The sequence below is a fragment of the Haemaphysalis longicornis genome, unplaced genomic scaffold (genome assembly GCF_048455015.1).
Source record: "Haemaphysalis longicornis isolate Haplotype H1 unplaced genomic scaffold, Haemaphysalis longicornis Haplotype H1 scaffold_7, whole genome shotgun sequence".
Taxonomy (NCBI): domain Eukaryota; kingdom Metazoa; phylum Arthropoda; class Arachnida; order Ixodida; family Ixodidae; genus Haemaphysalis; species Haemaphysalis longicornis.
Genome location: NW_027526422.1, coordinates 130,199,293 through 130,271,079, shown reverse-complemented (window position 1 = coordinate 130,271,079; position 71,787 = coordinate 130,199,293). Strand labels below are relative to the sequence as shown.

The following is a 71,787-nucleotide window of genomic DNA, read 5'->3' as shown; positions in this document are numbered from 1 at the left end:
AGCTTCATATTTCCATCATCGTCATCAGTGGCGTCAAGGACTTTATTTTTTATGTTCATTTTATCTTCACCGCACTGATTTGTAGACTGTGACCTCGACCGGGACGGTAGCCTTCGCCGGGGGAATTGTAACGAGAAGAACAGGAAGTGAACAGGGCAGCGTAGTGTCATGGTCATCCTCTACCGAAAAAGACGAAGACGGTTGGCGCGGAACGTTGCTCGAGCTATGATGGCTGAGTTGTAAATAGGTTGCATCTCTTTTGTAAATAGATCGCTTCAACACCGACCATGGTTCATGTCATCCGTCATTCCGCCACGTATCAATATGAATAGTAAAAGAACAACATCGTGTTATTAAGAATGTAGGCAATCACAATATGCTGGAAGAGCGTTGGGTGTATTTATGAGTTATGTCTGCTTCACTGTCTTTCTCTCGTTGTTTTTGCCTCGTGTTTAGTCTGGGTGGTAACGTAGTGGTTAGCCATAGATTACGCCTTCCTATAATTCATTCCCAAGTGCTCCAGCCTTGTTTTGACTGTGTTCAAACGCCACGCAGCGTGTCTGTATTTGTTTCTGCATTTAGTTAAGAGGCTCTCACCGTATGCGTTTAATTAACTTGCCTGCTGTTATCTGGCCTGGAAGACACGCTTGCCTAAGACGGAGGTTTTTGCTCTGCACATTTTAGTTCGGTTCTGCTTCTGCCATTGATTTTGGCTCGAATGCACGCATGTTACATTCAACGCAAGGAGTTTAAAGTGTTGAGGTAGGCACAGAATTTATTCCCATTAATTTAAAATAGCTGAAATCTTTGCGGTATTTTACTAATGTCCCAACTGTAGAAAAATACGAATGAAAAAAGTAGAATATAACAGGCAAAGAGTTAAAAGTGTTGGGTACGCAGACAAATGATTACCATTTATTTGAAACCAGTAAAATGTAGCGGCCTTTTACTATAAAGACGTAAAAGCTGCAACAATAGAAAATAAAGGAAAGAAAAAAGTAAAACTTTTTTCATTCGTATGGCGCAACTGCACATAAAAAATCACCAACCAGAGTATGCAGGTGGTCACTAGCAGAAGAGATACAGCGTTTACTAGCCAAAGTTTCAAGTTGAAACCTTAATGAGCGTTAGATAATCGAAGAAACTTAAAATTAAGGGTTGCATCCCTCGCCGCGAAGGTGCTACCATAGAAAATTGTAGAGGACTCGTAGAAGACTTGTAGAGGCCTTACCTTGGGAGACACTATGCAGCTCTTTCACGGTCTTCGTCGACAGTGCAGGCAGGCAAAGAAGCTTCCGAGTGACGCCGAGTATGAAGCGGGCATGTTGGCCTGATTGCCTGATGGAGCGGGAGACTTCTGGCGTCATCCGAGAATGCCGGATGCCAACGTCGATTTGTATTCGCGGCAGCAAGAGCTTCCTTTCTGTCATTTGGTTTTTGTTTCAACCTTCACCTACTTCGTGATTGTTTTATCAGCGTAGGTCTAGGGTTACTGCTCAGGAACACTCCGAGAGCTGTGCGAATTTAACTAAGAAAAGCTTGGTGTCCGACAAAGGAGAATAAAAATAAAATGACTACAAATTCGTATTAATGGAATTTCACACATTTCGTCTTGTTATATATGTCATTCTCTCTGGTTATCCATATAAATACGTTCACCTATCTCTCCCCCCCCCCAAAAAAAATACAAACCGAAACAAGGTGGAGGAATTGGGCAGTATGGTAAAGTAGTTTAATTACTGGGGATATTCTGAAGCTTTGCATAGGAACAAAAGTTTATAAGGGGCTTATTTTGAACGTGTCTTCAAAGCACTCTTCATAAATATAAAATATACAAATGAAAATGAGCTAAAAGTTTGAGAATTGTCTAGTAATCTATCCCTACCAAAAGTTCGTGACTGGCGGGCTGCCTCTCTGATTCATCAACACTTATATAAAACTGTTAGACATAGAAACTTCAAATTTCGCGAGCACATTACTATCATGGCGTAGGGGCTCCCAAATTGTAGATTGTTCGAAATCCTACTTATGATAGAGGAAGAGGAGAAGTAGTGTTTTCGCAAACTCCTGATTAACGCAAAGTCGTACGTTAATTGTGGCGGTTGCTCATTTATATATCCCCCAAAACTATTTAAAAACAAATTTACGGGTTTCGCTGTAACCATTGCGTCCATTCTGGTGCGAACCTGCACTTTGGAGTAAAAATCGTGTGTTCCCGAAAACAAGCCCCACCAGTTGTATATCGCCTTGAAGTGCGCTGAAAAAGTTTACCCATACTAGTAAAAAAGAATTTTAACGATATTGCATTACGACGCAGTTCTAAGGGCGAGAAGAATATTTAAAAAATTGCCCCCTAAGCCCTGAAAAGCCCATACAGGCAATATCAACTTGCAGTCGAGCCACCGGTGCTAGAGGCTTAAATCCAGGGAGTATATTCCTATCTTGCTGTAGATAATCGTAAACTGCATTTTTAATAAGCACATATTTAGAGAGGAAAAGTGCTGAAATATGTCTTCATCAATTCTCCTTACTTACATTGTAGGCACGCTCAGATATGAAAGCTATTTCTGATGATAGAAGTAACCCAATCCAATGTATAAAAACTGTTTTATGGTGTTTGGAAACCAACCCCTAATATCATTCATTTAAGTTTGGAGTCAATTCCGGGTTTTTGAGAATTTTTTCATTAGTGTTCAGAGGTTGGATATATGCAGTGGGTTTTTGTTTACCAATGTTACCCACCCAAAGAAGCAAAAACCAATTTTAGAAATTTTCTCCAAATGGACATGTGAGCGTGATTTTCAAAATTACTGCCCTCATGAAGTGAAAACGGCTAATCTTTTAGAAAAATAGCTACAGGGTGAGAAGAAGTCAGGACACCAGGACAACGGCGGGTGTAGCACTGTGTCCATGTTTCTTCTCGCCCTAAAGCTATTTTAAAATGAACTACCAACTCTCCCAAGAGTAGACCTTGTCAAAACGGCTAAGTTGTGACACCAATATCCAGCATGACATGCTGTGCCTACAAAATTTACCTTTCGAGATTACATTCCTAATATTGCGAAGGATGCTTAATTGAGGTCTATGTTTTTACCGCCGTTCTGAGAGATGGAAAACAACTGGCCCCTCAACTTCTTGTTCCGCTGAAAATATCATCGAAAGATGAGGCATCACCCGTCCCTGCCATGTACCTCAGGCTCATCTCCAACCTCCGAATCCTGGTGTTCCTTCCCTACCCTCTGTGAACTATCATAGTGAATGCAACGGAGTTTTATTTAGTTCAGTAATTCTTGATGTCGGGCTAGTTGGTGTAACATTCTTTTGAAGGAAAGTTGCGTTGGGTATGCTCAAAAAGACGGACCCGGAAAGAAACGTACACCGTCGTACGCATGGTCTTCTAGTCAAAGTATATTTATCCTCCTGTCCCTTTTTTCAGCATTCACAGCGCAACTTGCCTTCAAAACAATGTTCATTTCAAATTGATCAGTTCGCGGTGCTCCTACACCATCTTCTGGAACAGCGCGAGTCTTTGACGTAGTTTTTGACACGCCGACATGCATTTTTGATTACGAGAATTCCGGTACTCTTTCGCGTGACGTAGCTGAACACGCACTATTATCTTCAGAAATTGCCGCTTGCTCAGGCTGCGAACGTAGATGCACAGCAAAACCAATCAGTGCACCACATAAAGCGCTACTAACCGGGTGAAGCCTAAATACAGTGGTGTTTTTTTTTTCAATAAAATTCAGTTTTTGCCGCCCTTACAAGCCCACGGTCCACTTACTCCCCTCTTCTCTCTCTTTCGCCATGTTGGTGGGGCAGCAGTTGGATGCTGCTAAAGCGCGTGAATGAATGAAAGCCAACTCTTTGATCTATCGGTACCTTGAGGATACGAAAACTACGACATTTGAGAGAAGTGAATGTTTAATGTGTCTCCCCCTGTATCTACAATCTACTTCCAAAATGTTTTATAGACTTTCTTCAACAAAGAAGATTCTCTGCAGTCCAATTACGCAACAGTAATTTCCCTCTAGTGTACTTCGGATTGGCTGCCGTCAGAATGAACCAACCGTCTCTCTTTCGGCCAATTATTTGGTGCAAAACCGCCTCTCTCAAGGCGTTCGTTTGTAGCTTGCGGTCTTGCGTGGTCCTTGCCTTATTCTTCGTAATCCGGAGAGTTACCTCGACTTGCACGAATGTCTTGCAATGCGGAAGCACTTTGCCGCGGGGGGTGCAATCATCAATCCACCCGGGGATGCATCACGCACACACCGTGCACTGGTATTATCGGTTACGCCATGTTGCGTTATCCCTGGGAATATCGAGCGCCCACAACGCACTCGCTCGAGTCCCTCGTAGACCGGAAGCAATGCATGTGATGCAACAGCCACCGTGGTTCGGTGATGAGTCACCACTCCGTCTCCTGGTTGCCGCCGCGTGGTCGAACAAGGTGCAATGCAGATACAGTAATGCAGCCTGGTGTCCTTTTGAACGCAACCCCAATGTTAATTGCTTTTTAACTGGCTGATGGGTATCTATCACACCTTGCGAGATAACACTTCCCGTGGGTGTGTGTATGGTTGTTTTAGCATACCAACGTTGTACAATACTGAGGGTATAGGTCTAATAATACACGGCTGTGGAAGCAGCCCCGGTATAGGCAGTAGCCAGGAGTTTATATTTGTTAAAACGCAACGGTTGAGTAACTATACAAGCAAGCAATAACTCAAAATGTGTTATACCGCCTGGACATCGCCGCATAATACTGCTAGTGTGTAAATATTGTTACGCCACTAGTCTTCATTGCGCTTTTATAGCAATATTTTGCTATCAGCAGCCACATCCTTTGAGTTACTTAATTGATTGATAGTGCCTTTTGTTTGTGTGTGCCAGTGACGCTATTTGAATTATTCCAGGGTATAAATGACATAAAAACACAATTTTGAATTTTTGTGCGTATCAAAGGCACAGTACGCTGCGCGCGTTTTCAGATTTGCTTGATCGTGCTCGATTAGTTATTTGGAGAATTTTGCAAATTTGTTTTCGTTTTTCTTTGCGCGAAGTACAAGATGCATACATTTGATTTCGTTATTTATTACCTGTATGTTTTTTTCTGTATTTTTATTTTAATTGTTTTTAGTTATATACTCCATCTAATATATTAGGAGGAAAACAATAACTTTGCATAACGATTAATTTTTCGTGCAAATGCGGGCGTTACATGGTTAGGGCTGTGGCGGAGACTCAGCAACGAATGATGACGCAGCCGAAAGAGCTGCTTACTGAAAACAACTAAAGAACACTGCTGGCCTATACTGGTTCGCTCAACTCAATTCTACAGAGCTGAGCCTGTACGACCTGAGTTTGCGGGAATGTCCGGCGTATTATATCGAATGGAATGCACATTCGAGAAAATGGGGTCAATAACTTGAAAAACTACCGTAGCAGATTTCAAGGACGAAACGGGAGGTGGGACCTGCTTTTTGCATTGTATTAGGGCTTCGTACAAATTGCGACGCTATCAGTGATGTTAGGGTTAACAGAATCCTAGTTATTTATGTAAAAGCTGAGCACAAAATCTCGAAATATGCACCTCTCGTGGGAATGCAGGTTATAGCTCTCCTTACCGTTAATCGATAAGAATTAGAAGAACACTTAGACGAACTTAAGGTGAACGCTCTGGGTGTGTTTACATAATTTTCCTGTCTTCACACCCGCTTAACCTACCCGGTGTCGCAAATGTGGGTCATGTCGGAATAAATGCTTATATTCGGCATTACAGGGCAACGGCATCTCAAATGCCTGTCGTACTACAATGCTCAGGGTGATCGACCGCCGTTTTAGACGCGAGAACTCATCGCTAGAACGCCGGTTCTTCTACCTGGATGTGACGTCACTCTGACTAGCCAAGCCAGGAGCGTGCGAAAGGATTGCGATTGGGGAACGGCATGAACCAGCAACAGCAAGCACGCTGAGAATGGCGTCTCTATGGCAATGTCGCCCTGTCCTTTCTCGAAGGGGGAACTGCGGTGCCCCAGTTATTGCTCCCGAAATAATAAAATGTCATTTATTACATGGGCTCGGTACGAAGAAGATGCACTAGGCAATTAGATTTTGCTTCCGAGAAACTTATGCTATCGTTGACACTTCAAAATTCTTGGTGTGCTTATTTGCCTCTGGCTGTTAGAGCCTGCGACAAGCACATCGAAAAGCGCCCCTCTCACTGCTGGCGCCAAAAAAAAAAAACAGTTCAGCCACTCCTTCTCCGCTTCCACAACACAAAAAGTGCAGCCTGTAGGCCAGCCCGCAAAGCCGTTAGTCCTATTGTTTTTGTTATTTCATAAGCTGCTTTTACAAAATTATACACTCAGAAATGTATGTTACAATCCATATAACCGTCGTAATCATTCTCACAATTAACATAGATTAGTGCAGTGCAGGAAATGGTCTTGTATCACTGCAAGGTTTCCATTAAATACTACACCCAGGAGGCCATGTTCTGCTCTGTGAGGAAATCCTGTCCGTGTCCATGAAACATTCTCTGTATAATTTCAGGACATGCACGGAGAGGTTGCACGCAGGATGCTCTCGAGTGTTGCGATTTACTCACCCCATGGTACAGAAAAGCAGGCGCCGTCGGCGACAACTGTACCGAGGATAAAGTCCTGTATCGCCAGATTGCGGTGGCCACTCAAATCACTGAGAGCGTGTGGCACTACCCCATGCTATGGCATGCGAGCGACAGCGGAATGTTTTGACAGTCGCCGGCGCCGGTAGGGATTACGATGACGTCAGTGCTAGGGCGCATGCGTACGGTTCGCTCGCCATGTATAGGCGCCGGTCAGAGCCCGGAGCAGTGGCGAAGGCGTTGCGCTGCTGAGCACAAGGACGCGGGTTCGATTCCCGGCCGCGGCGGCCGCTTTTCTGATGGAGGCGAAAAGCAAAAAATAAAAACATCCCCCTCGCGAGGGGCGCGGTCAAATGCAGAGCATTTTCGGGGGGCGCACGACGTTAAGTAGGTTGGGTTACGTTAATGTTGTTGCAGTTGTTGCTGTTGGTTGTTTTTAAAGCGTAGTGCTTCCAGGCTGGACACATTGTGCGTGGAAGTGGTCTTCTATTTTTCCTTTTCTCTGGCACGGAGTGCGCGCGCTTGTAAAGGCGTTCTTCGCGCCGCTTTTGCGGCATTTTATCTGGTTCGAAATAAATTGACAGCGAGAGCGAACGCCGAGAACCGCCCCATCACGGCACGACTGCGCCACGACCACGTCACGACTACGTCACGATCACGCCACAACTTTTGTTGCTCCTGCGCCAAACTAAGACGCATGCGTGCCCCACCTATTGCTGAACGCGATCCGAGCGCGCAGAGAACACGCGAGGAGCAGCGGAGAGCAGGCGGGGAGGAGTGGGGGAGAGGGCGCGCCTGGAACGGCTGTTGCGGACAACGAGACACGCCAACGCCGGGTGACATCGTGCGTTTAAGGAATGTTCTGCATTTAAAACGCCTGTGGGTACGAGATTTTGGGCGCACGTTAAAGATCCCGAGGTGGTCAAAATTATCCGGGAGCCCTGCACTACGGCGCGCCTCATCACCTGCGCTGTGTCGGTGCGTAGAACCCTACAATCAGATCAGATGACAGCCCGGAGGGCGACACGGAACGAGCGACACCCAGCGCCGCCTTCGGGAGACACGTGCAACACTGGGTTGGTCACCGTGCGCCAGCACGTTCATGAATGGAGTGCGCTCCTGTTTCGCAGCACCCGGGGAATAATCTTAACATCCCCGGTTAAGCTTAAGATAAATTGCCCTATTCTGCATTAATTCTGCCACACAGTGCAGGAGAATGAAGACGGATTCCCTCAGTTGAACTCGAGTACGGGATGGAAGGTCGAAACAAACTGGCGTGACGCCCAGAAGGGAAACGCGCGCACGGGATAGCTCGCACATCTTCCGACTTGCCCACACAACTTTCTCATGATCTTCATTTTTTGGTTAAAGAGAAACAGTACTTGACTGTTTCCGAGTCAACTAAAGAGGGTGTTTCGTTTGCAAATACGATATCCGCCGTTGCGAGACATATCTGCGCGTTAGACGATCCATGTGTACGCTTGTGGAAATACGTTGTTGAGTTCAGAGCTACTGACTGACCAACATGGGGAGTTACATAGTTGTCTAATCTAAATATCGTGGCGCAGGTGCGGGATACTTGCGCTTTGCCCTTCCACTTTGAGTCAGGTCAACCTTTCGATAGTAGCACTAGTCACCAGGAGGGGACTCCTGTGCACAAATCAAGCCGCTGCCTTCAAAGCCTACAGCCGGAGTTAGGCCTGCTTCTAACACCACGTCGGACGATGACAACCACGACCGCCTGCCAAACGAGTGAGTTCTTCGGATCTCCGCCAGCACTTGTCCTCCACACTCAGCCGCACCTCACTAGCATTTCACAGGGACCCTTTTGAAGATGTGTAGGACTGGTTAGGCCCCTTTGAACGCGTGGCCATTTTCAACAAGTGGGACGACATACGTAAGCTCAGGCACGTATATTTTTCGCTCGTTGACTCAGAAAGGACCTGGTACGAGAATTACGATCGTTCGATGATGAGCTGGATGCAGTTTCGGCGGGAACAGCTCGACCGTTACGGTAGCAGTGAGCGGCAAGAACAAGCCGAACTAGCTCTCCAGTCCAAGGCACAGAAACCTAACGAGAGCGTCGCTATGTTCATTGAAGAAATGTCGCGTTTGTTCACGCGTGCGGATTCCGTTATGAATGGAGCAAACAAGGCGCGCTATCTCATAACGGGAGTAAAAGAACAGCTTTTATTGGACTTGTACGGAACCCCCCAACGACCGCAGCCGACATCGTCAGAGAAGCGTCTGCGATGGAACGTGCATTGCAACAGCGCTATATGCAATACGGACGTCAAGCAAGCCTGGCTGCTTACACGTCGCCTTTCAATGACGAGACAGCACTGCGGGAGCTCGTACGCGGTGTTCTTCGCGAGGAGCTACAGACGCTTCAAGCAGGTGACCATCGCCTAACAGTCGCTGTGGTTAACGCGTCATTCGTGACGAAGTACGGTGGGCAAAGACGTCCATGCTACCACATGAAGTTCAAAGTGCAGCTACAGTTCAGGTGAATGTTGTAAGCACGCCGAGTCCCGCATTTCAGCCACCGACCTACACGGGTCTGCTCCGCATGCCAGCTCATACAGCTCCCCAGTGAATTCCAGCTGCACCACACCCGTTCCAGCGCTCTTTGAACCCTGCAACGCTCTGTGAAACAAGAGGACTCGAACGGAAAGCCGCTGTATGGCGTACACCAGACAACCGGGCTCTATGTTACCACTGTGGAGAAGGAGGCCATGTACTGCGCCAATGCCTCTACCATCGGATGGGACTACGTGTGTTCTCGGCTGATGTCCCTCGGCCGTGTTACGGCGAACGAAATTGAAGAATACCTTGCCGCCCACGAGCCACCGCCGCCTTCACGCACGGTGCACCAAGCTAGGACGTCCTCGCCGCGACGGTATTCGTATCCCAGCCGTTACCTCTCTTCTGAACATACGGGCCACAGATCTCCGATACCTCGCCGGGGAAATCCAGACCGGCGACCTCCGGGGGTGAGGCCGCTGCATTCCGCACTCAAGAACCTCCATCGACGCCCCCACATCCGCAATCTAATCGAACCCACACGTCGTACTTGGAAGGTAAAGTACTCTCAGCTAAAATTCCCGTTTTCGTCGACAACCTCCCAGTTGCTGCCCTGGTGGACACTGGTGCAGAATATTTTGTGGTCACTTGCCGCACAGCTGCGAACATTTACGACGAAGTGGAATGAACCGCACATCCGTACAGCGGGTGTCCACATGGTTGCGCCGATAGGCATGTGCACCGCCAGAATTGAAGTAGATGGTATGACTTTCCCTCGAAGCTTCGTTGTACTGGGAGAGTGCTTGAAGCAATAATTCTCGGACTGGACTTTCTTCGGGAGTACGGTGCGGTATTGACTTATGGTAGTTTTTGGTCACGTTTTCATCTCCGCAGGCGGTAGACGAGAACAGTCGAAAATTCAGGGCAGCATTACGTGCCTGCGACGAGAATGTCAAATTACCACCGCAAAGCCAGAAGGTTTGTCACAGTCGAATGCGATCGCTCACCTGGAGAGGGTGGAATTGCTGAGCAAAACGCACCGCTTTTAATCACCCGACAAGCCTGCGCTGCTCGTGGTCTTGCTGACATCCGGAACAGACCAACAGAGTTACAAATTTTAGCTGAGGATACCAGCATTTACCACGCACGACGGCCATCGCGTACTTAGACGAGGTCATTGATGAACAAAACCTAACCAGATTAGCAACGCTATGGGCCTAAACGGAACCTGGGAAAGCCGCCAAAATAGACGTAACTCCCCACCTGACTGCGTCACAACGAGAACAGCTTTTACACGCCATAGACTCCTTCAGCGACTGCTTTGATCTATCGTCTAATGTGCGGCAGACCACTGCCGCTGCACATCGAATAATAACCGAGGATAATGAGCGACCAATACACAAACGCCCTTACAGAGTTTCGGCTACAGAACGGCCGGCTATTCGCCGCCAAGTGGAGGAAATGCTTGAGGACTGCGTCATACAGTCGTCAAGAAGGCCATGGGCGTTGCCAGTGGCACGCTTCGGCATGATGGCAAGACGGCACGCTTCGCTTCTGCGTGAACTGCCGAAAACTGAACAAAATCACAAAAAGGATGTCTACCCTTTGCCACGCATTGACGACTTCTTCGATCGTCTGGGCAATGCTCTGGATTTCTGTTAACGTGTTCTGCCCAGAGGATATTGGCGAATTGAGGTCGACGAACGTGATCGTGAAAAAACCGCCTTTGTTAGTCCGGACGGGCTTCATGAGTTTAAAGTACTACCATTTGGATTGTGCTCAGCTCCGGCCACTTTCCAAAGGATGATGGACACAGTTTTATGTGGCCTGAAATAGCAGTCGTGTCTGGTGTACTTGGACGACGTAGTGGTATACTCGGAAACGTTCGAATTATACTTAGTGCGTCTTCGTGAAGTTTTTGAAGCCATTGGCTCACCCCACTGTCCCTTAAGGCGGAGAAGTGTCACTTCGCCCACGAAGAGATAAAATTCCTAGGTCACGTGTTCCGCTACGAAGGCCTCCGCCCCGACCCTGACAAAACAGCCTCCGTCGCCTCATTTCCAATGCCAATGGACAAAAGAGCTGTACGAAACGTCTTGGGGCTCTGTGCTTAGAACAGACGTTTTGTGAGTAATTTATCTAATATAACAGAGCCTTTAACTCGCTTGACCCGAGAAGGTGTGGAATTAAATTGGGGCCCCCAAAATTCCGCAGCACTTGAGGAACTTAAAACATGATGCAGAGCCCACCAGTACTTGGCCGATTTGATGAGAACGCGGACAACGAGCCACACACAGATGCTACCAATGTTGCCCTCGGTGCGGTGCTTGTGCAAGGGCAAGATGGTATGGAGCGTGTGATCGTGTACGTGAGTCGCACCATTTCACCCACCGAACAGAAAAAAACAACACAGAAAGAGTGCTCGCACGCACGCACGCACGCACGCACACGCACACGCACGCACGCACACACACACACACGCACGCGCACACACGCAGGCACACACGCGCACGCACGCATGCACGCACGCAAGCAAGCATACGCACGCACACACGCACACACGAGGGTGTTGAATCCGAACTGAACAAAAACAAATAACGGTTACCGGCTTATGACAAAACGGTTCGGATATGCGCTGTCAGTTCCATTTGTTTTTTGTTTTGTTTAGTACCATCAAGTTACACCTCGCTTACAATTTTTTCTTCTCCAGTCAATCTTAGCAATATAAACGCTTTATCTGTGAATCCTTACATGGGAACCAGTATTGGAAGCATGTATCGCCGGTGGTCGCGGCTTGCACAGAAAAGGAAGAATTGGAGGACTGCAAAAAAAAGGAATATTTTCAGGGGATGTCATTTTCCCATTACAAAATCGTAAATTTTAAATGTTCCTGTGTGTTTATTTCCCAACGAGCGTTCAGAATAGTCGTGCGATTGGAAAGCGCGAGTTTTTGAAGCTTGCTTCCTTCGGAAAACGAAAAGAAAAGGCTGCGGATTTTCATATAACGTGAACTGGGGATCTAACATGAATTATTTGTTCTCTGCGCTGCCCCAGGCACCGCAGAGCCATGAGTATATCGAACCATGAAGTGTGCAGATTTACGTTCCCCATTTTTTTCTACACTAAACCCGCCAAATTTGTAAAAAAAAAAACCCGTCGCGCTCAGACAATCGTATAGCTGTGCTGGTACTCGGCAAAGGATCTGCCAAGCTCCCGTTGCTTCCGTCGCCTACCCAGCGTAATCATGCCACTCAAATTGGTTCATGTGCTCAACCAAGAGCCCAGAAGACGATGGAGTTAGCCCCCGCAACATACAGCCGTGTCATCAGACATAGTCGTTGTTTGCGGCTGCCATTGCCTAAAGGCATTTATAAGTATAAACTACTATTAGCGTCGACTGTTTTCTTGAAAGGATTCTGCTTCTATGTTCACTTTGAAGGGTGATTCAATTTGATGGTTGAATGTATGTGGCCGTTGAGAAAGGAGCGTATACTTGATGAAAAACAGTCATCCAAGCTCACGGGCTGCCAGTTTTGTTTAAATCTCAACAATTGCGACATAGTGGGCCGCGACGCCGGCCCAAGTTGTTCAAGGGAACCGAAACTTCGATGAGATTTTGAAGGCTTACAGCAGCTTGTAATGAACAATTGGCAATTAGAAAGGAAAAAAACTTTACCAGTTTGCTTCAGTGTCGTTACTGTCATGAAGAATAGACAGTTAAATTTTTGTTCCTCTGTCACGCCGGTGCAAATCAAAAACAGGATGGCGGCCTTTCGCCACATTTCTCACCCAGTATAACTCCAGCTGATCTTGAATTAAGACCGATGAAAAGAATAGTACAGCGGCACAACTCAGTTCAATAGGTTACTACCCAAGGTGGGATCGTATCCAGAATAGTTTTTGGAAACCATATGTAGCTATTGAAAGGCAATAGTACATGTTTCATGTATAGAGCTTGCAACTAGCATTAATAATTTACCAGAATCGTTTTAATAATCCAGTACTCAGCGGAATAAGCAGAAGAAAAAACAACACAGGGAAAAATTATAGTATGATAATGTAATCGAGCTGTAAAAATGAATTGTTGGAAGCTGTTCTGCGCAAATTAAAGGCACCCATGCTGCTAATCTTCAGCGACACCTGCAGAGATATCACAGAGAGTTCTACAGGAAGATTGTTGCAGACTCAGACTCCATGGCCCCTACAGCTGCAGAAGCAAGCTCAGCAAAACGACCTCGTTCATCTAGGCAGCAGACGCTTGCTGCTCCGCTGCCAGCTTGCTCGGCGACAGATTAGATAAGTGGCCAAATTATTGTGAGCGCTTGTGTACGGTTGTGTACTTGGAGTGGTAAACTGTTTGCACTGATGGAAGACTCCAGCTTTTGGAAAATGCATCTCCTCGTTTATGGTCTTAGCACAAAGACTGCCATAAACGCCGAAACCATTCGTACAAGACTAGCTCTTCTGGCCGATGAAATGAGCGAATAAATTCGGCTGCAAGGGAAGACTGATTTCGCTTAAAGTAGCTTGTGGCTCGTATGGACAGACGAATGCTTGTTGTCAACCTGAAGCTCGTTTCCGAAGGTAAAATAATCCTCCGGACGTTCGCGATCAAAGAAATGGAGAAGGGGCATACAGCTAGCTATTTGCAGAGTGTCCAGCATGAGGTACTGGTGACGTGCAATGTTGAACTGTGCCAAGTGTACAGCATCATTACAGACCACGACACCAACCTAGTGAAGTCAGTCGGGTCGCTCATGGAAATCAGCAGCAGCAGTCGGAAAGTTATGACGAAGGGGACATCAATAGGGATGAGGACACGGAGCTGGAATTGGCAAGTGATGATCCGTTTGACGACACAGAACCGACGCCTAGTGTACTGAGGGGATTGCGATGCGTAGTGCATACCTTGCAGCTAGCAACTGACGACGCCATGAAGAAGGCCTCAGTCAAGGCTACTATTACGAAAGGAAGAGACGTTTGTAAGGAACTTCCGGGCCCAAACGTAATGATGCTGTTAAAAATACTAAATTTAATGAAGCCCATCCTCAACTGCTTACCTGGCTGGCACTCCACCAACGATGTGTTAAAGCGTTTAGTCGAACTTCGGGGGTTTCGTGTGAAGATGTCTGCCAGAAATTGTGAATTGGGCCTTGCCGGTGAGGAATGGAGTAGAATACAGGGCATTGTACGAGCTCTACACCCGGGAAAGAAAACAACGCTCATGCTCCAGTCACACCAGTTGACAGTCGGCGATTTCTACGGCGCTTGAACGAACTGCGTTGTACACGCAGGCAAAGTGAATTCCACGCTTTCACACTGTGTTGTGGACGCACTCAACGCAAGGGAGGCTTTGCTTTTTCAAAGTGATGTGTTTAGAGCGGTGGTATTCCTTGATCCGAGGTAAAACATTCTGCTGTCTGAAGACTACAAGCAACAAGCACGCGTTCACTTGAGTAACACGTGGACCTACATTGTATGCCTCAGCTGTGACACCAACGAATGCCGAGAAAGTCCAACATCCTCTCCAGGCAGCAATGATGGACTGGGCGCTCTGCTGTAGGAAAAGAAATCACAAGTGGCTAAAAATTATTAAGAAAAAAGGCATGAAGTTCACAGCGGCATCAAGGTGCGACTTCGACAGGAAGACTCAAGGAAGACTCAAGAATTATGAAAACGTCTTTTCCTATTGGGAGACGCAATGACAGGAAAGCTCCGAGCTTTATAAACTGGCTAAAGTGGTTCTGGCGTGTCCAGCGACTCAAGCGAGCGCAGACAGGACTTTTTCTGGCATTGAAGTATATAGTGTCTCTTTAACGCGTTAATCTCTCAGAGAAGTAAGTCTAGGCCATATTATGCTGATCTATGCTAACTGGGAAGAAAAAAAGTTAATGTGCAACAGTTCTGCTTGTACTGTTCTATCGAATGATGTAACAAAAATGCTTTGTTTGATGATGTTCGTTTTTGTTGATGTAGGAATGTCTTAGTGGGTGTAGTACAATGTCTGAAATGTGTATTTAGGATGTTTCCCTCTATTTTTGTAAATGACAGCTGAGTATAGAGCTTCCAGTTGCTTATTCGGCCATGTTCAGTCTGCCCAGTAGTGTAGTGCAGCCTTTGAGGGTTGGCTTTATAGTTATTGTCACAATATTTTCTTGCTCTGGGGTTACCTTTTTTTTGCAAGTGCAAGTTTTATACGGCTGCAAAATAACAATGTCAAAATTTTATTTTATATTGTGTGCCGGTGAAGATTTATTAACACCAGGAGGGCCGCCACCGTGAAGTTTGTACCAGCCCTCTTTAGCTAGATTATGATGATGTTATTAATATTTTAAGTGATTATCTTACAACTAACCATGAAGGCAGTTTTAGTAACCAACTTGAAAGTGTATAAATATATGCATTGTTGAAGTTTTAAAGCTCGGTAGCGCTGTCATGAACCTACTACGAGGTGTTATTTATATCAATATTGCATTGATTTAATTTTATGTATTTATTTAGAGTACCCGGTATTGGTTGTATTCAGTAAAGAAATGATAAAAACAGAACAATAACTGTTCCTCTTGCTTACATTTATCCTAAAGTTTCCTTTGCGTTTTATTTTTTCACATGCATTCTTCTATTGACCATTTTGGGGCATGCCCTACAAGTTTATATACAACCGTGATGTTACTCTAAGTGACCTGTATAAATATGTACTAGGTTTCTCAGGTTTTTGTTACTCCGCTGTTAGCTTGCGTTTTATCACGTGATGTAATGCCCCGAGAAATAATGCATTAATGTTTTTTGAAGCATGTGTATTAGCTGCACTAATATTGCGTCGGATTAACTAGTGCTTTGAGGGGGAAAGTCTTCAGCTATTGTTTGTTCTAAGCAAGCTTACTCTAATCAACTCCTCTTTCTCCATTTTCAACAGCCCTGTAAGCACCTACGTAAATATGACTTCCCCTTAGTGAATTCTCACTAAACTCTTGATTACTATGCGCCAATTCCACAAATATTATTAATGTCTTTGCTGTCATCCTCCCCTTAGATCTTTTGATGGCTATCGTTTTTGCAGGCTGGCGCGTTTACGTGATTGAAAAACTTCTTGGGCGCTTTTTTTGTCCTTCGTTATTTATCTCATTTATTACTGGCTCTTTGCTTCAGTTTTGCTTGCAGGAATTTCTGGACTTATCGTGTTTTTCGGATAAATTTTTTTCAATACTTGCTATGGTGGTATGCTAGCTCTTCTCTTTTTCAGACTGAACCTACCTGCTTTAAAATACCTTATAGGGCAGGCTGATTGGCAGTTACTGTGTACGAAAATGTGGTTAAAATGTGTTTTTTCTGGTTGACAATATGTTCAGAAGATTAAATGATAAAACGTTCAGAATGACAAAACGTTCAGAAGATTACACATGTACTGCCTCAACTGGAGAATTGTGCTTTCTTCCAAAGGAAGCATGGAAGATAAATGAGTAGGCATAGTCCTAAAAACAGAAATACAGATATGGGGTTACAACTCTTTTATGGTGGGAAATCCGCTTGGTTACAAAAAGCCACAAAACGATGATAGTGACCCTGCAATACACCGCAAGCAACGATGCAGTCTCCAGACAAAGTTTTCCAGGGTAAGCGTCATAGACTGCCTCGGACCCATGTTTACCGCGGTGGCGACGCCCGCGTGCCTGTCGTACAGTCGTGGGGAAACCGAAAAAAATGCAACACAAACTATTAAGCCTGCATCTGAATTTTTAGCCTGGTAAAAGCTGTGTATTAGTAGAAAAAAGTGATATTTGGCTTCAGGAAATTAGCAGTTTTAGCTATTTTGACCCGTCGTTCGAAACCGTGCTGGCGCTATTTGTCATTCGCATTATAACTGCGGTCGGTATATTTTGTAGTTGTTGTTGTTGTTTCACGGAGTGGTCCTTTATTAATCAGGGGAACGACATGTGGTCAAAGTACCGGCAAGGACATAAAATTCCACCAGCTATGTTTCGTAGGGGCCCTAATGATAGAATCATATCGCATATAAAAAGGTTCTATTGAAATGTGAGAAACAGCTTTTTGCAACATGTAAGTCTTTTTTTAAAAACCTTCACGTGACTCAGCGTTTGCGCTAACTCAAGCCGTCCAAAAAAAGCGTTCCTCCTTGAAATGCAGGCGCCTCTTGCTTTGTCTCTCCTCTAGCAACAAGATAATACTCTTGCAAAACCGGCCAATGAAAGGTACAGAAAATATATAAAAAGAGCATGGTTGCCAAGAACGAATGCGTAGTGCATATGAGGCAGTAGGGCAGAAAGTGGCACTAAGTTTTGGAAACGGTGGCGCGATTTTTACGTCGAGATTGCCTTTTTGTTGGGCGGTTCACATTCTACAGGAGTCAGCTGCAAAAAGCAGCTGCGCTGCTTGTCAGTTTTGCTGCGACAGCGAAGGGGCGCCATCGTTTTTGAAAATTACAAGAGAGAAAAACAGGAAGAACCAAAGGCAAAGGAACTGGGGTGTGTTTTGATTTTGTTTTGCGGATATAGCTACGTTTCAAAAGTAATTCCAGGCATAAAGGTCAGCCGTCGAGCCTCAGGGCCATCCTTCAAAACAAAAGATAAGAGATGAAATAACTTTGCTCAGAAATGTACCAAAAAGTTGAAACCAGGTGCTGTGCAATACGCGCACAAAATTCTACCCTCTCCGCTTATCCTTCCGGACAACCTCACAAAGAATCTCTTTCGAGTGCTCACCGGGCCTTCGTCGGCTGTAGTTCGCGTTCGGCAAGAGACAGTTTTAGTTTCGCGTACGTAGAGGCTCCGTGCACGTAGAACTTTCACGGATGACCAGTGCGCATGCTGATAACGCAAAGGGCCTACGTGAGTCTCACGGATGCACGTGATCTTCGAATTTTTACGTTGCGATGTTCGTCTTGCTTCCGTGCGTAAAGTTGACCAACATGGCGTCGCCTTTCCCTTTTTCTTCGCAGCGATTACAGCTTCCTTGCTAATCCCCCGTTGCGATACCGTGTTCTAAGCTGTTGATTTCGCCCTAACTTTGACTATTATTGCCCTCACGTGAAATTTAAACGTCAAACAGCTTTTGTTTTTCAGGTAGAAGAGCGATTTTTCAGCTGTTACGTCTGGCGAAGTAGCGTTTCCCGTCCTCATAGCAACGGGCTCGCGAGATCGCGAGTGGCTACAGGAGTAGCTGTGCCTGTTAGTAGACGGCGCCAGATGAAATGCGCGGATATAGGGACGGAGAGCGCGTCCATCTAAACGCCCTAAGCGCGGAGTGCGTCGCGTAGGTGTAACTAAAATGGTTTCAAACTACGTGCGTGAGGACTACGTCTACTTTTCAGGTTTGCGTCCGTGAACTCTGTGCGTACCAAAACTGTGTAATAGGCGGTGTACGGTGCTACTGACCTAGCGTTATCTGGCACAGCCGTATCCGACCATGTCGTTTTATTGCTAGTGCAGTGATACGGACAAAGGCAGCGTTTACCAGATTTTTTTTTTGTTTCCGTAAATGCCTAGGATAGGCTGGCAAGCTCTATTACGCTGCCGCAATCTTTCTGTTGGAATGTGTTCAGCAGCAGCGCTTCCCGACAACGGAAGCGGACTTGGATGCACCAAAGTGAGACCTCATTCCCCAAAACCGCCCGCTTTAGCCCCTAGTGCCATACAGCAATTTAAGATCAACAAGGGAGACCCCGCCCTCTTCAACACGGTGCTCATATTTTGTTGGTGAAATGGACGCGCTTGAGTGATGCACGCACTGGTGAGTGATGGAGAGCCAATCCGCTTATCCTTCTACACCAAGGCACTTGTGTTAACGCTGACATTCATTTTCTAGAAACCTCTGCTGTACAAAGCAAGGCGTTATTATTGCCTGAATTGTGTGGAATATACGTACCCGTGCTATTAAACGCTTGCCTCTACATCTGGTTGCACCGAAGAATTTCTTCAAGGGCGTAACAAAGGCGGTCTTTGATACAATTACGGCTCTGAAATCGCAGCACTCAAGAAAAAAAATATACTGCGAAATTCCTACGGAAGCATGTTCGGACCAAGGAAGCCCACCAAGTCTTCTCAATAACGTTCTCCCTTCATCCTCTGACTCCCGGAAAAGCTGTCAACGATGGCAACCATGACTCGTCCAACGTGTTCCAAGGCAGCCGCTCCTCATCCCCAGGATTGCTGCTGGGGCGTGCCAGTTGTGTCGATGTGCGTCTGTTTTCTCATTTGTATGGCACAATCAAGCACCGGGTATTTGTATGTGCTGTTCATGGAGAAGTACCAGATCAACCGAGGGATGGCTTCGTGGCCTGACAGCATCATCCTCTTCTGCCAGAACTTGGGGGGTGAGTTTGAATGAGGTGGTGTTGCTTGTGATTTTTTCTGTCCCGACGCGGCGTTTTAATTCGGCATGATCACCAAGTGCTTTCTTTATTGCGCATGCAAATATGTTTTAGTGGTTGTCTGGGGGAAAACGGTGTTTGTAATGTGCACTGCACGCACAAACTGATTTAGTTGGCAGTCTCAAGTCCTTTTTAGTGCAAGTCGTTTCGCTTCGGTATTGAAATGAGCAAGAGCACTGGAGTCTGGATCATCGTTTAAAGTAGGAAATCAAAGTTACCGGTGTTATAAAGTTCTTGTGGCCGCAATGAATGCCTTGTTTGTCTGCTTTATTTCTTAGTTACAGAAGTTCACATGACTAAGGCCTTTTAGTGAATTACTATTAGAACATTCACCTCTTACCCTGAAGGATTAAGGCGCCTCCAACTTCGTTGTTTCAGCAACATCCTTCATTACGTAGCCTAAATTAAAGACGCTTCTTAAAGCTGTGTACACGCGATATTATGAGGCGGAAGGAATCACCGGAATTTCGTAAAGTAAATGCTTTTTGATGATAGCGTGTACTTCATTCAAGTGTTATTCTTTTTATAATTCCTCTTGAAATAATTGTTCCCAAGCATCGCTAACCACAGTTACTTTAAACTACGCCTACATAACTAAAACTTCTGTCAATGAGATTAGCTTGGAAGCACGTGTTGCAGGCAAAAAAGTTAAATTTCTTTCTCTGGGGCCGATACGTGCCACTGTAGGGGAGCAATCAGGAGTAGGGCTGTTTGCACCGGCCGCAGAGTGCACGCACAGCAAGCAGCGGGCCAGTTTGAGTGGCAGTGGTTGGCGGTAAGCAAAGCTGTCATTCAGTATGCAGGCTGAGGTGATGGCTCTGGAATGTTTCACAAACACGCTGACAATGTTTCAGGAGCGTTCGTAAATCCTGTGTTCCTTTGTTTGCAGCGAAACTACGCTACAAAAGGTTATCTTACCTTGAGTTAACCAAAATCAACCTTCCAAGCTCCAATCCCGGAACAAGTTTATTATTTAAGCTTTTCCAAACGTATATGCGGCGTTATTTTGCCTGTCCTCAGAAATTCAAATTTGAGTAGCAATAGTGCCGAGAAACTGTTCCGAACAATTTCAACGGTGATGTTTACGAATGCGCTCACGGCTCAAATTAATTGATGTGCAATCACACAGTTTCTCAAAAGTGAGTGGGATGGCTGATTTTAGATCTTAGACACACATCTGGTAGTTGAGAAATTGCGGCATTGTCCTTAAGAAAGCTCAAGAATTTTGGATTCATTACAGGGACAGGTAATGACCTAGGCTTTCAGGGGCACTAGAAACATAGCAACAACGTAAACAAGAAACCGTCTAATAAACTGAAAATTCAGCACCCGGAATCATTGTCTAATTGCTAGTTTGTCCAGGTGGTAATAAAAATCAAGGTACTGGAGTTCGAAATACGATTTTTCAATCGAGTCTCATCAGTTAGCGCAATAAGTTGCTTATGAGGTCACTACAGGTAATGTTGCGCCTGTGGTACGAAGTTTGACAGCTGCGAGAGTTGCCTTATTACCTTAAGGTTACATAAAGTCGCTGTTTTTGTTCCGAGGTCAGCACGTGGCTTGAATTCCACTTGCCAGTTGCGACAAACAATGTCGCACATACCGCCGCTAGCAGAGTATGTGTTCATCTCTCGCAGGCGCAATACTGAATCGTGGAAAGGGAATGAAATGCCTAATATTACCCACTCTGAGAGTATTGCGAAAATGTACAATGTCTATGAGACACACTTGAAACAATGTGTGTGATGTGCCCTGAAAGAACAATCACAATAATTACAGTAGTTAGATGGCATCTTTTGTAAAATGAACGGAAGTATCGCAATATTTGGACGAACCGACCACGTATGGACGTCAGAACGCTGAACGGCAAAATCCATGCTATTTTAGGAGGCATTTTCTAATCGATATCAGTGGGTGTAGCTTGTTTGCGAGATTTAGGTGGGTAGATCTTCATACTTCATACTTCTGTATTCGATAAAAGACAGAATAAATTAACCGCCGCTTCCTAAACGTTAAGTTCTGAAAGAATAAATTGAAATCAAACCGCATTTTTATTCTCCGGCAGTAAAACCTTGAGACACAAGCTATATTATTGTCCTAATGGGTCTATAAAGTCTTCGACGCGCAGAAGGTACTGTGCTCTGTTTTTCTAGATCGAAGTATTAGTCCCTGTTTATCGCGTAATGTTTTTTTTTGGCTTCGAACCAATTCATTGGCCAAAGCGCTAGTTAAGACAAGCTTTGATTAGTTGATAGAAGTGCGGGAATACAGGCATTCAGGGTAAAGGGTCAGACATGGGCTTCACAAAACTTCCGTAGAGGTGGCGACTTTGAGGCCTCGATTGGATGGCCTGAAATACATGGGGGATATAAAATCGTATTGGGTGCTACATGCACAAATACCGTAGGCGCATATGTTTTTTGTTTCTCATATTGTCCACTTGTTGCCTGTAATGGGGAAGGCGTGATATAGATGACACTCACCTTTCTAGGGCACTGCTAGAAGATTGGGGGAATTTTCTTACCAGGGGCCTCAAAGGCTAAGAGTAATTATGATAACTAAGCGCAACAAAAAAAAGGTATTTCAGTTAGCTAGCCTGGAAGACATGAGGAAACATTGAGACGAGACGTACTCTTCGCTTAAAAGGAATCCGGCGTACACACTGAATTTTTGATCCGCCCCGGCAAAGAAAACTGATGCCTTCCACACTGCTGGATAGATTGTGAGTCTTGCGACTAGGGATAAAACTTGATGTCATAGGCTTTGTCGGAGTTTCGTGATCTAAAAATTGCTGAAAGAAGAGTTTTTCTGAAACATTCTGATAGTAGTAGTATATTTTATTCATGGACATTTGGGAAAAATCGGTGAAAATGATTACGAGGCACTTCGTGTGACGTACCAACCAGAATTGCAGTGTCATGTGACGGCTACGTCAATTATCGCACCGCTTTTAAGGCGACTACGTGGTCAAGTGCAAGACAGAAGTTAATGTTGCTGCTGAATCCATGATTGAATTTCAGGTTTCCTGGTTTCCCTACTACTAACAAAAATCTCCATCTACTACGTGGCACTCATCTCAACTGCCGTGAGCTGCGTGGGTCTGGCGTGCGCTGCATTTGCGCCTAACATAACATGGATGAGTGTAACACTTGGTGCTGTTTACGGTAAGTGGTCTTGCTAACTGCAGATGAATGTAGTCTGGAATGAAGTCTTTGATTGTGGAGAACAATCATTAAAACAGCGACGTGAAACTCAGACCTATTTCTTGTCCCCAATTCAAGACGTGGATTCACAGCATTCACACGGAGGCGAGGCCCAGCGCCTTTCGCCAAATGCTTAAAAAAGGAGGGCCTGTCTTTCTTACATGATTTTTGCTTCTGATGCTCCTCATATTTGAGTCGTCACTCAGAAAAATATTTTCCACGAAATTGGCGATCTCTTTAGAACTTTAGGTAAACCGAAATAGCGTATTTGAAATTGGGTGTGACCCACCATTGGTGAGAATACAAACATAGTCAAATTTAACGACGAGAATTTGAAGGAGGTGTGACTTGTGCAAGAGCTGGTGGCGTACCGCCATACATCGTTCGAACTTGATTCTGTAAGAATATATTTTCTGATGTGCCTCATAGTGTTGTCTTAATAACTACCATCGATATTACTCCGATTTCCCCTAAAAAAGACATGAAAGTAAGAAAGGCAGAACCTGATTATTTCAATCGATATTTTCATTAGGCACCATTTTCTGCAACCGCAAGGAAAATCTTGTGTCCCGCTGTACTGCAGCGGTATATTGTTCACGACACGGAAGGCGAGGCTTCAGACCAAAATTAAGATCATTCGAGTGAATTTTCGATTCATTGAGAGACACGCGTAAGTGTCAAAAAATTAAAGCCGTTCCACTCAACGTGAAAGCTGTCGTAAATGCAGAGCAGCGATTCGCCATAACAGCCTGTGGCACCCTTATCCGCTTACTGCTACTGCCCATCACGCTCTTGGCCTCCCTGTCTCACTTCTCTCTTGATGAATTGAACGCAGGTTTGTCCAAAGCAGTTCAAATTTCCCGCCTTCGCAGTGCTCGCGCGCCCCCTGCCTGGAACAAACAGCGCGAGCGGTTCTCGCACGTGCCGGCACCTTACTGCGCAGTCCACAACGCGTTGTTTTTGGCGGTCCCATCTCCCCGCGAGGGGGACTCGAGTAAATGCGTCGCATAGGGGGTGGGTGTATTGCGTTAACGTTTAGTGTTTGGGGAGTTGGTGGTAGTGAATGCGTTGTATCAGCAGCTTCTTGACGTAGTTTGAATGAGTCAAGGATATAAGGCACGTTCGTAGCCTCCCATTCTGTGTCGGCTTTGTGGCGCAGTGGGTAGAGCACCATGTACATTGCGTTCCGCCCGCAGGGTCGAGGGATCGAAACCAGGCGCCGGATAGTATTTTTTTTTATATAGTGTAGGGAGGGCTACGGACAACGACGGTGCGGACTACGACGGACGTCAACGCGGGTGACATCGTGAGTTACTGAAATGCTCTGCATTTAAAATACAAGCGTTAGCGTGCAAGCTCCGGTAAGCGTCCATTACCCCCTAGCCTCGACTTTTGAAGAGACACTCACTGCATCCAACGACATGGTCAAGACACTCCTGAAGTGCTGCTTGCTAGGAAACGGGAGCCAGTGTCCTATCAATCAACTTTTGGTCGCGCCTAGCTGCAGCGCTCACCTGTCGGTCCCTTGGTCTTTGCCCAGAATTGGTCTGCGCACGGCGTTCCATGTCCACGGACACTTGCGTCTTACTGTAATCTATCTGGTTGAAAAAAAAATTAATTTTGGGTTTGCAAATTGAGAGCAACACGTATATATGTGAAGCAATACATTGAAGTCCAAAAGTTCTAAACAGAATGCTCTCTAAAGGATATTACAGCGAGCAAAACTTACTTGTTGTGCTTTCTTGTTGATTGATCTCATTTTGTTTCACCTTCAAATTGTTTACCGTGGACATGAAGAGGAACATTATGTACAGCCATCAGATGTATATGTATCAATTGAAAAGTTGGCGTTTGTTCCCTGCGCAGGTGACAATACATTAAAGATGCGGCATTTTTAATATGCGTGTCCCAGTAAAAATGCCGATCAGCTGTACATACCTGGTATGACAAAAAATATTTTTGTTTCATATGGACGTAAACATGTTACGGCTATAACTGATATAGATGTGGAAGAACGTTTACGCCAAAATGAGACCTCCTTACGAAATTCGGGGGCAAGCATTTCACCAATTGGGAAAGAAATATGTGAAGAAGAGTTTTTTTTCAACACTCGTTATGCTCCGTTTGAAGCTACACATTTAACCTCGGGGAGCTTTAAAGTACCACTATGGTATCAAAACGGAAAAGCTGCAGCCACAAGTTTAATTGACAGGTTTGGCACCTGAAATCTGGCAGGTTGCGCTTCAGGTTTATTGCGCCGCTGACACTCCCGACATATTCTCGTGCAGTCACTGACACACCTAGGAAGGCGGGGCCCATAGTAATTTTCGCGTATTCTCCCTAGCGTGTGACCGTTGCCAAGATGTCCAGTGGTGGGGTCGTCGCGGCATGCTTGATTGACCTCTTCGCGTAGGTTGTCGGGCACGACAAGAAGCCAAAACAGGCTGTTCACGTCAAAGTTTATGTATATTACGTCACTTCATTGACAAAATGTCAATATGACGGGAGAAGAGTCGGGGAATCACGACGTGTTCGCCTTCAGACGCGCAATCAAGTTGCACAGCTCGCGGCACATCATTATCATGCGGCCATGTTCGAGATCTGCAATGCCCCAAGGAAGGCGTCATCATCGTCGCCATTCGGCTGGGCTGGGTGACATGTCGCTCGATACTGACAGTCAGTGTCAGGGTGATTATGGATTGCTTTATATGTGATATTGAAATCAAATTCTTGGAGACGGAGCCCCCTCCCGAGCGAGCCGCCCGGCCGGGTCCTTAAGATTAGCAATCCTACACAGCGAGGGGTGGTCGGTGATGACGTGAAACCAACGTCCATACATATTTATTTATTTTATTTCTTTAGTGATACTGCTAACTCTAATGAGAGAGGTTATACAGAGTGGTTAATACATAGATACATGTGTACAACTTTGGGTTAAGAAACATCAAAACATCAGAGTACTTCAATGCAAACCATAGAGTCATCTCCCGAGCCCTGCCTGGAGATTTAACAAAAGTGCATTTATCACACAACGCGAGGAACATGGATTGAAACCAAGATTTCAGATTTTTTCACAAATGTAGGCAAGCGCAGTCATCTACTAACCAATAAAACAAAATTCAAGCACTGATACACTAGGACAATAGCAATTTCAAATTTCAAGATGAGTGTGGAGTCTTTCAATATCGTCTTCTGTAACCACATTTTCTTTTAGGCCATTCCGATCTAGTATGGTACCCGGAATAAATTAGGGTTTATATAGATTCTTTATGTTCTTAAATGATACTAAACTTAACGTGTGTCGTTGCCTTGTAGCATACCCTGAGGAAACTCAACATAATCAGATGTTGTACTGTTGAGCCTCCTGTTAAGCAATTTGAACATGAGAAGCAAGCGACAAATGCAATTTCGTGCGGAAATTTGTTTTAAGCCTGCTCTGGCAACTGAGAAACTGATGTTATTCCATATTTGTTGAAGATGAACCTCACTGCCTTATTGTGTACCCCTTCTACTTTGCGAAGATTAACCGCAGGGTAGGGATCCTAGATAAAATTTCAGTAGTCCAGAATTGGTAGAATAATGGTTTTATATGCCAGGCGCTTAGTGTCACTTAACCACTACGTAATGATCGTTTTAAATAGTAAACTGTCGACATTGCTTTGCTGGATACCTATTCAATCTCTTTGTCACAACGGAGGTCATCGGGTAGGATAAGAGCGAGGTATTTGAACTCTTTGGCCCGTGTTAATGTATTACCATCCGCGGTGTAGTTAAAAAGATGAGGGTGCTTTTTGTTAGTAAAAGACATAATAGCACATTGTTATATTTACGGACATCTGCCAGCTACTGCACTACTGCATTATTTTACCTAGTTCTGTGTTTAGTTTTAGTTGATCACTGGGGGACTTAATTACACAGTATATAACACAGTCATCTGCATACAGTCTTATAGTGACGTCACATTCATCTACAACATCACCGTAAAAACCCGCGTATAATACGGACCCGCGTATAATACGAGGTGTAATTCGGGGACAGCAAAATCAGAAAAAAACGTTTTCATCCGCATATAATACGAGATAAAGAGCACAGAAAACATTTATTTGCACTGCAGTTATCCTTCAGTCATTGTCAGTTTTCACTGGCACTATCTCCCGACGTCCGTTCAGTCATCGTCAGGTTCACTGCCGCTGTCTTCTGAAGTCGCCTTGTTGGAAATGTCTTCCCACAGAAAGTGGTCCTCAGTGCCATCAAGGGCGTTCGAGATGCCGCATTTCTTAAACGAGCGACTGACGAGCTCCTCTGGGATGCTGGCCCACGCATCCGCGATCCAGACACAAAGCACTGCTGGAGAAGCCCGCGTCAGCCATCCGGTAGCTGTCACTTACGGGTCTCCTGACCTCATCCACTCTTGGTAGCAGGACTTGATGCAGTCTTTGAAAGGCTTGTTGATGCAAACGTCTAGCGGTTGCAGCTGGGATGTCATTCCTCCTGGAATGAAAATGAGTTCGATGCGGGGTTCGCGCAACAACTTATTCACGGCATCGTCCAGGTGGCAGCGAAAGGCGTCCAACATGAGCGCTGACGGGAACCCCCAACAGTGCTCCAGGCCGCCGACACCACACAGACTTTATCCAGTCAAGCACCAGTTGCTTTCTCCACCCGCGAATGCTGCCTTCGGTGACGCCGAACTGCCGTCCTGCGGCGCAATTACTGATGGTCTCGGCACATAAAATAACTTTTCTTTTTATTGCCGTTGAATACTGCCGTTGAATTGCGCATTGTTATTGCCGTTGAATTGCGCACCCGACATCGTGATAGAGTTGCGGGGAACGTGCCGATCCTTCGCGCGGTCAAAACAATCAAAATGGCGCCGGCTGACAGAAGCAGCAGCCGGCTAACGCCACCGCAAGAAGGCCCCCCCTCCGCTGAAACTGAAACCGAAAGTGCAAATTTTCGGCTGAAAACTTTGGGATTCACATATAATACGAGGCAAAAATTTTACATAGTAAAATTTGGAAAAAAACCTCGTAATATACGCGGGTTTTTACGGCATTTATAAAGATCACGAATAGTAACGGGGCCAGTACTGAACCTGGTGGTACACCAGAGCACACATTCAAAACTTTTGAAGTAGTTTTTCTGTATAATACATATTGCTTAGGACCCGTGACACAAGAACTAATCCAATTACTGAGCTGGAAATTTTTTAGAAGGTCCGTGAGTTCGATGAGCAAGTCAGGATCTGTCGCAAAGGTTGTCGGGCACGACAAGAAGCCAAAACCAGCTGTTCACGTCTAAGCTCTTGTATATTACGTCCCTTCAGAGGGAAATGTCGACATGACGGGGGAAGAGTCGAGGAATCACGACGTCTTCGCCTTCAGACGCGCAATCAACATGCACAGCTCGGGGCACGTCATTATGATGCGCTGATACGTCATTGATTCCTGATTCCTTTGCCTAGAATGAGCTGAAGGCATGCCTTCTACGAAAAGCTCATGTTGGTCGCGTTGTTTACCTTAAGAGCCAAAATACAGCCATTCATGCAGGCAGTTTTACATGCGATGTTTCGACCCCTGTGGCAGAAGGCATTATTCAAGGTCGGAACTGTGCTGATGGAGGTCTCCGAATCTTATCAAAAGCCCTCGCTAAATCCACAAAATCCAGATTGGGCCGATAGGAGGCATGACCGCTAAATCCAGATAGGGCTGAAATTTGGTAATTTCTAAATTACTGCGAGACATTTCTTCTCTGTCATCGAGTAGTTTGTATCGGCTTTGCTAAGGGCCTTACTGGCGTGCGCCAGGACGCGCTCAGTGCCATTCTGTCTCTTAATGAGCACAGACCCAAGCTTGTCACTTGCGCCGGTGTGAATTTCTCTTTCGGGATCCTGGTCGAAGTGTGGCAGTATAGGCGTTGTCGAAAGGGTTTCTTTCAGTTTTTCAAAGCCGCGTTGCTGTTCTTGGTTCATTCAAAAAGAACGTCTTCTTTGGTGAGGTACGTAAGTGGAGCGGCGAATAGAAAAAAAAATTGTAAGAAAGCGCCGGTAGTAAGCGCATTATCCCAAAATAACTTCCCGACATCTTGCTTGAAAGGGTTGGGAAGGCTATAGTGGCTGCCGCTTTAGTAAGGTGAACACTGACACTTTGTTGCTCACGGTTGGCCAAGAAACTCCAGTTATTATTAGGCGGACCGGCACTTATTTGGGCTGAGCGTGGGACCGGCATTTTTAGGGTCCGTAGGACTGCCCGAAGGGGCCTTAAGTGTTCGTCAAAGGTGCGTTAAAAGATTACGACATCGTCTACATATGCGAGGAAAGTCTGTATTTCAGAACGGCGACCACAGTATCCATTACTCGCTAAAATGTAGCAGGCGTCGTGCAGAGCCCGACACACATGACTGTAAACTCATAAAGTCCGTCTAAAGTGACAAACGCCATTTTTTTTCTCGCTCATTTACTTCAATCGGCCAATACCCACTCTTGCGGTCTATTGACGAGAAACGCGGCAAAGACGATCGAGGGTGTCGTCAATATGGGGTAATGTATACAGACAATTTATGGTTATGTTATACAGCCGCCGATAGTCCTCGCAAAATCGCAACGTTTCATTCTTGTTTTTAATAAGCACCACAAGTGCGGCCCAGGGACTATCGGACGGCTGAATGACATCGTCTTTCAGCATGTCTCGCACCTGATTTTCTAAGGCTTGTCATTCCGTTGGTGATACGCGATATGATGGCTGACACGTTGTGTGTGTAGCTCGTCACTGAGTATTCTGTGTTTGCAAGCCCGGTACGCTCAATTGCAGAAGATGTTGCTGCGCAGTCGTTAATCTCGGCGAGCAGTTCTAAGAACTCGCGTTTCGCGGATGAATGCTTTAAATAAAATCAAGTTCTATGCGTGCGGCTGTGTTCTGTTTGTGCGGTCCTTCCGTTTCCGACATCATAGCAGTTCTGGTTGTCTCGGCGAGGTCTTCTATGTGGGCTACCACCATGCCTTACATTATGTGTGCGGCTCATTTTGCAGTCCATGACAAGCACTCGGGCATGTCCGTTCTCAATTAGCGCTGTGCGTCTCGCGACTCCAATTCCTTTACCTAGAATGAGCTGAAGGCATGCCTTCTACGAAAAGCTCATTTTGGTCACGTGTGTCCACCTTAAGAGCCAAAAATACAGCCATTCATGCTGGCAATTTGTCATGGTATGTTTCGAACCCTCTGGAAGAAGGCATTATTCGAGGTAGGAACTGTGCTGATGGAGGTCTCCCAAGCGTCAGGCTGTTGAAGCGGAGATTGATGATAGCGGCGTACTCGCGGGGGAAGTCCATGCCGAGGATAATGGCACTAGTGCAGTTCGCAAAACAATAAATCTAAGAGCACATGTGAGGCCGCGAATATCTATGCAAATTGTGCACCTTGCGACTGGGCTCACCAGGTGTCCGCCGGCTTTAGGCATGTCGTAGCCGTCCAACTCTGTCGTGACTTTTCGGAGACGGCGAGAATACTTTTCACTTATAACGGAGTACGCAGCCCTAGTGTCTCTATGACTGCGGTCGCGTCGTGGCCGTCGATAACTATGAATACTCTGTGTAACGTCATTGTCGAAGGCCGATCAGGTACCAGCCTATATATAAGCACACGGTTGTTGACATTCGTGCAGATTGTTCGCGGGATGCATCGTCGGCCACAGCACCTCCAGGCGTAGCCAGGCCTAGTTTTCGTATTGCGGCAGGTTGACAGGTTCTCTCTGCGAGACCGGCAAAGAGGGAAAGTAGAGCGACGAGCTAATGGGGAGCCATGGGCGTGAGTTGGGACATGTACGTGCGGTTGCGGTCTTCGAATGTGCTCCTCTATTTCCCGTGGCAGTTCACCGCGGCGCGGGCAGAGTGCAGTCGGGTGAATCCAGGCGAAGACCGAACTCATGAAACGGGCAGCAGCGATACACGTAGTCAGCCCCGCCGCAATAGAAGCAGAGTGGTCGGTTGTCTGCCATCCTTCAGACGTACGTTATCCTCGTAACGAGCCGCAGCGCCGGCGTGGTGGGTAGTATGGCATCTCAGTGGGATCTTGTCAGTGGTGCGCTCACATACGCGGACATAACAGACGGATGAGACTGGCGAGCACCCATGGCGTATTTCACAGCTGTACACTCGGCAGACAAGTTGACAGCAATTTCAGGAATGAGCACCAGTTCCACCATCTCGCGGACCAACTGTGCAGCTGAAACGGACGCCGGTCTTTTGCGAGTCGGAAACAACTCCCGCAGCTCTTCCTGAAGAAGCCAACATTGGCTCAATATTTGCAGCCTCCAACGCAATTGCGTCAACCGGCGTCAGATAATGACTAAACAGTCCGCAGAAAAGGTCGCTTTCGATGCCTCTCATCAAGGCATGTACTTTCTGTTCCTAGGTGGCCAGAGGGTCAGTGCGTGTGCTCAGTCGCATTACGTTTCAACGAAGCTGATGGCGGTATCGTTACGCCATTGAATTCTAAATTTAAGTACGTCCTCGGCTCTCTCACGTCGGTGTGGGTTAGCGAAGGCGCGCAGCAGGTTTTCCTTGCACAACTGCCAGACAATTAGTGCAGCCTCATGGTTTTCAAACCAGCTGCTTGCGGTGCCCTCAAGCGAAAAGTACAGGCTCTGGCGGTGTTGTCCCTGTGAACAGCCGCTGTGGCGAGCAACTCGCTCGTACTGTTGGACCCAGCCCTCCATATCTTCAAAGACGTCCCCGTGGAACGGAGGAGGAACACGAAGCGTGCTAGGCCAGTAAATTAGCGGCGATCCGAGCCCCTCGTTCTGCTCAGATTGTAACGTCATGTCTATCACTCTTGCCACTCTTCCTCTGCTGCAAAGGCCAGGATCCAAAATCCGGTGCCTGGCCTTGCAGCCGTCTGCTGGTGTGAACACCGGGTTTGTTAACAGAGACTCGGCGGCCGGGAGTGGTGAATGGTATAAGTTATCGGGGCAGTTAAGCGTGTTACAGCATGGGACACATTCACCCCGGTTCCTCCACCACAATATGCTTCTCATCTAAGATGAGCCTGGGCTTAGTTTTATACATTATGCAATACAACTTGTTCTAAAACATACTTAGTCTCTTCCAGTCTCCCGCTTGCACTTACGACCAAATTTCGCCATGTAGAACCTGACTAAAACCCTGCTCTACCAGCATGCCGCACCCGCAACCTAAACGACGGACCTAGTTTCTAGAAAGCTGTGCTTTCCTGCTATGACGATATTTTCGGAGCCTTATTTCATGCGGTGATCAGATAAGGGCTGTGTATGCTGAGCTCACTTTGAAGAAGCGTGTTCCTAATAGCGCATAAACATGATATCATAAAGAAAGGCGTCATTTCTTTCTTCTTGTTTCCTGCTTCCTAAAAACGCCTATCTGCGCTAGAGAAACCAAATACACCCGCTGCCTCGCTGAAATTATTTTGGAAACTTCTTTCTCACAATCTCCAAACAAGCACTTCGCGAACAGCGGCCAATTGCACCCCTGAAAAGGGGTTCAATCGGAACAAGGAATGTGCTGTACCTGGAAATGCCACCACGGTAGAGAGGCTGTTGCCCTGCAAGAACTTTAAAATGCGGTTTTAAGAGTGCTCTTTACCAAATATAGGCCTGCCTAATTTGCCGAGCTTAGTTACGTGCAATCTCACGCATATGTTGTGTTAATAAAACCTTGAACGGTTCACCGGGTTATGAAGGGACCTATGACTATATGGCACACTCGAGGTGTATGATATACTCGGCTCATTCCATAGGTATCAGTTTAGGCATGGGGAAGCGAACAACTAATTATTTTTCTAAAACGGCGTCCTTAACACCACGGGCTTCGTAACTTGCGATCACCATAATTATTCAGAGAGGCAGATGCTAATTAGGAAAGCGGCAACAGCATAGGCAAAGCGATTCCACAAAAATGTGCTATTGCTTTTCACGGGAACAAACTGTCCTCTCCTGACTGGCTTGCAGTAAGGCTGGAGCATATTTTCAAATCTTAATCGTTAAACACGACACGATAATACTTTAAGGCTCACGTTTCGCCTTACTTAAAAAAATCAAACGTCATTGAATTGTTTTGCCGTGACTGCTGTTATAAAGTGTAATGGTAAAGTGTATAAAGTGAACGTGATGGCAATCTTATGACGTTTTATTATTTCAAACCTTTGAGGAGTTTCGAATTATTGAGCAGAAAATGGTATGGTGGCTTGTTATGCTGCTTCGTTTTATTATTTTTAAGCTTGCCGTAGCAGTAACCCTTCGACGCATTACAAATTGCAATAGCTACAACCTAATTGCCCTGCGCGATCGAAATACATGCGGATCTTTTTTCTTTTGCAGGAACAGGATTTGGAGCCTCTCTTCTTTCTCTCACTGTGTTCACCATGCTGTACTTTGACAAGTACAGAGCAACAGCTACCGCGTTCAAGTACGTCGGCTGGGCCATATCCGGAGTTGCCGGCCCTCTGGTTTTCTCCGCACTAGTCAAGAGGTACGGGCTTACAGGAGCACTATTATTGAGCTCCAGTACAGCCCTGCACGCCTTGCCCCTTGTAATGTTCCTTAAATATCCTCGGCCAGTCAATTTTAAGTGCGATCAACGCAAGTTTTTAACATCTGACAGCAAGAGTGACCGGAAAGGAAGGGCTAAGGAAGCGTCATTGACCCAAAAAGAAGGGCTCTCCTCAACAGTTCAAAATGATTTTCAGAAAGAGCATCAGGTATCCCTTGGAGATCACTTAAAAATTGTGCGTTCTATCAGCCGAGAGTGCGATAAAAGATCAGTTTTGCCACCAACGCCATCGGACGTCTTTGTGACGACAAACACCACAGGGTGTGCCGCTCCGTCAACTTCCCTGCGGGATGGCAAGGAACTGAGTGCGCAAAACCCATTCCATACAATAAGTGCTCAGTGTGACCAAAAAACATGCGATAAAAGATCAGTTTTGCCACCAACGCCATTGGACGTCTTTGTGACGACAAACACCACAGGGTGTGCCGCTCCGTCAACTTCCCTGCGGGATGGCAAGGAACTGAGTGCGCAAAACCCATTCCATACAATAAGTGCTCAGTGGGACCAAAAAACATTCGGCTCTAGGAAGACGTTGGTCGGCGATCTCTGTAGACAGCTGACACTTTTCCGAGATTCCGAGTTCTACATTCTGCTCGTCGCTCTGACTTTATTCGACTTCTCGGTCACAATGCACACTACTACCACCGTGGACTACGGTCGGGATAAAGGCGCCACTATAGAAGATGCCACGATGGTGATAACCTACAACGCAGTGGGCCAGTTTTTGGGAAGGACTCTGCTCCCATTTGCTTCGGACAGCGTGGTTAACGGCCGCTGCAAATTTTCAGTTGCCTGCTTAGGCGGTGCCGCCGTATTTCACGGAGTACTGTCTTCAGTGAACTCATTTGGTGCATTTGTGTCAATGAACATTGCTCTCAGCGTTTCGGAGGGATTTGTGACATGCATAAGAGGCGTCCTCGTCAACGACCACTTAGCAGTTGAGCGGCTGCCAGCATTCTGTGGCTTCCAGGGCATGGCGACTGTTCCATTTTCATTCAGTGGACCCATAATCATAGGTATGAAAGCCTTCAACACTTTATATCTATTTTCATGATGGTAGATTCAGTGGAAAAAGTTGAAGTGTGATATTGCTTTCATTTCTTCGGGATTTCGGCGTGTGGGCTCCTGCACACCAGATGCAAAACGCGCTGGATAAACGGAGAATACCGATATTGAAGGCCACTTGCAGATATCTATACGTAGCTTAAGTTCTTTTCTCGCACTGAGCATGCAGCGGCTCCTAGCCAAGGTGTTCCCGACCTGTGAAACAGGAGTTCCGAAATCTGAACTGAGAACACAGCACTGTAGATACTCTTACCTAAATGTTTTATTGGGAAGGCACGCGCGAGCTCCTCGCAGACGTGTCGATACAGCAGGAGGCTAGGTTCCAAATGCCTGTGCTTCGTTTGGATGGATGGAAAGAGGTAAGCTATTTCCAAACAAAACTTTTACCTCAAAGGCAATGGAAGCACGACTGTCTATTACCGTGGCTTTTTCTTCGATGACGAGGGGAGGATGGTGCTTCCCATAGTATGATTGATCGGCTAAGAAAAACAATTTTTAAGGAGGAATCTCTTTGCCTGTTTATCTGGGGGTATTTTGGGCTCAGGTGCTTTCTGCCCCTTTCTGTGGTAATATCCCACCTATTTGTTGTACAGCGCACCGTACGTACCTTGTATTAATTTTGGCTTCATAAAAAAATAGAAAGCGCACCTGGAACCACACGGGATGTAAATAAACTACCGTAAATACCCGATTCTAACGCGCACTTTTTTTCCGGAAAAACAAGCAGAAAAATCGCATGCGCGTTATATTGCCGCGAACCATGCATTGGGTTTGTTTATTTGTGTTTTGCTTTTACCGCCCGGCTGCGCCGGTCTGTGTTATCTCCGTGCCAAGGGAAGCGCGTGTTCCATTCTTTCTTTCTGTGCCGCATGTGTTATCTGTTCAGATAGGGAGAGCATTCCGATCTAACGTGAACATCCCGGAATAATCTTCTTGCATCTACAATGTTCTCGATGCGAATCGACGGTTCCAGAACCACGCGCGCCGAAAGATAAAAAGCCTGCAGAGCAGACGCCGGGGCATTCGATTCTGCGACGCTCGCCGACGCACGTACGTCACTTTGTTGACTACTGCTTCGCCGCCTCTGTATTCTTTTCAGTTGTTAGGGGAGCACAAGTTCGCTCCAATAAACTTGTTTCTTTTCCAAACAACTGCTTCGTCCTTGGCTACGTGACATCTGGTGGAGGTGCGGGGTACGCACCCTTCATGCCCACTACAACCTCTGGAAGCCGCCAAGCCAGTCCAACAAGAGCCAGCCTCCGCGTGCAAGATTTACCACCCGAGTTCGGTCTACTACCGGAGAAGACGAAGAAGAAAAACGTCGCAACCAGCACCATGCTCAACCAAGCCAATCCTCCTGTCGTTCTGCAGCAGCCACGGGAACCGCCATCATTCCGAGGAGCCCCCGCAGAAGACCCAGAAGAATGGTTGGAGAAACTGGAGCGCGTCCGGAAATTCAACAGGTGGGACGACGCAGAAACGTTCCGGCACGTTTTCTTTTACTTGGAAGATTCGGCTCGCACTTGGTTCGAGAACCACGAGAGCTCCTTGACAAACTGGGCTCAGTTCAAAAGCGAGTTCACTAAGACCTTCACTACCGTCGTGCGGAAAGAAAGAGCCGCCCTTTTGTTGGAAACACGCACGCAACACCCCAACGAAGGTGTCGTGATCTTCGTTGAGGAGATGAAGCAGCTATTTCGCCGCGCGGACCCCGAAATGACGGAAGAAAAGAAGTTGCGCTTCTTAATGCGCGGAGTGAAGGAGGAACTGTTTGCTGGACTTGTCCGAAATCCGCCCAAAACCGTCGCCGAATTCGTGACCGAAGCCAGCACCATTGAAAAAGCCCTCGAAATGCGTGCTAAGCAGTATGACCGCAACTTTGTTGGCGCGGCCAATGAGAACGACTTTGGCAGCACGCGGATCCCGGCCGACAGCCTACGCGAGACTATCCGCGCAATAGTGAGAGAGGAGCTGCGGAAACTTCTCCCAACGCCGCCGCATCCCCAAGTCGCTTCCCTCACCGACGTGATTAGAGAAGAAGTGCAACAAGCGTTGGGAACTTCTACGCCATCCGAGGTACCCCGAGAGCCACAAGCTATGACATACTCCGCGGCTGTTCGTCGACCCCACCCTGCTCCAACACGCCGTCAAGAGGCCCCGCCGTACCGCCGCCCACTGTCACCCGCCCGACCCCCGGTAGCCCGAAACCAGACGCCGAGGAAGACGGACGTATGGCGAACTCCCGATAACCGTCCTCTGTGCTACCACTGCGGAGAGGCCGACCACATTTACCGTCGCTGCCCATACAAGAGACTCGGACTGCGTGGTTTCTCCGTCGACGCACCTCGCCCTCTCCCTGGCCAACGACCACGTGAGATCGACGAGTATCTATCTGAAACCAGCCGTGGCCCAGCGCGTTTCAACCGTTCGCCGTCGCCCTACCCATACCAATCGCCGAACCGCCGTAGCAACGCTGACTTCGCCCGTGGAAGGTCCCCCAGCCCACGCGGGGGAAACTAAAAGCAGCAACTTCTGGAGGTGAAGTTGCTCTACGGCGAAAAACCGGAAACCCTCCAACGACGCAAGGACGCGCCGAAGACAGTGATTCACGACATGCCCTCATCCCGACGACCCGACCTAACCCTGATGAGACAACCGAACACGACGACAGCTATACGCCGCGACGCTTACCCGACCTGACCGAGACGTCCGCTGAGAAGACATGGACAACGACGACGCACAGTGCCCGACCGTCAACACGCACAAGCCGAGATGCGACGCCCCGACGCACCCGGAACTCGAGGAAGGCGGCATCCGACGTCAAGGTGTCCATCGACGGTTTTGATGTAGTCGCCCTCGTAGACACGGGAGCCGACTACTCCGTAATGAGCGGACCATTTGCGTCTAAGCTGAAGAAAGTTATGACCAGATGGGACGGTCCGCACATACGCACAGCAGGAGGCCACATCGTGACGCCAAGTGGAACGTGCACATCGCGCGTCACCATAGATGGCACGACGTACCCTGCAGTGTTCGTCGTTTTGCCCAACTGCTCCCGCGACGTAATTCTCGGAATGGACTTTTTGACAGACAACGGCGCAATAATCGATCTCCAGACGAAGTCGATAACTTTTTCCTCCGACCACTCCATGACGCCGGAATCGAGCCCCAAACACCGTGCAGCTGTAAGGATCGCCGATGATCACGTCACCCTGCCACCCCGCGCAAGCTTGATGATCACCGTCTACTGTGAAGGTGATGCTCCCGACGTCGACGCTATCGTGGAGAGTGACCGAAGGTTGCTTCTTGACCGCGGTGTGTCTGTCGCAAGAGGCATTGCGCGGTTTAAGCATCGCAAATCCCACGTTTTGGTCACCAATTTCACCGAGGAGTACCAGCATTTAAACAAGGGCGCTGCAATTGCGTTCGTCGAAGAAACGCAACTAACAAGTGACGTGATAGCAGTCGCCGACTTTGAACGCGCACCCGACGATACCTTCAAGCTTCCGCACCCCTTCGACGTGAATCCGGCGCTACCGCAAGAAGAAAGGAACAAGTTATTGGCTTTGCTGCGTCGCTACAGCGAGTGTTTTTCGTCGAACTCAAAGTTACGTCAAACACCTCTGGCGAAGCACCGGATAATAACCGAGGATGGAGCCCGACCTACCCGACAGTCACCGTACCGCGTCTCTTCCCACGAGCGCGAAGCCATCCGGACTCAAGTCGACGACATGCTCAACGACGACATTATACAGCCATCGAAAAGTCCGTGGGCTGCGCCGGTCGTACTCGTGAAGAAAAAAGACGGCACACTGAGGTTCTGCGTTGACTACCGGCGATTGAACAAGATCACCAAAAAGGACGTGTACCCCCTGCCACGAATCGACGACGCCCTCGACCACCTCTGCCATGCGAGGTACTTCTCATCGATGGACCTCAAGACCGGCTACTGGCAAATTGAAGTGGACGAGAGAGATCGAGAGAAGACTGCATTCATAACCCCGGACGGCCTATACGAGTTCAAGGTAATGCCGTTTGGGCTATGCACGGCACCAGCAACGTTCCAAAGAGTCATGGACACTGTGCTAGCTGGCCTGAAGTGGCACACCTGCCTCGTATACCTCGACGACGTTGTGGTATTCTCCCGGACTTTCGACGAACACCTCGCAAGGTTGCAGTCAGTACTCGAGGCCATCCGTACGTCGGGGTTAACGCTGAAGCCTGAAAAGTGCCGCTTCGCGTACGAGGAACTGAAGTTTTTGGGCCATGTCGTCAACGCCGCGGGAGTCCTGCCTGACCCGGCGAAAACTTCAGCCATAGCGAACTTCCCAAGGCCGAAAGATAAGAAGGGCGTGCGCAGATTTCTTGGACTGTGCGCATACTACCGGCGCTTCGTCGCAAACTTCGCACGCATTGCAGAGCCGCTCACGCGCTTGACGAAAGATAGCACCGCTTTCAGCTGGGAAGACGACCAAGAAAAGGCATTCTGCGAGCTGCAAAAACACCTGCAAAGCCCGCCCGTGCTCGCTCATTTCGACGACAACGCCGAAACGGAAATACACACGGACGCCAGTGATATAGGCTTGGGTGCTGTCCTTGTCCAAAAACAAAGCGGGTGCGAAAACGTAATCGCCTATGCCAGCCGTGGTCTGTCGAAGGAGGAGAAAAACTACTCTGCCTCCGAAAAAGAGTGCCTGGCTATTATATGGGCCATTTCAAAATTTCGCCCATACGTGTATGGCAGACCGTTCAAGGTTGTAACAGACCACCATGCGCTGTGTTGGCTCGCCAATTTGAAGGACCCCTCTGGCCGTCTTGGGCGGTGGAGTTTGCGCCTGCAAGAGTTCGACATTACAATCGTCTACAAATCCGGCAGGAAACACTCCGACGCCGACTGCCTGTCCCGCGCCCCTGTCGACCCACCACCACAAGACTCCGATGAAGACAGTGCGTTCTTCGGGGTTGTTACGGAGAGCGACCTAGCCGCCCAGCAGCGTGCCGACCCCGACTTGCGAGTAATGATCGACTACCTCGAAGGACGTAACGTCGCCGTGCCTAGAGCGTTCAAGCGTAACTTACCAGCATTCAGCCTCAGAAACTCCGTCCTCGTGAAGAAGAATTTCAGCCCCGGAACAAGAACGAATTATCTACTTGTCATCCCCGCAGACCTTCGTGACGAAATTTTGGAAGCGTCCCACGACGACCCGTCTTCCGGACATCTCGGCACAGCTCGCACTATTGCAAAAATTAAGGCGAAGTACTTCTGGCCCCGCCTTACATCCGACGTCACCCACTACGTTCGGAGTTGCCGGGACTGCCAGCGACGAAAAACGCCGCCGACAAGACGCGCCGGACTTCTACAACCGATCGCCGTCCCGCGGAGGCCCTTTCAACAAATTGGAATGGACCTTCTAGGCCCGTTCCCGACGTCACGATCGGAGAACAAGTGGATTGTCGTAGCGACAGACTACATGACGCGCTACGCAGAGACCGCCGCTCTTCCGCGGGGGACTGCACAAGAAGTCGCCAAGTTCTTTATAAACCAAGTTGTGCTGCGACATGGAGCCCCTGAAGTCCTAATCACGGACCGCGGAACGGCCTTTACCGCGGAGCTGATGCAAGGAATCTTACGCTACAGCAACACGGATCACCGAAGAACGACGGCGTACCACCCCCAAACGAACGGACTAACAGAACGTCTGAACAAGACAATTGCGGATATGCTGTCCATGTACGTCGACGTTGAACATAAGACTTGGGACGAAGTCCTCCCGTATGTCACGTTTGCGTACAATACAGCGACGCAGGAAACTACGCAGATGACACCGTTCGAGCTTGTCTACGGAAGACGACCGACTACGATGCTCGACGCCATGCTTCCGCATGTAGACGACGATGACCTCAACGCCGACGTCCAAGGATACCTTCAACGTGCGGAGGAGGCCCGCCAGCTCGCTCGAGTTCGTATAAGGGACCAGCAGCTGGTGGATGCCGGCCGCTACAACCTCCGACGCCGAGACGCCGAGTACCAACCAGGGGATCGTGTGTGGGTTTGGACTCCCATCCGACGACGCGGACTGAACGAGAAACTTCTGCGACGGTATTTCGGACCCTACCAGATTCTGCGACGTGTTGGCCAACTTACCTACGAAGTGATCCCCGATGGTGACTCCGGCACATCACGACGACGTACGCGGCCCGAAGTCGTCCACGTGGTTCGCTTAAAACCTTTCTACGAACGATGACGAACTTTTATTTTCATTTTCGGACTGTCGCTTATGTTAGCATCGGGTCGATGCACTCTTAGAGGGGGGGGTAATGCCGCGAACCATGCATTGGGTTTGTTTATTTGTGTTTTGCTTTTACCGCCCGGCTGCGCCGGTCTGTGTTATCTCCGTGCCAAGGGAAGCGCGTGTTCCATTCTTTCTTTCTGTGCCGCATGTGTTATCTGTTCAGATAGGGAGAGCATTCCGATCTAACGTGAACATCCCGGAATAATCTTCTTGCATCTACAATGTTCTCGATGCGAATCGACGGTTCCAGAACCACGCGCGCCGAAAGATAAAAAGCCTGCAGAGCAGACGCCGGGGCATTCGATTCTGCGACGCTCGCCGACGCACGTACGTCACTTTGTTGACTACTGCTTCGCCGCCTCTGTATTCTTTTCAGTTGTTAGGGGAGCACAAGTTCGCTCCAATAAACTTGTTTCTTTTCCAAACAACTGCTTCGTCCTTGGCTACGTGACAATATTCGGATACGAAACCGAAACTGCCGAAACAGCTGAAATTTTGTCCCACCCATCGCCATCACCATCTCAAGATGGCGCCAAAGCTTTAAGCAATAAATGTTATTATCTCTATGAATTTTTTGGATCTAGGCGCTAGAGTTTTCTATCGGCGTTCACACAAATCGTCAAATCGCCCCACTTGCGCGCTTGATTACAGCAATGGCAGCAGCAGAAACGAAGGTGCGCTGCTTCCACGGCTTACGAGCGGCTCCCACGCGTTCACAACGAGCAGTTCGCTGAAGCGTGCGCCTCTGGAGAAGCTCGTGGGATGGGCGTGCGAGGCGTGGGTCACGATCCCATCGAACATGGTTGAACGTTCGTTCAGAAGTGTGGCATCGCGAGCGCGCTTGACGCCACCGAGGACGAGATGTCGCGGTCAGCGGAAGGCGACAAGGAGCTCTCGGAGAGCGACGAGGAGTGATGTGCGTGAGATTACTTCGGGAAATAAATCGCCCGTTTCTCTCGCATTCGTTTTTCTTGCTCACAAACTTCCGTGCGAGTTACAATCGGAGGTGCAAGTTTTTTCGGTTTTTTGCCTGGAAAATCGGGTGCGCGTTAGAATCGGGGGCGCGTTAGAATCGGGTAATTAGGGTACTTACATTAATTAAGGGAGTAATTTAGTAGGCTCTCTGTATAAGTGGTTCTATATAACAGATAAATTTTTGTTCTTTCAGCCCAGCTTACAGGGAAGTTCTGTTCGTATTGTTTCACGCATTTATTTTAGTGTTATTACATATCAAGCTCCCACTGTTGTAAACTTTGTAGTACTGAAGTATTATCCAAGCAGCAATATCAGCCAACGAGAGAAGTAAGCGATGGTATTGACTCCTAAAAAGGGGTAAGCACGGTTAAAGCGAGCCATATATGAGAACATTTTGCCCGTTTGGGACGTACCCTTTCTTGGTTTTGTAACTTTCAAAAGCATTTCGGGGCTGCATTGGATATTGAATTGACAGATTTCGACTTGCTGCGGTATAATAAAAATATCGATCCTTCTTTGTCGTATCGACGGCTGCGCGGTTGCTTGACGTGTGTTTGAATGGACAAATTCAGGGTATGCATGGAGTTATTTCTAGCGACCTCTGGTCTGTTCTTTACTGCGTTTTATGTCTGGGAATTTCTGGCTAACTATAAAATAAAAAGTTGTAAATTTCGTCATATTGTCTTTCATTAAATTGTATAGTAAACGAGGGTTGAAAAGTGGTTTTTGGATGATCAAACGTAACAAAATTCATTTTCATGCTTAACACGAGCTCGAACCTCCTACCCCTTATTTCAAATACGGCCTTGTTCTGTTCACATTTAAAGCAAAGCTTTCTGCCTGTACCTGCCAACGGTTCTTTTGTGGCGTGCGGGACGAGAAATTCTCAACGTGGCTGGGGATAGGGAGGGCATTTTCAGACACGGGGCGCAGTGTAGAGGGCGCGGTGATAGGGCGTTCCCCGCACCCCGCGTTACCCGCACGCAGGTGCTGCTCCACCGGCGGGCGCATCGCCGGGATGGCTTTGTTGTGTGCTTTAGCGAAGGTTGTTTCGGACATGTTTTGGCGCAGCTTCGCCTTTATTGCGCGCTTCCTTCACGCGGCTTGATTAACTTTTTCAACAGCACCTGCTGGGCAACCTGGACCCGACAGAATTAAGTGAGCCTGTGGCAAAGACACGTTAAGGATTCGTTTGCAGGACGGGAAAATGAAATGCAGAAGCCACATACAGGCATTTGGCCGCTAGAGAAACGCTATTTTTCGTGGAGTGCGTGACACGACTAGAACTCCGTTTTTTAAATTGGTGAATTCTAATTTCGTAGTGTTTTAGGAGGTATTAAAAAATGCGAAAGGAGCAACTGAATCTGATAAATAGGAATTATAAAAGTTCCCAAAGCTTTCCCGCTGTTCTGAAACCTATTAAACTAGTTTAAATCGGTGTAAATGAGAATCACTAACCTCACAAGCCAAATTGTTTCGGTGTCTGCGCTTGTGTCGCGCGGTCATGTAGCCCCGAGCTAGCACACAAGGATGGCTAGGTTTCGCTGCCTAACCTTTTGAATGACGCTCCTCGCCGTTTTCTTTCTTCCGACGCACGTCCTGGCTACAGCGACCGCGTCCGCTGCTGTAGCTCGCCAGTGGCCGACGCTTCGGCGTTCGGGACGCCGCACCTGCGGATTTTAGGTAACGGCTTGCAGAATATCTGGGGCGGTATTCTCGTAACTGTCCCTTTTTAAAACGTCCATTTTGAGTCCCTTTCATCATGACGTACTTCCGGTTAAGCAGTAAGCGTTGGCAGTCGGATTGTTGAGCTTGCGTTACGTCACTTCCGGTTGTTTGCTTTTAGCCAATCAGGGCTTGCCAAAAGGGACACATTTGAAAGGGACGCAAAAGGGACAAAACTCGAGAATACCGCCCCTGCTTTCGCTCTTGAGCCACGCGTTTGAATTCAAGTGACGTCGCTTGGGCAACTGTTGTGGGGGTCGTCTAAAGGTTTGCTTTCCAACCATTTTAACGGCGCGGATTGGAGCCATTTTTTTCTGTATGTTTTCCTTTCTCCCTTTGCCCTAGTTATTAGCCCCTACACTTTGCGGTTTCTTTCTCGCAGGCGGTAAATAGAGACCATTCCAATAGATGTTGTACTTGTGGACAAAAAGAAACATACCTAATAAATAAAAACAGCGGAAGAAAAATCGCCTGGTTAGTAAAGAGCAGGAAGATTCTGCTTGAATGATTACAAGGAGTATACCTGTCTTGGTAACAATCTCCTCGGTAAACATTGCACTTCTTCGGCCTTTGGCTAGCCCGTTTAAAACCAAGGTTGCTTTTAAGCATTGGAGATCGGCAATGGGCAGACTTGTAATTCACAGAAGACTTAGATAAAAAAGGGTGTTGGTGGCGGATTTAAAAAGCAATATAAGTAGCAAATAGCACCAGAATTTAAAATCCACCTGCCTAGAACTAACTGCGCAGGTTTGCCATTCATCGTTAATGTTACAAGGAAATATAGATTTATAGTTGCTGCCAGAGTCGGGCCCAAAAACTACTAATTTCTAACTTGATACGATCTCCACAGGCAAAACAACGGTGGTTGTTTTGGCGGACAACTGGAACAAAGTGTTTTTTTAGAAAACAAACCGAGCTTTTTTCAAATTTTGGGTCTCCCTGGCAGCACACACGTCGCTGAAATCTATGTAACTATTAGAAATTCCCCCGTGTTATTAACACAAAAACCCCTTTCAAAACGCGCGCGCACTGACGACACGGGGCCGGCGCTTTGGCGGAGTGATACACTACATGAGGTGGTGCCGTTCTTGAGTTGTAACCGAGTATAGTAAAAGATTAATAGGATCAATCGTGGTCACATCAACAGTAGTCTGGCATGTGGCGCTGATTTTATTCTCAACGTTCCTAACCACCAAGCAACCGCAAGCCTAGATCCCGCTATACTACGCTAGGAAAAATTTACCGACTTTTGTGTGGCAATCAGCTGGTGACACAACCTTTGTTTATTTTCCGCAGGATTTTTCAGAGACAGTCTGGGCTCCTACGACAACTTTTACCGGATGCTTGGGGCGGTCAACCTGTGTGTGGCGGCGCTTCTGTTCATTCTTTTGTGGCAGGATACCAACAGGCAGAGAGCATACAAACTGTCAAGAATGGAGCCTCTGTCTACAGGGGCACCGGCGTGTGTTTCGGATGCGCTCCCCGCGTATCAAGTCGAACGAAAACTGGAATGTAACTAGTTGGAGTTGCTGAAAACTCACTCGAATAGTGTGAACAGCGCTACAAGTGAGAATAACCCATGTGACACAACATTTCGCGAAATTCATGCGTACTATATGACAATAATATATCCCGGCTGTTCTAATCTTTCCTTAATTTTATTTGTTAGTGTATATTTTGAGCTATTTTATAGTTTCTGTCCCCATGCGACCGCCGAAATGAACACATTGCATCACCCGAAGTCTCTTGCGCGTACAAGTGTATTGTGAGCTCACAGGTGTCGGTAATTGCCTTAGGGTATTAACATCATAAAGGAAGCACGCACGCCGAACAACCAAACGCATACCACAAACAATACGTCAAGAAAATTGCAAGAATACTTCCTGAAAGTGTCCCATTCGATGCGAAGGGTGTTGTTTATTTGTTGCGCAAAATCGCTTTACCTGAAGAATCGTTATTATCATTTTATCAATTATATCTAATATCACTTGTAGTATTTTACCTTCACGAGCTTCGAATCCCTTCGAAGCACCCTCGTATCAAGGGTTTGAGCATGCATAGGCTCGGAAAAGGCAATAAAAATGCAATCTCAGCCACCCAAACCTGCCAAGAGCATGGATGGCGATGCGGTACGTACCGTCTTGCGTTTTTTCTGCAAGAAGCAACCGAATAGTCGCACAGGAGTAAAAAATATTTACGGAGTGAAATGTGAGCAGGAGTCTGTTAGGCGAGTGCTTTGACAAAGAACGGTAAGAACAGTGTTGTGTTCGGTGCTTCGAGCATTCCATGACGTCGGCCATTCTCATCCTCCGAGCGCCACAAATTGCATGCAGCTGCTCCGCTCGCTTTTTCATCGCGCTTGCGAACGGAAATTCTACTATGCTCTTATTTCATCTCAGATGAAAAACAGCAAAACAGAGCAAAATAACAGCACAAGAGACCTCGGGTCGCGAATAATGTAAGGGCGAAAACAATTCCATTGGTATAGAAATAATAACCAACATACGAGCGAAGGCCCTCTTTCAAAACGTATTTTGTGGTAATAAAACTATTTTTGGTCTGAAGCACACTGCAAGCTGCATGAAGGTGCTGAGCGATATGCTCACCAGTCTGCCATACTCCCCGCTTTTCCAACAGCACAACGACATACAAAACATCGGCCTCGATTGATCATCAGTCACCTAGCTGTCCGGGTTCACAAACAGTAGGTGGCGTTTGCAGTCACTGGCCTAGCTCATATCCGCCGCCGTCTCATCCGACCCCAACTCTTATCCATCGTCGAGCAATATAGATGAAAGCAGCAATTACCGGATACCATTTCGTTTGTGTGAAAGCCTGGGACAGACTCGCAAGCACTTCAGTTCTGCTGTATTCAGCCATTCGGAAGTTTTTCGCTGGCCAACTCAGATGCCCAGAGGCGAGACGTCTTCCTCAAGAAACCAACCGCTTCACATAGAATCGCGATGGCAAAAGTTGAAATCAACAGCCAAGTGTTCGGTCACATGGAGAGTATGCTCATACATTGTGAGTGGAAGAGCTGAGCTGCATTGAAACATTGGTGAGTGATTTAGAGAACATTGGCTCATATTTTCGCTGCAAGGCAGTCTCCTTTTCAGTCGCGCCACATTTTCTAGAAACTGTCGCTGTAGGAAACAGGAAATTGTAATGCTTGGATGGGCATACGAAACTCACAATTACCATTCCGCGCTCGCCTCCTCATTTCATTGCAACTCAGACTTTATCAACGAACATGATGACTCTTGAATCGAAGCAGTCACGAAAAACAGTGAAAAACGCAGACACTTCCCGCACCATGTAAACCAAATGTTTAGCAGACAACGGGGTCGAGAATAGGTCTAGTCGGTATAAATCCATTATGATAGAACAGCGCAACTTACCCGAAAGAGAAAGACACAAAACGAGCGCTTTTCCAGTCACTGTCTCTGCCTAATGGCGTTGAAGCAATGACAACAACCGCGAACCTCAAGTGCTCAAAGAACGCTGCCTTCAAGCACTTCTTCCTATACAGAAATGCTTCGGAGAGCGCCCGGCTTTCGTCGATATGCGCATATTTTATAGTTTGTATGGTGCAGTTCCAGCAGAGTTCATTTTTCTGCACATGCAATCGCACCAAACTAACCGAAACACGGCTTCATCGCCTCACGCCATAATGTTGCGCCTCCAGAACCTGAGTGGTGAGGTAGAACCGAACATTGTTGCTTGGTAATTTTCTCAGTCAGTGTTTTGTTTTACACGCGGAATTTTGGCATGCAAGACGCCGAAGTGTTTCCTTACAGGCATGTAAATAAGTGTGAATAGTGGCAAGAGTACAGTGATGTTCTTAACTTACCTACTCCACGCAATAAATTTACACCGACAGCTAAGGTTCCTTTCATGAAATTCTTATCTGCCGCATTTAAGCTGACAAATGTTGATGGATTCCCAAGAGTTGGTTGAGATTCAGTAATATTCTTGCGTCCATAAGAATGACTATATTGCGCTCGGCGCTATTTTTCAATACCTCGCATCTACAGCACTTTATTGAACTTCGGACTTAGTGATGCACAAATCACGCTTGACTCAGGAAAACCAAAGCGCCAGTAAAATTGTTTTTGGAAAGCCACGCTAAATACTGCTCCATGTAAGACGCCAGTGGGAGTGAGTTATATTTAGTATGCGCCAGAAATGACCACTACGATTCGACATAATTTCCCACCGAACACCCTAGATTGATTTAAAGTAAACCGCGCTCACTTTCAACCAGGATGTGAACTGTTGGCCGCCATTTCTTTACGTGGGCTCTTGACCGCAGTAACGTGAACTACGCTTGAACACCTAAACAGTATGCTTTACGTCAAATGTCTATTGCTAGTTTAGATGTCTCGAGCCACTAACTGCCGCCATCTAGGCGCACGTTGATGTTTGGTCGTTTTGACCGTCAGTATGTCAAAATGTACTTGCGCGACACGCACCAATCCGTCTTAGCAGCACAGTTTGGCTGCATGCATGGCTGCCACCAAGTACGCATGACGGGAGTAGGTCGCCTGGAAACTTGGAAAAAAAAAACATTATGAGTGTTCTGAGAGCGTTTAAGAATCGTGTACATTTTTGTGTTCATCACAGTGTAGAGAAAGTAGGATTGTGTTACCTAGAAACATATAATTAACTGCAAGTCGATAAATAGGTTTGTTGCGAATGCTTGTCACAAACGTACGAACTCTGGTGTTATTGAAACCCGACGGAAACTCACCAGTGCGAAGGAATAAGGTGCATGGTAAATCCGCGTTTTTTTTTTTTAACTTGGCAGAGTTATGTTCCCTATGTTGTATACGCAGTTGCATAGGCATGGAGGTAAATAATGAGCACGCGGCCAGCTGCTCTTAGACGACTGTCAAAAATTACTGTAAAAATTTGATTTTTAATCGAGCCAAATAGTTCTATTCTTCACGGCTTACTAATATACGCATCCATTTAAAGTTTACAGCTCCCTGTGCTTAGCTTTACAGGTCAGTCATGTTACACTATAAATCGTTGGGTTGTTTGAAGCAGTGGCTACATATTGCCGTTACTGCTTAAACATGTAGGAAAGAAATTCCACCAAAAAATCCCAGAAGTCTCTTTGAAGCTTCCTGTGTGTTGAAAAGTTTGAAGTCTGTAAGCATTCTTGTATTTTGGGAATACAAATTAAAAGTTCCTCAGTGTCATTAGATCTGCTTAATTAATTTGAAGGCAAACGCATAATGCGTTCTCTGCTGCACTTAACAAAGACTTGTTTTCCTTCAACGTTTCGTTTGAATCTGTTTCTTCGACTTCGTTTCTTTGTCTCTTAGCGCGAATTGTCCCGTCGCGAAGAAAGGCAACACTTAGCGCCACAGCTCCTCCATAGTGAGAGTTTTCCCTGGCTGCGGTGCTCCTTTATTGCCTTACGGGCCGCTACATTTACCCTTCACGCGATACGGCGTCAAGCCCCGCACGCAGTAGGCTTAGTCTTCCCAAGCCTCTGGCAGAGTGCGGACGTATCGTGGTGTAACGCACGCGGTTCTTACTTGGGAGACAGAGGTTCGTTGCCATATGAACTCACATGTGTTTTAAAGCAAAGCGTTACTAACGCAGTCGAGCTGTGTTTCACCATCGCCGGTAATATGACCTTCATAAGACCCAAGCTGTGCCGTAGCCATGGCAACCCATCACGTGACTCGCCGCACCGTGCCCCGCCGTCCCCCTCGCCAGCATGACGCATGCGCTCTCGTCTCCGCCTGACTACGTTGCTCGCCGGGCGCCTGGCTAAGAGGAGCACCGCGTTCGCCTACTCAGTGCGAGCTTGGCCATGGATGAGAGCAAACCGGCCCATTTACTCTAAGCGTTGCGCGTGAGCGGAGACTATAAGCCATCGTCGGCAAGCGGCGTCTGGCCACACCGCGCATATAGCACCGCGAACTGCTTCACTAGGGAGCATGGAGGAAAGAATACTCAGGAGAGGCCCCTAGCATCCCAATGCATTGCGAAAAGTGTGGAGGAAGTGACGTCGTTTTTCTTCAGCCCACAGACAGCGTTGCTGAGTTTTTTACTGCTTCGGCTGCTAAATTTGGCCAAATGCCACGGACAATTTTTTACGGCGCTTCGACTCTAGCTGTCTCGCCACGCTTGCAACACAGCGCAGTCGCTACGGCAAACGTTTTTAGATTAGGTCTGTTTGAAAACTTCGCCGTTGAACGCAGCCCCAACTCGTATCACGGCCGCAGCGGTGCTGGCGTCACCTCGAGATCGGCGGAGCGAGCAGCCGCCGCTGCCACCAGCTGCTGCAGGCAAAAGCCTTCTCGCTCGCTGAGCTTTGGCGAGAGCCACAGTCGGTGCTTTGCTTGCTGTGCGTTTCTTTTTTGTGAAGCGAAGCGAAATTCTTCGCAGATGAGACGTAGCGCACACGGCCGTGCTGTACGGACCCAAACACTGCTATAATAATACCTTGGGTTTTGCGAGCCGCCTGTACCGCGAAGCTGTTATCAAACCGGAAACAGCAAAGGATGATGGGAAAGAGTGCTGGGCTCAGTGGGCTCAAGTCATGGCGGGACTCGGCTTCACAAATGTGACGTCAGGGCCTCTCCTAACCTTTTCTTTCCTCCATGTTAGAGAGGGTTAGCCATGCCAAGCGCGCGAAAATAGCGTCGGAGAGAGAAGAAGGGTTAGCCATTCGCCTCGCGAAACGCAGGAAGTGGGACCCAAATCTTAGAAATACCTACAGCTAAACCAGAGTTTAATCACGTGAAACCGTGTCCTGACCACGTTAAAAGAAGCTTCCGCTTTTCATACCCAGGTTAGCTGAGCTGACAGGAAGCCGTTTTCTTACTCTCTACCGCAGGGACAATCTTAAAATGGCCATGAAGACAAAATACAACTTTGTTTACTCGAAACAAATAGGATTCCGCAATTAATTCAGCTTTATTGCAGCCACGAAAGACCTTCTTTGACAGAAAATACTCACGTAGATTTAAAACAAACGTTCCAGTTTTAGGCTGTAGCGACGTGTTACGGGAAAGAGTAACGTCATATGTCCCGGCATTAAAAGCACAATTTTTAGCGAGTTAACTGCACATTAGAGTTGAAGGTGTGTGCTGAATCGTAGCTAGAGGCCAAACTACAATCGTGCAGTCCCTTGTCGTAGAGAAGGGTAAGTTTGGCAGCCGCCAATCGCAAAAACAATATTGAACTGTAACGTCACAGAATAGTTGCCAGAAATTGTCTAGGGAGGCGCGACTGCTTCACATATTTTCTTTAATATCTCCACTATTTTTCTGAGTTTGCGATGAAATTGGCGTCAGTTTAATTCTGGCAAAGCAGTCATTCTAATGAAAAATCTTTATTTTGTCTCCATGGCCCCTTCAAATTCCGGAGGATATCACCGTCAGGGCTTTCCACAATGTAAAACTTTCGTCTTATACGCCACCTTCCCGAAAGGGGGGTTTGTTGTCTATTCCATTTCACCGCGTTCCGCGGAGAGGAAATTTCCTAAAGCCACATGGTGACACGCTATTATTGCAAATCAGGTGAACCCTCGGGAATACTAATGCGTCTGTTTAGAACCGGAAAATTTCGGAAGGGCTCAGTTTTGCCAATCGTGGTTCAGTCTGTCCAACTGATGAGCGAAGCGATGCAGACTTGTAAGTTATAGAGAACCAACGCGACACAATTTGATCAAATGATTGATTGATTGTGAGGTTTGACGCGCCGACGCAACGCAAGCGATGAGGCGTGCCGTAGTGGAGGGCTTCAGAATAATTTTGACCACCTCGAGATCTTTAACGTGCGGCCAAATTTCGTACACACGGGTGTTTTTGCTTTTCGACTCCATCATATTGATCAATTGAGGCGATTAACAACATGTCCCTACGTAAGTTGTTTTATAGGCAAGGTAAACAGCGAGGAAACGTTTTGAGGGAACGTTCGTGAAAGAACGTTGTATCTGGGTCTCGAATTCTGACTTTTTGGCTTGCGCATGTTGTTAGGATTGGTCCCAAAACCGTAAATCGGCTCATAGTTACGAAAAATACTGTTGTGCGAAGACACTAGTTTCAGGAAATGGAGATCTAAAACGCACGACATTTGACCTCCTATGTGTACCGCTCCAATGTACCAAAGTCCTCTGTTCTGCGTCATGGCCTTCTAGGTCTTTGTGCAAGCTCCTTCCCAGTAACGTTTTACGTTTTCTATTTAACGTGGTGAGGGTTTAGAAAAAACAGGTTAAAATTTTGAACATTGGGAACATCGCTGCAGTGTTTTCAAAACTACTGTGGGGCGCTCATGCGTACGATGGCAAAAAATGTTTTCTACTCCGAACATTGCTGGCTTTCGCCCAGAGCTGTATGCTGTGATACCTAGGTCTCTAGAACAAGCAGACGTAGATAATGTACCCGCCATGGAGCGCAGCTGCTGCCGCTGGAAACATACACGTGCGCGTAAACGGAAGAACGGAACGGTGTACGCCGTACACGTGTATTCTGCCGCAGCCACACGCACTGCCAGCCTATTCTCTCGACGATCGGGTTGTATTTTTTTATGTATATACTCCAAAGTGGCGCCTACATCATTTTGACCCTGAGTTCAGTTGGTCGTCTGACAATGCGGCAGGGTATAAAAACAACAAAACACACACCGATTCCCTTGAGAAAGAGAGCTTGGCGTAAAATAAGCGAAGGTCAATGACAGCGGAATTTTATTTGTGCACAGTCGTTCCGAAAGTGCAGTAGACACTACTGGGCACAACTCGTAGTTATCGGGTATGCCTATCCAATTGATTGCAACAGCCTAAAATCGCTCCACGACAGATTGTGGAACGTCTAGCGCTGTAATCAGCAATTTTATACGTAGCAGGTCTCACATACAAACCGGGCCATTTCGTACGGAGGACGGGTGACCAGAAAATCAGCCGAGCACGGACCGCTGCCTGCACTTTTCGCAGTGGAGCCGCCCACACACAGCCGCTAGAATAGCTGGAGGATGAGATCGCTTGCAGCTTTTGCTCTCCAAGCTGTGACGACACTTCGTCCTGGTAGCAATGGACGTCCTCTTCTCTATTTAAGTTCTAAATAGCCTATTTTGGCCGGTCATTTGCGGCTCAGTGGTGCATAGTTCAGGCATTGTCCATTTCAGTCATTGCTGATATTTCTTCCAGACAGCGCAAAAATAAGCTATTTGGTGAGGAAAAAACTGTCGGCTCAGTTGCCTTTTATTAGACCTATCGAAGGGATCTTTCCATTTTTACATTTCTCCTCTGAGCGCGTAAGAACATCACAGTCCTCCGCTTCCACTCAATATACCCTCCGTGCATCACGTCGACCGAAGAGCACCAGAGCAAAAGCCGTACCCACTAAGTAAGTATGCAAACCATACAACTCGGGTGGATGCAGCGTCTTATCCAGGTAGGTCCGCAATGGTATCCACAATAGTCGTCAAAAACGGGCACCACTGTAGCCCTTATTTTTCCGGCAACAATTCTATACATACGAGATAAGCGGCCACCGCTCTCGCCCTAACGCATCGGTCATCGTCCTTGTTTCGCAACAGTCCCGCCGGAATTCTACTAGAACGCCCTTGCGCACCAGGACACCGCGCATAAAACTGCAACTCTTGAAAAAACCAATCTTGGTGGCACAGGATTTACCGAAGGAGTGGGTGCCCTTACCTGCATTGCCAAACCCAAAGTCATGCAGCCCTTGATATCTCATACTGCCATGAGGCAACACTTTAGACTGTTTTCAAGCACTAATTCAATGAACAAATGCCTATCTGTGGAGCACGAAGAAAATTTGCCCGCACTCCATACCACTGCATTCCATATATAACCCCCTTAAAATTTTCTTCTAATCTGCAGCCGCAACTTTCCTGACTTGTGCCCAAACGGGAACGCTGAGTCATACCGCACCCGGGTGCATCTAATCCCAACTAGCTTACCTGACCTTCACATTTGCGTAATCGAGCTTTGGAAGAGAGCTGCGGCGAGGAGCTTCTGCGAGGGCGAAGGACTGTCGATGCCACCTGCGCTAAAAGCATCGTGCACTTTGACGCCTCCCAGAAGATTCAAGCCAAGCGGACTGGTCATCCAAGGGATGTTCATTCTCTCTCTGTCTACGTTCACTTTTCTTAACGGGCGAGACATTGCCAGGTGCTCGTGCGCAAGTTTCTACCCCTACGGGCGGACATTTCACCATTTGTCGCCAGGCTTCCAGTGCTTTCAAGTATTGATTACGAAAAATTTAGTTCTCTCGGCGCGTAATGCGCAGTACAGCCAATCAATATTGTCTTCATTACGTGCTTGATAAGGCAGTTACTACTACATAATGCTGAGGAGCGCCGGAAATGACACGTTTTCTCAAACGATAGAAGGACCATAGCTGCTGCTGTTTTTACGAAGCTTTGCCCACCTGTGCTTGAATGCCTGCGTTTTTAGAAGGCTATGCATCTCAATAATATGCCGAGCCAGATAACTTACGTTCCATCGTAGTTATACCAACTTATATTAAATGCTTCCTTACAAAATAGGCGGGAATACGTGTTTATGCTATTTGGTGTCATCACTACATAGCGAATAGTGTACTTATTAACACGCTTGTTTAAATTGAACGGGAGATTGGCTCAAAACTCACAAGAAAAAATCATTAGTCAACGAACTTCCTACGAAAACTCATAAAATAAGCCCCATTTCATCACAGAGCCAATACAATTCAACATTGCCGATACACCACAAAAAAAGACGCCGATGACGCTATCCATTTTACGACCGAGAAGATAAACATTGCTCAGACGCCGTTGTCAAAACGTTAGCCTTCGTGAACATCAGAAAACGCTGAAGAGGCCACCATATTCATCCACCACCCGTGAAATGCAAGAATTTCAAGTTATGTCCAGATCTGCGTACATACTCATTGCTGACAAACACAAAATTTAGTCAACAAAATCAAATTGATGCTTTTGTGTATAAGAAAAGAGGGGTTAGCCAATTGTCCTTCTGCTCTCACATTTTGAGTTCACTTTTGTACGATAAAAGTTGACAGTGTTCTGCACGGTATTTAAGTTTCAAGGGAGTTACATTTTCGATGCAATTGCTCGCATTGTTTTCTTGCTGATGCACCGCAGGCTTGGACTGTGTATGATTGTAACTATTTAGGTTGTTATGAGAGTGGCGGTTACTTCATTAATAAATCTTTGTGTTTTTCTGAATAAATATTTTGTTTCTCGAAGTACTTTTTCTGTGCGCCTGATTGTCTTTGTCTCCCGAGCACATTACCCGCAATAGAGAAATGCGTGGCCGCTTTTGTAGATAAAGGTTGATTGAGGGCATTCCAGAGTGTTTCGAGGGTATCTCAAGGGTCTAATTGCACGGAGTGGTTTTGTTGCTGAAACGCCCGATCTCGCAGCCTGTTAGATTGTTACTATCTCCGTTGTGATGATGGTGGTGCGTAGTATGTGTACATATGCGCGTTTTTTTTTGCGAATAAATGTTTCAGTTGCTAGTAGCACTTTGCCCTTCTTCGCCTCTTCATCGCATTACCCACGATAGGAAAGTTCGTGTCAAATACTTGCAATTTTGTGTTTGGACCACAAAGCCTACCAAAGTGTTGCAAACCAACACAGTGAACACACCCCAGTGCAGTGCCACAAAGCGATTTATCAGCTTAAATGTGTGCTGCGAACACACGATATTGCTTGTAGAGCACAGGCGAAACACTTCTCATTTTTTATCTTTCGAGGTGAGCGAAAATCAACGGCCAATACACTTTTTCGGGCACAATACCAACGAATTTGGAGAATAGAAAAGGCACAGCATCTGCATGACTACACAGAACGTGGAACGCACGAGTGAGTGGAGCGAGCAAATTTGACAAATGGTGGAAACAGTGTTAAGTTTTGTATATCATGTTGCCGTTCAACTTACACGGTTGACATCCTCTCGGGGCCCATGTGAGAAGCTGCTACTCCGGTCGACACTTTCGCCGCGTTCGTAGCAGGAAGCTACAATTTTTTAAGAATCATAAAAACTACGAAAGAAAAGAAAGGTGAAACCGTGCGTTGTTTCTAGGGACTACGTAGCCCAGGGACTACCGGTTCGGCACAAAAACAACTCCGAGGTTAAATGACAACCTTGCAGCCGCTGCGCATACAATCCTGCGAGAAATAATAAATGGGATAAAATATTATCCCTGAAAATGCAGCAAAACAGCCCGTCTCCATTTATTTTCTCACCCCAACAAAAGATAAAAAAGCTACCTCAAGCGTTTACTCCTACTTGTGTAGTCGGAGTCACATACGGCAGTAACGCTGGAAGGGCGCACCAAGCGCAGCTTTGCTTCGTGGCAACTTCATCCCACCGTAACATTTGAGTCGGTGACACGAATGAAAACAGGGATTACCGGATACAGCTGCATTTGAGTTCACGCGTACAGGAGGCTGGAAGTACTCTAGCACGTGTAGACGTCGGGTAGTAAACCTTAGCAGAAAGACAGAGAGGAGACACGGCATCCCTAATAACGTATTGCGTTGAAATAGTTAAGAAGATGTAGTCCCATCGTCATTCAGCAACAGTTGCCGCCGTCATCAAATCTATGCTAATTTTTCTGGCCGAAGGAGTGGCACTTTCCTGCAAAACTGGTTAGTGATGGGGAACTCATTATTTCGTCTTTTTCCAGCATGTCACGCCGACCGAAACGTTACCAGCCACAAAGCAACAGGCGTTTTATAAGATGTCTTGCTGTACAACTAGAGAAAAAAGTTATTCGTGATTTTTTGATTGTGTAGTAGAACACCACCCGTACTATAGCACACTTGCTTCTACAATTCCGCGTGCCTACACATGTCTGCAGCAGCGTGGCTATGCCAGCTTTTGTAATATTATGGCTACGGCATCGAAGTCCTAAACAACCGCATTGTGGTGCACGAATTCACACATCGTTGTTCCTTGAATAGAAAAGGAAAGAATAATATCAGTTTATCTCTTTGCCTTCTCGTTGCAGGTTGACGTGTAAAAAATGAAAACCACCAGTCCACAGTGTTCAAAGAGGACAATGTCTCGACCCCAGGACCGCTGCTGGGGTATTCCTTTTGTAGCGATGTGCGCCTGTTTTTTGCTGTGTATGCCGATGTCCAGCACTGGATATTTGTACGTGCTCTTCATGCAAAAGTACGAGATCAATCGCGAGACTGCTTCATGGCCCGAGAGCATCATTACTTTCAGCCAAAACTTTGGAGGTGAGTTCAAACTTGCCACTGTTGCTTGGAATTTATTCCAGTCACTGGTAGCACTGAACACGTGGAGTCGGCAAGCAGCAGAGAAACGGCACATGCTCTGATAATCAGGTATGTAAATGCGAGTAAATAGGTGTGGCTGAAGGCGGGGGTTTTCAAAGGAAATTGTGGGAGGCATCAAAAGATTTGAAAATAACGGAGAATAAGGTACCCAACAAGACATTTTCATAACGTTTTGTTGGCATTTTCATGACATTTTCATGACCTTTTCATAATGTCAGATCAACGGCTGGGACTCGTTGGGTTATGGTAGCTTGAGCAACAATAAGAGGATATGAGATAACACTCCTCGAAACAGTGCTGCATGTTTGAGACATCTGAGCATGGTCTTTCGTTTATAATTTTAGTTCTGGTAAAGTCTTCGTGGCGATACGTGGTTTGACATTAGCCAGGATGGCATTCTGATGGTGTAGGCTTGTTATCCGCACGTGGCGTTACAATCACGTGAAGTTAATACATCATCACAGCGCCGCTTATCCAGCTACATTCCAGTTGTCTGTTGTGCTTTCGTTTTTACGAGTACACGTCAGCATGCCGTAAGCAAAATAGAGGCGACAAATCGATGGTGCGGTAACAGACGTTCGCACATTTTTCGTTGATAAACATCAGTGCCGATACTGGACGAGTGCAGCACTTGACAATGACTGAACAATTGCCCGGTTAGAACTTGTGGTTTCTGTAGCATGCATAGCGACATATCACAAACTCTCTCCTGTGAATCAACATTCGCACTGTACGTACATGTGGCAATTTATTTCCATTAAGTAGCAAAAATGAGCCTACGTTCTTGGAAGTAATTCATCTAAGTTTAAAAATGCTGAAACGCCAGATAAGTGTACTTTCATTAGCTTTTTTTCTTCAGCTTCGGTAGTTGGCTGCCTGTGAGATGTATAACAGTGAAACTTCTACTATTGCAGATAATACAAGAGCACTTAATGAGATGATTACTTTTGCTGTTTTATGCAGCAATGTGTTTGAATCGAGCCAAACCTCCATTTCACCGGCAACCAAAAGAGAAACTTTTATTGGCCGCAGTTAACGCAACTTTTTCGTGGTATTCATTGACGTATTTGCTGTGGTAAAATTGCAGTGGCCACAGATTAGCCACATATATGCTGGAAACTAGTTCACATCTAAATACGCAAAATGGCTTTTTTCTAGGCGGGAGCGCCACATTCACCTTATGGGCGTTTCTTCTGCAATTCGTCACTGCAGCAGCGTTGCTAAAGTGACCTGTTTCGAGAACGCCTAAAATGATCCAGAGGTGCCGCAACTCAGTAGTAAACAAAATAGAGGTATCAAAGGAGAACTACACTGTTATCATGACTCTTTCATATGACTATGTCGACAATTCTTAAGCATCATGGTAACTTTTATACAACTCAAGGCGTGCCTCAATTTCAGGTTTTATGGTTTCGTTGCTCATGACCAGGATTTCAATCTGCTCTGTGGTGGTCGTCTCAGCAAGCGTCAGCTGCGTGGGACTGGTGTGCGCTGCTTTTGCCCCAAACATAGCATGGATGAGTGCTACACTTGGTGCTGTTTACGGTAAGCTTCGTTTTTTTTCCACTGGTGAATTAGGTTAGGTTCGAAAAGTCTCAGCACGTGAAACCAACACAATATCATGTAGTTCTAATGTAAAATTTGTGCTTAACAAATTTTTCGTGTCACTAATTGTAGAGATGGACTGCAAGTGTTCTTGCTTTTGCTGCGAGGTTTTAAATTTGTTTTCAAAGTCACGTGGGAAGAATCGATTTCTGTTTTCACAAGATAATGCTTTCAGAAGGTTCCTATTTTGAGACGTTTGAAATGCCATTTTTATGACACCCTGTACCGCATACACTAAACATTTGCAATCAGTTGCATTTATTGTTGCCAGAAAACTTTCAAAATACTCACAAGCGTTCTGTGTTGGTGTGACGAACATCACCTTCTTATTCAGACACGACCATACCTGGTGCCAATGCAAGGAAGGAATTGTGGTGTACAACCATCTAAATAGTCTTTCAAGATTTTTTAAAGATGATATTTAGCACTCTTCATGTTACATTTGTATCTGTATGTCGTATTAACTTGTGTTGATCCTCCGTAAGTTTTATTTCGAAAGTGAGGCACATCAATCGTGAATAGAGACATTGAATGGGGTATTAGGAACAGTTTTCTTCCGTTCCAGTGAACGCCTTGTGCGCTGGTGTGTTCCGGTGGTAAGCGCTTTAAAAAATAAAGTGCTGGGCTCCCTTACTTTGAAACACGTTGCATGCAACCATCTCCATAAACCTATTGCGTAACGTGCATTGCAGGGAAAGAACAGAGCGCGGGCTACGTATGTTAGCTAAATTAACAGCTACCGGTTCTGGTTGGCAAGGATGATGATCACATAGCTGGAATGCGCGATCGTGCAGTTTGTGGCCTTATTTACTGATGACAGCGCTTATTTAAACCATGGAAGGGCACTTACGCTGTAGCAAAAAACACGATTTAAAGCAGTTTTTCAGAAGTTCCGAGGAGAAGAATCCCTTTATACGTATGCACTGCGCTTTAGAAGGTTATCAAAAACGAATGCAAGTTCGCTGTTTTACTCAACTGAAAATACACTTTATGGCCGCCTGGTACATTGTCAAGTCCAGTTACAGTCGTTCCCCAGCCATTTTAAAATGCAAGAAAAGCTAGCGTTTCCCCACGATTCTAGCGACCGCTGTTTTGTATTCTATGCGTGATTAGTAAATTAGCCGATGTAGTGTGCGGAAGCCGCGCGGAAAAAGGGGGAATTAATGGGAAGGGATTCATTTACTCAAGAAACAAAAACTCCCACCGCACGGCGGTGGCGTCGGCGCGACAAAATGTCTCATAAAATGAGATATGTGGCAAAAAATAACGCAAGGTAACAGAGTTGAAACGAAAATTGGAATGTTGGAATGAAGGCGATTACAGGTCCAGCAAGCCTCCAAGACGCCTCACCATCCTTTTACGTGGCGTTTATTTACATTAATGCAACCAAATGGGTAATAATATTTCATCCTTATCCTCATCAGCGTGGTTGTATCCACACTAGGGCGAATGCATATCCCAAAGATTTCCAGCAACAGCTATCGAGTGCTAGGTGAGACAACCATTTTCGTCCAAATTTTCGTAGTACATCTCTTCCTAGAGTCCGTGGTCGACCCATGTTGCGTTTACGGTCTATTGGCTGCCACTCCGTTAAACGGTTAGCCTTACTGTTGTCCCTCATAAGCATGACGTGATACGCCCACGCCCGTTTTCGTCGCTTAATTTGAGCTAGAATGTCTTCCACACGGGTCTCTTTTCTGATCCACGCAGCTGTTTTCTTATCCCTAAGCGTGGCCCCTACCAGTCTTCTTTCCTTATCCCTTTGCGCCCATCTTAGTTTCCTTTCGAGCCGCTTAGTGAAACTCCATGTTTCTGTCCCCTACGTCATTACTGGAAAACGCATTGGTTATATACAAACTTTTTGAGGAATTTCACTAAGCTTACTATTCGGGGTATAAGAACATGAATTCGGCTTATTAGAAACTACAACTTAGACATATAATGAACCTTTCTACACAGAGTATTTCAAACGGGAGCGACGATGGATGTCTTACAAGTAGGGGATATCAACCAGTCTGGCTAGTGTCATTTTCTCGGATAATTATTGGGAACTGATGGTACAAGTGTCGCCAAGAATAAATTATCAGCTTGGCATGCTTAGCGAGCATAGGCGTTTTCCATAAGAAATGGAAGTAGATTAAAAGAATGCACTTTTATGCACATAGTACGTTACCTAATAATACGTGTACCATGGTGTAGTCCGTCTTAACAGTTCCGTTTATACCATCCCAAAAGGATATAATACCTTTGGAATTGCTGAAACAGTGCTCAAAAGGAGCACTTTACAGGAAACAAAAATACTTTTTGTGCTGCCACAACTCGCTCATTTAAGTACTCTGTCTACGGCATCCTGCACTGGACAAACCCGCCGGACTATGGCCCTGGAGATTTGCAGTTCTCGAAGATTTGGAATGTGATTGGCAGTTCTCGCACATGAAAGGCACGTGAAGGAAATATGCTAATGACCTGTGAAGTTTTAAAGCTGTAATTGAGATTAGGACGAAAAAGAATGGAGCGGTTAGGACATCTGTCCAAATAAAGCGGAAATTTAAATATATATTGCTGAGGCTGATATACACGCGAAATAGAATGACCGCGCTGTCACTATGCGTGCAGTGTGCAAAGCAGGCCTAACATGTGTGTGTATGTGTGTGTGTGTGTGTATGTGTGTGTGTGTGTGTGTGTGTGTGTGTGTGTGTGTATGTGCGCGCGTGTGCGTGTGTGTGTGCGTGTGTGCGTGTGCGTACGTGCGTGTGTGTGTGCGTGCGTGCGTGCGTGCGTGCTTGCGTGCTTTTGCTATAATACTGTGGATGTTGCACCGATTCCTGCTAACGATTTTTTCGGTGTCTTGAATATTGGTTTTACATAAACCATACACCAGACCTGATTTTTTACGTACAGCCTTCATAGTGGGGAGGTGTTCATTTTGTAACATGTGACCTAACAAGAAAATTCCGCCGACAGTGTGTTTGTTTGTTCCTTCTCCTTATTTTGGTCGTTTTTCGCACCTACACGGTTTGAAACTAGAATATGACCGGTTCGAAGGCACTACGTATGTATTTTGAACTTCGGATGCATTTCGAAATCACGATAGCTTTGTAACTTATCTGCGAGCACTTTTCAGGTTGTGTGAACCTTACTCTTTCTCTTTCCAGGTATGGGAACAGGAGGGTCTATCGTTTCTTTTAGTGTACTCACCATGCTGTACTTTGACAAGTACAGGGCTACAGCCACCGCTTTCAAGTACGTCGGCTGGGCCGCATCGGGAGTAGCGGGCCCAGTGATTCTATCCGCGTTAGACACAAACTATGGACTCGGAGGAGCGCTGTTATTGAGTTCCAGCATAGCGTTGAACGCCATGCCGCTTTTGATGCTCATTAGATCCCCTCGACCAATCAGGTGCAAGTGCAGCCAATGGAAGCAAAGAAAAACTAAAACTAGGCGCTACGAAGAAGGGCCTCAGAAGAGTGACGGACAAGGACGGATCCCTGAGACGCCATCATCGAGTCCCAAAAAAAGTCTTCCGTCTTCACGCGCATGCGAATTTCCAAGGGAGCAGCAGTCAGTATTTAGAGGTTCGTTAACAGTGGTGAATGCTATAAGCGCTGAATACGATGCAAGAGTAGTATCGGCGTCAAAGCCATGTTACCTGTGTATAAATGGAAGCTGCACTGACTGCTTAACAGCGGCGGGTACTGCCAGATGTGACAAAGAATTTAGCCGGAACAACAGATTTCTCACAATGCATGGTCAGTGCGGGCAAGACGTGTTCACCGGTAAGCCGACATTGAAAGCAATCCTTTCTAGACAGCTCAGACTGTTTCGAGACCCTGCGTTTTACATCCTGCTCGTAGGATACGCCTTATGCGACTATGCCGTCTCTATGCACACCACCACCACCGTGGACTACGGTCGAGATAAAGGTGCCACGTTGGAAGACGCCACACTGGTGATAACCTACAGTGCACTGGGACAGTTCTTGGGAAGGACCTTGCTGCCGTTTGCGTGCGACCACGTGCACAATGGCCGGTGCAAATTTGCCGTTGCCTGTTTTGCTGCTGCCGCCGTGTTCTGCGCAGTACTATCAGTGGTGAAGTCTTATCCGGCGTTTGTAGCCCTAAACGTTGCTCTGGGCCTGTCGGAGGGATTTGTCACATGCATCCGCAGCGTGCTTGTCAACGATTTCTTGGGAGTCGACCGGCTGCCGGTGTTCTTCGGTTTCCAGAGTATAACGCTTATACCACTTTCCCTCAGTGGACCTACAATCATAGGTAAGAAAGTGTACCCATGTTGTTAGGCTTTCTTTTGGAGCACCTGATCTAGCATGAAAGGTGGCAGAAGTCACGTCTGATATCATCTAAAATTACGCCAGTGTTTTTCTCACATGTTCGCTCGAATCGGATTGAAACGCACAAAAAAATTCGAAAGAACCTTATTATGCGCACTTTCTCCGCGCACAAGCTGTCAACATAACTTCCTATCCCTTTATTATGTCCCCTCTCACAGCGCAAGTGTTACCCCGGCATCTTAAATCCTAATTTCAACAAAAAAAATTTAGAGCTGTACTTCTTTGCATATAAAATGTTCCTTGGAAATACACAAGCATATACTCGTAGGGCACGTGTTGAGGGAATATGTAAGCACCTTTTTAAACATCATAGGCAGTACCACATTCGACAGGAACAAAAAATAGACCCCTATTCCGTTTGCAATGCAGGCTGAAACCTACCAATCGAACAGGAGAAAGTATGTTATTCTTCAAAAAGTTTATAGGAAATGACCGGAGCACCACTGCAGGATTCTTTTTCAGGCTTAATGATCCTTCGTAAGAATAGCCGGTAATCTACTGGTTTGGGAGCCTTAGAGCACCCAGGAACCGATTATTTATTAAATCTTTTATCCTAAGACACAACAGAGAAAAGCATTGTGCATTTCTTTTAGGCTTCCTGACTAGATGATCTATTGCAAACAACTTGCGTGGGACTGAGCTAAACAAAACGTTTTCAAAACCCAAGGTATTATTTTAGTTGGGCTTTTTTTATACTGTCCCTGCCTCTGAAACGGCTCAGCAGTTACTAGCGAGCAAAAGCGCTTTGCGTGGCACAGAGCACCGGCCACATTATCGGGGTATTGGTTCGCTAGCCGGCCAGTGATTGCTTCGCGTTCAAAACTACTCATAAGCGGTTGAGGACCCTCGAATTTCTATATTTCAAATAGGACGAGTTGTTTGTGATTTGTGAGTTAAAGCTGCAGTATACGCAGATAAACGTCCATAGCATGATGTCATTATAGTGGATTGTAGTGAGGCTGCATTGCGGCGTTAATTCCATGAACTATTCTTTCTGTTGCCTAGAGCTCTCAAGACTCAAATACACCATGCCAATTATGTTCAGTAGCAAAATACTATACTGACTATTCCTGATTGTATCCACCTATACTGCAGCTCCGTGCAGTACAGGCTGCAGGATACAATGCAGCATGTCAAAGTTTTTAAGAACTTCTGCAGTGGCTCGCAAACCCAAGAAAAAGAAGTTCATTCGAACTGAAGACAACCAAAACTACTCCACTGATCTAGGCCTCGTCGCCGATATTGGGTTAGGACGTCTGGATTCTGCTAGAGCGAGTCGCATTCTTGTCAACCGGACGAGTTGCGATGAAGCCGCTGTGACTGTCCCAACTGGCACCCAGTACCTTTAAATACGGCTGTATGCTCGCCAGGATTGCGGCATAGCAAGAAAGCTGCTTGCTGATATCGGCTTAGAATTGCGGGGATCACACACTCGGAACTTCCGGCTTTTAGAAAGATGATCACAATGAGCAGTCTGTCTATTGTATACGTAGGACAATAATGAACGTTCCAGAATCAGGATTTACTTTCGCTAACGACGAAGATTTTCTCATATGGTGCAACACCTGGAGCTTTAGGTTGAGCCTTTTAGGCCTGCCATTTTCCTCGTTTGCTGCGTCTAGTAAATTACCTAGCTGGCTATGCACAGTATAGATATCGGTAGGGGATTGTAATTAGGAACGCCCACGTAATCTGAGTGGCTTTACTTGTCTCGCATACAAGACCGGCGTTTTCTGCGTATGCCGAATAAAATTTTCATATAATTGAGATATTTTTCCTACGATGGTTTTCCTACGTAATCGAACACTTGGAGCTGTGAGATGAGCCTATTTAATCCTATCCTTTCCCTGATTTGCTGCTTCCAATAAACTAGGTAAGCCTCTGCTTCGGAAATACAGAAGTTTTGGGCAGATCCTACCCAACTTCCCTTGCTTGGCCTAACAAAATCTGGAAAGATCAGCCCTGGGGGTTACTTTATTGTATGCCTCTTAGAAATGGTTCCTACAAATGCCCTCCTAAAATTGAAGGCTTTATTCAATAATAATTATTTCAGTTTGCACCTGGTCCGTGTTTTCAGACAGTGGTCTATTGTATTCCATTGCAAATAGCAGTTACAAATGCGGGTAAATGCGGGTAAGTGTAGCAACAAATGCGTCGTAAGGTCAAAGCATGCTCATAAGCAATAAAGACACTACCGCTTAACAGGTATGAGTCTTGTTGTGAAGACACTAATTTCAAGTTGTGTCGTATTACAAACTGACTAGAAATTAGTGCGATTTTAACACCTAACTTGTTCCAGACTGTATATACAATGGTAGAGGGCTGTGCATGCCAGCACCCACACAATAAGAATATTTTTACTTACCTTGCACACCAAACTATGCAATGGTTTGTGCATGCCGAGTAAAATTTAAATATAATTTGGAACTTTATTTACATATTGATAGAAATATTTTTCTTCGCTTCTTCATGCTACACAGAACTAGGTTTTAGTTAAATAGGCATAACTGATTTATTGTTTGGTTGTTTGTTTACAACTGTCGCCGCGGCTTCCAAAGGGGGGTCCACACCCCCCCCCCTAATTTTACAAACCTCCACTCATTGTTCGATTCTGACTCCAAATGCTCTTTGGTTATATAAAGAAAATTGAATTTGCTTATTTAACCCGCACCGTCTTTGCGGTTCGGTTATGGAATACGGTGAGATGGTTCACCTTTCAAGTTCAGCCATTTACATTGCATACAAATTGTGGAACTTTGTGCACCGGCTTCAACGTGTGTGTTTGTGCCGTAATTTATTTGTTAAGACGTTGTTGGTATTGTGGTTGTCCATTATACTGAGTATAATCTATTTCCCAGTACTGGTTTACCCATTTTTTTAACAGTCTGTTGCAGCAACCTCCGGGTTTAAAAACTTGAACGGATATCTGAAACAAATGAAATACAAGTACAAGTAGTGTGCCCTACTGCAAAAGCCAGAAGTGACCATATCAACCAATAACCCCAAGTATGATAAAAAGGGATCCTAAAGACTCTCAATTATCCGCTATAAAAAACTGTAACGAAGATACATGCGCTAATCTAGGAAAAAGTCCACAATTTTTTGCGATTCTTCGTGACACATTCCTTGTACATTTTCTTACAGGGTACTTCAGGGACAGTCTGGGATCTTACGACAACTTCTACAGGTTGCTAGCTGCTGTGAACCTGTGCGTGGCGGCTCTCTTCCTCTATATTTTGTGGGGAGGCAGGATGAAGCTCAAGAAATTTAAAGTGCCAAGTATAAGAACGCTGTCTACAAGATAGCCGGGGGTTGCGTAGAAGCTATCAATGATAATGGGGGTGCCTGGAACGCCCAAGCTTCCCGAGTTTTGTGGGAATAGAAATTGCTCAGAGCTTTTACGTGCAGATTAACAGCGTCGCTTTATTCGTAGTTTTCGTATGTTCAACTTTTAATGTTTCGCATTCGAAGGGTTTCATTCAGTTTACGCTGAGGGTGCTAACTAGTGTGCCTTTAACGGGATTTCATAGTCACTGTCACCGTGCGATCACTGCAGGGAAAATATTGTCACGGGGAAGAGACGAAGTAGACGATTGCACATGCCGCCATGTTGCCCACCTTAGAAGAAGCGGAAGCACATCGTGCGACATAGCCGTGCCCGCGCCAGGATGGCTGGTGCCTATTAAACCATCGCTTCATGAATAATGGTTCGCCTCATTATTATTCCGCACGTAATATTTTGGTGGAGTGTGTGGGGTACCCCATCCTGACTCCAGCTTCCCACCTTCTCGGACTGACCACGATCGTCAACGGTACGCGGGCCAGGTCGGACAGCCCCAGCCCCGGCGCGACCAGCACCGAATGACCACGTCCCCCGCCCCGTGTCCCCAGCTCGTGACCCGCCCATGAAGACCAGCCGCGACGAGTTGAGACCAGACGAGACGAGCCGATGACGCTGTGACCCCAGTACTCTCCTCCGATGTGGTTCCGAGTACACATGACGCGTCGTCGCTGCCTTCAGGACATCGCTATAGCTGGGCCAGGCATCATCTATCAAATCGTTGCCCAGCGTGGCGGCAAGTGCTTCACTGTTCACTGAATCGCATCGCTTACTTTCATCGCATTCTTCACGTCCCCACGGCCTCGACCGGGACGGTCAACCTTGAACGGGGGAAATGTCACGAGGAAGAGACGAAGTGGACAATTATACATGCGCCATGTTTGCCCACCTTCAAAGAAGCTGAAGCACATCGTGCGATATAGCTGTGCCCGCACCAAGATGGCTGACGCCCATTAAATCATCGCTTCATGAATCATGGTTCGCCTTATCGTTATTCCGTCACATAACAATATCAAGTTACTGATAGCCTTCCAGATATTCAGCTGTATGTGCAGTTCGATGCTGCAAATGTTTTTTCTCAGTATACGACAAACAAAAACGGGGAACGAGCGCTGAATGCGACGAGCTATCAGCAAGAAACAAAATTTAAAAAATTCAAATAGATCCCCTGCTTGGTCAGGTCTCTTTTCCTTCTGTTTACTTTGTTTTCTACGAGGCTGCGAGTTATGCATTTACACTCATCAAACCACAGCCAGAGCAGAAGTTCATGGAACAAGACATTACTATTTTTTTCTAAGCTGCACTTCCCTTTCGCAGCGAAGGTACTATTGTATGGGTAGGAGGGTTATTTATCTATGCAATATAAAAAATTACACCATCTTCCCGAGGGGAAACATGAGGAGGATGCGAAACACCATGGCGGTTCCGTCTAGGTTCCATTGTGTTGCCGTTATGTCGTTTCATTTATCGGAGCACGAATGGGAACGTGGTGTGAATCCCCATGTAGAGACAGAGAAATGTAGAGACAGCGAAGAGACCGACACCAGCGTTACCTGGTCGAACACCTCCTGGTTCTCGTCTTTCTTTATTGCGTGCTCACGCTCCTACCCCGCTGCCCGCCCTCTTCGTACTCTTCTTTGGTTGAGCTGCAAGGCGCGTGGCGCTTCCCGCCACAACTTTCCTACGAGAAATTCAACATCCTCCTCTAAAGTTTTCAGTGCGTCGTTTCCGTTGACGTTCTGCTTCACGTGCCTTCGTTGTAGCAGTATCTTCTTGACGTAGTTTGAATGAGTGAAGGAAATAAGGAGCGTTCGTAGCACATGCTCCCTTCCCGGTTTGTAGCGTACGTACCTCCCGTTGCGGCCAGAGAGTCGTGGGATCGAAACGGGCGCCACCTAACTATTTCTTTTTATAGTTGACTGCGCTCACGTCAGGCCAAGCACTGACGGGGATGAAGAGACGCGCATGCGCAGTAGAGTGCGGACGGCGGACAACAACGACAACAAAAGAGGGAGGGACACAGCCCCGAGCATGAGATGCGTCGCATCTAAAAAAATCATAATCCTTGTTGTTACTTCAGGGAGAAACTGGCTAAAGTAGCCGTGCTGGGGTTCCTAAGCTTCTCCTTATTAGTGTAGGGACAGTTTGCAAATAAACCTCTGCATAGCATTGTCATTCTTTAGTTAATAACTAGTAATAGTAAATAGTAAAATCGACGCAAATGTCTGCACCTGAGACTTTCTGTCTCTAATTATCGTCAGTAAAGATCACAATATGCAATTATTACCAAAGAAACGTACAAAGACACTTATTCCAGTTTTACGTTTCATTTCGTGTTCGTAATATCAAAATATGGCTAAATACATTCCCCTAACGATGAGTTTAATATCTGTGATTGGTGATGAAGTAAGCTACCACAGAAAAGCATCTCGCTGGACTTTGCGTCTTGCATCGTGATACACTTCACGCGCCGTGTCACGCATTGTCCTGGGCAAGGGCTAGGCGTGGCCATTAATTTCTCAGCCGTCCCAAGACAACTGGCGAAATTAGCAACGCTTCTTCAGGAGCACCCGTTACACCCTGCGGAACTTCAATCTGAGCATAAAGAATCAGTTCCCGACAGGTTGGCCGACAGGCGTGCCGCTATGCAACAACGGCAGGCGCGTGCCCGTCGCAAGTGTGCGGACGTCGTCGCATCTGCCTCAATCGCCTGCGTCAAGAGCAGTCGCTACTTTTCGGTCAAACGCCCGTTATGACATTTGTTTTTGTTTTCTGCTAAATGATAGGAAGTATCCGCACTTTGCATTTTTGATGACACAATATCAGGGAATGTGAATGGCGTCAAATGTGCAGAATCTATGCGACTACGCAAAAGCTGACATGCTAGAAGAAGAGAGAGAGAGTGCCGAAGGTATTGCCAGCAGCTGCTAGAAAGATGCGTGTGTTATGCTTGTAGGGCATGTCGTACACGTTGGATACTTCATATCCCCTTAAAGCAGCCTTGAAAACCAGCTGCTCTGCTCGAAATGTTTGCAGCTCTTTCAAATGAAAGTCCTGTGCTTTGAATATTTAAAAAAAACGAACGTGAAAACGGTGTATTTATATTGGACTCTCTTCGCGTATCGCGGTACAGTGGAAAAAATGGTTCCAGGTTTAAACGTGAGCCCAGGAACGTGGGGACGGCAGTTTCTGAAAAATATTTTCCCATTTTAAAAGATTGCGCTTAAAAATGAAGTAAATAGCACCACTGAGGTTACACACGATACGCTCACAATCTTCGATCCCACTCCCACCCCCGCTTCTGTGCACTCGGCAAAACAACGCACAAAAATTCCCACGATACGACTAGGCATTAGTCCATGTAGGCGTTACGTCCAACAACCGCGGACAAATCGTGCCAGCGGCCTAGCTGTGTTGAGCGACAGCTTCACCCGGCCTAAACAGTTTAGTAGAGTGGTACGGAGGCAAGCAACTTTGCCTGAATACTTGCGTGTTTAATAATAATAATAATAATAATACTTTATTTTCAGCAAAAAGAGAAACTGTACAGAAGTCAGGCCTACCAAAGCCTCATAGGGCTTGAACGGCAGTGCCTGGCAGAGCGGACAAACATGCTACATAAAGAGAACTAATATAACAGAAATTTGTAGCTAACTAGCAAACAAACATAACACTGTGTACTGGGCAGTCAATGAGGTAAACATCACCAGAATACTGAAAGGACTTATACAATATAATGTCCTAATGCTATCCTTAGTTTATACTTAGTTTGAAAAGAGAGGTAGATTGGAGGAAGTTGATTGAAGGCATGGGGCACATAATATATTCGACTTCTTTTCCCGTATCTCGTGGCGCATCTAGGTATCAGATACGGTTCTTTAGGGCGGAGGCAGCGCGTCGGAATGTACAGTCTTAAAACTACTACTCCAGTAATGCTTTAATACAATGGTTTGTAGCAACAGAGAGTCGAAATTTGGCATAGATAACATGGCAAATATGTTAACATCCCTGGCAAGGTCCAGGTCGTACGCCACATTACGCAGTAGTGAACGCAAAATAGAATCAATCCTATTTTTCCATCGTGAGGCACAAAACCCACAAACCGTGACACCATATCGCAGCACACTATAGGCCAAAGCATGAACAACAGTTTTTTGTACTGACATCGGCATCAAATATCTGATATTATACAGCAGGCATGACACAGCTCGAAGCTTCCGGCAAACATAGGCGAGGTGCGTATTCCATGATAAATCACTATCAAAATGTACGCCAAGATATTTTACGGTATTTGTACAATTTATTGAAGTGCAATTGCAAGGAAAACAATCAGATGTGTGTAGAAAGAAAGAGTAAGCAAGATTGATTTTCTTCAATGGATTGTGAAAACAAATAAGGCGAGTTTTCGAAGTATTAACCGTGATAACATTAGCCGCAAACCAATCCATGGCTTTTGTGGCAGTTGCTTGTAAAGGCGACATCGCATCAGAATAATTTGAAGCAACTGATAAAATTACTGTGTCGTCTGCATATTGGAACAAGGAAAGGGCTATATGCGAGCTAAGATCATTGACATAGATATTAAATAATAATGGACTTAAAATAGAGCCTTGTGGAACACCCGCTGTGATCGTGGTGAAATCACTATAGGTTCGACCTATCTTAACGCACTGCCGCCTGCCATGCAAATAATTTTCTAATAGCAACAGAAAAGGACCGCGAAATCCGAGCAACGAAAGTTTGTTTAATAGCAGCTTATGACATGCGCTATCGAATGCCTTACTGAGATCTAAAAGTAGCGCGCACGCTACCTTATTGTGCTCAAAACTCGAATTGAACATATCAGAAAATTCTTCAAGAAGCACTTGCGTGCCCTTACCACGAATGAACCCATATTGGCTGGATGAAAGGACGTCGTTCACCTCCAGAAAACTTGTCATGGTTCGCAACATATGGCTTTCCAACAGCTGACCGATGCATGATAATACAGAAATTGGCCGATAGTTTTCAATTTTATTGCGCGCGCCAGCTTTGAACAGTGGACGCACTACAGCGGTTTTCATATTGATGGGAATGACGCCACTGGCAATAACAGCATTGAGTAGGGTTAACAAAACGTGCTTGATGGTAGCAAAATTTCTGCGCAGATCATTTATAGAAATATTGTCTATGCCCGGCGATTTGTTGGTTTCAGGCTATAAAGAATTGTTCTGAGCTCATCTTCTGTTAGAAGTGGAAGATAAGCCGAATTAAGGATACTTTTTTGGAGGGAGCATGACTGTGCGTTTTGTCTTAAACTACCGGTAACTTGGGAAAAATACTTGTTAAAGTTATCTGCGGAAGTTTGCCCAGGTGAGGAAAAGTGCATGGATATAAAGTCGTCATTATGATTCTGTTTAGTGTTACCTCTCAGACAGTTCAGCAACGACCAGGTCTTTCTGCTGTCTGAACGGGCGTCCCAAAATCTCTTTCTAAAGTGTTTTTGTTAAGCCAAGCGGATCATAGCATTTACTCGATTTCTGGACTGCCTGAATTTCGATATCAATTCTACACAGTTAGGGGCTCGTTTGGACTGGGCCCAAAGTATGTCTTTTTCTTTTATTGCAGCCAGTATTTCACGAGTCATCCAAGTATTGTGCAAGTTACGTTGTCGGATAGTTACAACGCGATAGTTTCCCTGAAAGCTTAGGATAGGCTGGCGAGCCCTCCGAAGACGCAATTTCTCGGTGGAAAGTTCTTCAGCAGGGTAATTCTATGACAAGTATGGCAGCTGGCTTAGATGCTGCGAAAGAATTTATCTTCCCTCAGAAAGTATGTGCT

At 46.4% G+C, this 71,787-nt stretch overlaps 2 protein-coding genes across 5 annotated transcripts; both read left to right on the top strand.

Annotated features, from left to right (window-relative positions):
* Positions 1–19,112: 19,112 nt before the first annotated feature.
* On the top strand, positions 19,113–47,906 carry LOC144146982 (uncharacterized). Its single transcript, XM_077678971.1, has 4 exons — positions 19,113–19,481; positions 22,559–22,702; positions 33,089–34,336; positions 44,675–47,906. The coding sequence occupies exons 1-4, from the start codon at positions 19,259–19,261 to the stop codon at positions 44,896–44,898; spliced, it is 1,839 nt and encodes a 612-aa protein (XP_077535097.1). The 5' UTR covers positions 19,113–19,258; the 3' UTR covers positions 44,899–47,906.
* A 7,762-nt stretch (positions 47,907–55,668) lies between these two features.
* LOC144146981 (monocarboxylate transporter 5-like) lies at positions 55,669–67,100 on the top strand. Of its 4 annotated transcripts, XM_077678968.1 has the most exons (6): positions 55,669–56,017; positions 56,380–56,614; positions 58,076–58,219; positions 61,435–62,550; positions 65,772–65,835; positions 66,184–67,094. In XM_077678968.1, the coding sequence occupies exons 2-6, from the start codon at positions 56,395–56,397 to the stop codon at positions 66,248–66,250; spliced, it is 1,611 nt and encodes a 536-aa protein (XP_077535094.1). In that variant the 5' UTR covers positions 55,669–56,017; positions 56,380–56,394; the 3' UTR covers positions 66,251–67,094. The 4 variants fall into 4 exon arrangements, with proteins under 4 accessions (XP_077535094.1, XP_077535095.1, XP_077535093.1 ...); XM_077678969.1 differs by having other exon boundaries at positions 58,104–58,219; positions 65,772–67,093; XM_077678967.1 differs by having other exon boundaries at positions 65,772–67,092.
* Positions 67,101–71,787: the final 4,687 nt, after the last annotated feature.

Excerpts from the sequence above, each read along its gene's own strand:
- LOC144146982 (XM_077678971.1), top strand. The coding sequence starts at position 19,259 with ATGGCAACCATGACTCGTCCAACGTGTTCCAAGGCAGCCGCTCCTCAT. Across the intron at positions 19,482-22,558 it reads CTTCTGCCAGAACTTGGGGG|GTTTCCTGGTTTCCCTACTA; the intron begins GTGAGTTTGAAT and ends ATTGAATTTCAG. Across the intron at positions 34,337-44,674 it reads CAGTGGACCCATAATCATAG|GATTTTTCAGAGACAGTCTG; the intron begins GTATGAAAGCCT and ends TATTTTCCGCAG.
- LOC144146981 (XM_077678967.1), top strand. The coding sequence starts at position 56,395 with ATGAAAACCACCAGTCCACAGTGTTCAAAGAGGACAATGTCTCGACCC. Across the intron at positions 56,615-58,075 it reads TTTCAGCCAAAACTTTGGAG|GTTTTATGGTTTCGTTGCTC; the intron begins GTGAGTTCAAAC and ends CCTCAATTTCAG. Across the intron at positions 62,551-65,771 it reads CAGTGGACCTACAATCATAG|GGTACTTCAGGGACAGTCTG; the intron begins GTAAGAAAGTGT and ends ATTTTCTTACAG.